At 43.7% G+C, this 67,500-nt stretch overlaps 1 long non-coding RNA gene across 1 annotated transcript; it reads left to right on the forward strand.

Annotated features, from left to right (window-relative positions):
- Positions 1–14,246: 14,246 nt before the first annotated feature.
- Positions 14,247–22,730, forward strand: LOC311234443. Its single transcript, XR_014620101.1, has 3 exons — positions 14,247–14,330; positions 14,659–14,716; positions 22,460–22,730. It is a non-coding gene; the product is annotated as an uncharacterized lncRNA (long non-coding RNA).
- Positions 22,731–67,500: the final 44,770 nt, after the last annotated feature.

A 67,500-nucleotide genomic window follows, 5' to 3' on the forward strand; every position in this document is an offset into this window, starting at 1 on the left:
CGGTGTGTGGCTTGGTGTCAGCACCTGTATTGCTTTTCTCACGTTGTACAGTTTTTCAGTGGTAGCCGCATAGCTTGCTTCTGCCTTAGCTAATGGTTAGCGATAGCCGGGTTGAGCTAACTGTTAGCCAGTTAGCTGTTTAGCTACGACGTTAGCTGCCGGCTGCGCTCGGCTGGGAACGTTAGTTTGATGCTATCAGTTAGCCTAGAGTTAGGTGTTAGCTTGTGCTACGACCATTGACATTAGCCGTGAGAATAGCAGGGGGTTCTGGCACTCTGACTACGACATCATCTTTGACAGAAGATGTAGTCGGGCCTGCACCATGACAAGGCTCCGGCCATAGCTTATTTTTGTCCCGCCAGCGAGAGGCCTTTCGTCAACGTGGAGACCTGTGTTGCGGCCTTTCGCCCTGCGTTCCTTGGTGCAGGTAAGATGAATGAAAATGTCATGACATTACCCCACTCTTCCTTCCTTCCCCTCCCGAATGTTTTGTTAATAACAATGTTTTTTTCCAGGCAAAACATATGTTACTTCACAACATTTGGAGATACGACATGTGCTGTGTGTGAATTGTCTTGGTCGTTTGTGTAGCTTGGGTAGCGTTGGGCCGTTGGCCAAAGCTGTGTGTGGCCTGATGTCAGTACCTGGCTAGCCTATTTAGCTGATGTCGGCCATTGGCTCCTTGCTGCTTTGTTTTCTCTGGTATAGACCCTCTTCTCTTTGGATTTAAGTGTTGATCTTTGTCCTTTTGGATCTATGTATATTCATGTTGCCTTTGTGAAGTTATCTTTTCCTTCTGTTTTGTTCTTCCATTAAAAGTTGAATATCCTTTAGGGGCTCATCTTTGCTTATCTCTCTCATACATGCTCTCTCTCTAACACACACACACACACGACAAACACACATGCTCTCTCTCTCTCTCTCTCTCTCTCTCTCTCTTTCTAACACACACAGTCTGCCTATGGTGGCCTTTCTCGATGGCTAGGCTGTGCTCGCTGAGTCTGTACCTAGTCTGTACCTATTCTGCCACTGTGTACTCTCTGTTTAGGGCCAAATAGCATTTCAATTTCTTTCCAATGTGTCTCTCTCTCTCTCTCTCTCTCTCTCTCTCTCTCTCTCTCTCTCTCTCTCTCTCTCTCTCTCTCTCTCTCTCTCTGTACACTGTATATTGACTGTAGAACGGGAGCTCTCTCTCGCTCTCTCTATTGCTATATGTTGACTGTATCATGCCCAGCCTCGGGCAGCGCTATTATTTAAGAATATGTTGACTGTATAAAAAAAAAAAAAAAAAAAAAAAATATATATATATATATATATATATATATATATATATATATATATATATATATATATATTTTACCTTTTGGGCGTTTAAATCTTGCACAGGGCCTCGCATTTCTCCCAGGCGGCCCTGCAGACAGTATTCATTCTCCTTTAAATATGACAGACAGCCTCTCTCTTTATCACTCTCTCCCTGCCTCCACCCCTCTATCTCTCACCCTGCCTCCACTCCTCTATCTCTATCTCTCTCTCCCCCTGCCTCCCCCCTCTCTCTCTCTCTCTCTCTCTCTCTCTCTCTCTCTCTCTCTCTCTCTCTCTCTCTCTCTCTCTCTCTCTCTCTCTCTCTCTCTCTCTCTCTCTCTCTCCCCCCTGGCTCCAACCATCTCTCTCTCTCCACCTGGCCTCCCCCTCCCTCTCTCTCTCCCCCCCCCCTGTCTCCACCCCTCTCTCTCTCTCTCCCCCCTGGCTCGACCCTCTCTCCCTATCTCTCTCTCTTGGGGCGTTGGGCACACAGGTAGAGGAGCAGCGGGGAGCTTTGGGGATAATTACCCACTGTTTGCTGCTCCCCAGAGGTAAGAGCCTCGCTGTGGACATAATGTACTTCAATACACTTCAGTGTAGCGACTGCCTGGACGCTCTAAATACAGACCCAAATGGGCTTTTGTTGTCAATTGTAAGAGAGATGTAAGGAAGAATCGTCTTTTCGCCATCTCTTTATTATGTTGTTGTTGTTATTCAAGATTCAAGATTCAAGATAATTTATTGTCATGTGCACAGTTAAACAGACAGTTTGCCGTACAATGAAAATCTTAATTTGCTAGTCCGCCCATCACACAAAATCACACAATCACACAAAAATGTATAATTTAAATACAAGCGAGTGCTAAAAAATAAGGTGGGAAATTGATTTTTTTTCATGAGATATATACAAGGCACAGTTCGGGATTCACAGGTCAAGGGAAGGGTGACAGTGAGGTCACAGCAGCAGTCAGGTCAGAGCGTGTGCCTGGCACAAAAGCAAAAGAGGGGTGGGGGGCTCACAGTTATGTGTAATGTGTGTGCGTGTGTGTGTGGGGGGGGGGGGGTAGCTGGGGGAGCTAGCATTCACAAGCCTTATGGCCTGTGGGTAGAAACTGTTTGTCAGTCTCGTAGTCCTGGCTTTCAGACTACTGTAATGCCTGCCTTGAGGCGTTGAGGAGTCTTAGCTGGGGGTGTGTACTGTCCTTTATGATAGTGTGTGCTCTCCTGGTTGCCCTGGTAGAGTTTAATGTCCTGTAGTGAGGGGTAGGCTGCTCTTGATATGTACTGAGCAGTTGTAATCACTCGCTGGAGTGCCTTCCTGTCCTTAGCAGTGCAGTTTCCATACCAGACCATGTTTGAGCTGGTAAGGACACTCTCAACCGTACTTCTATAGAAGTTGCTTTTGGGTGGCATGCCAAATTTTCTCAGCCTTCTTAGGAAGTACAGTCGTTGCTGGGATTTTTGGATTGTCTGTTGCGTGTTGTGAGCCCAGGTGAGGTCCTCGCTGATGTGGGTTCTGAGGAATTTAAAGGTTTTTACCCTGTCCACCTCTGTCTCACCTATGTACAGAGGTGTGTACTGTACACTCCTCCTCCGTGGGTCAATAATCACCTCATTGGTCTTGTCTGCGTTCAAGGAGAGATTATTGTCCTGACACCAGGCCACCAGTTCTGCCACCTCCCTTCTGTATGCCTCCTCAGCTCCCCCAGTGATCAGTCCGACGACTGTAGTATCATCCACAAACTTGATGATACTGGTGTTGTTCTGGGAGGCCACACAGTCGTGTGTGAAGAGGGTGTACAGTAGGGGGCTCAGCACGCAGCCCTGGGAGGTCCCTGTGCTTAGAACCTTTGTGCCTGATCCGGATGCCGACTCTGACTGTGCCTGTTTGTAAGAAAGTTCAGCACCCAGTTACAGAGAGCCGGTGTCAGGCCCACAGTGAGGAGTTTAGCAGAGAGTTTGTGTGGGATGACCGTGTTAAATGCAGAGCTATAGTCGATGAATAATAGTCTGGCATATGTGTCCTTGCCCTCTAAGTGGGTGAGGGTGGTGTGGATGACGGTGTTGACTGCATCCTCAGTGGACCGGCAAACTGCAGAGGGTCCAGTGTGTCTGGGATGGTCTCCTTGATGTGCGACATGACTATCCTCTCGAAACACTTCATCACTATTGGGGTGAGTGCAACGGGACGATAGTCATTCAGACAGGTCACAGTGTTTTCTTTGGCAGCGGCACGATGGTGGTGGTCTTGAAGCAGGTGGGCACAACAGCTTGTGCTAGTGACAAGTTCTATATGTCAGCAAGTACGTCAGCCAGCTCTGATGAACAGACCCTGAGGGCACGGCCGGGGATGTGGTCTGGGCTGGCTGCCTTCCAGCGGATTGTTCTCCTCAGAACTATATGTAAGTCTGCCGTTGTCACAGTGAGTGGTGAGTCCTGTGTGCGCTACGTGGTCAGAACCCCTCTCTGTTGGTTGGTGTTGGGGACCTCGAAGTGGGCGAAGAACTAATTCAGCTCATATGGCTGTGAGGGTTCGGGGTTGGCTGTTTGTGACCCCCTTGCTCTCCTGCTTGTAGTCTGTGATGTGTTACAGGCCTTGCCACATGCGAATCACAGTTCTTCACATTAGGATCTAACATCCCAATATGCCTCTCTGTTTACGGTTTGATTTAGTTTAAAAATACACTGTAGGCAGTAATACAAATTATAAAATACAATAGACAGAGTAAAAAAGTGTGATAAAATAGTTAAAAGTCACCTATTGTAAAAATGGCCTTTTCCAGTGTTTTGCATTGTTTTCAAGCAATGTGGGGTTGTAACAACACTTTCAAATGTGAAATCTGTACCAAGTCCCGTTTCTCTCCTCTCGTCTCACAAACACACACACTCGCCCAACTTACGTCACGTACACGCACATACACGCACATACACGCACGCACATACACGCACGCACACACACACACACGTCTAGTGTCCCCCAGGTCCACAAATAAATTAGACATTTTTGTTAATGATGAATAGTCTTCACTTTAGGTTAGGGCACACAATAACATCTGCAAATGTTTTTTTTTACAAATGTTTTTTATTTTCCCTTTTTTTAACATGAAACGAGACAAACAATACAGTAACAGTAATAATCAATGATAAATCACAGGACAATAACAGAAATAATAATAACAATAATGACAGTCCAGTAATTAAATCAGAATGAATGTAGATTAAAAGACATAAAAATAATAAATACAATACATGGACTCATGCTCGCTCTTCCTCGCTCTTTCCTTCCCCTTCCCCCCCCCCCCCCCCCCCCACCCCCCCTCAGGACCCCCACTTGGACTGTACATCCACTATTTCATTTAACATCAGAAAATTACAAATTTATATGCTTCCCTTTATCTTCTCCACCACAGCTACCCAAACTGCTATGCTGGCTTCATTAACACCTACAATTTGTGCATTGGATATCTCTAGATAAATCACATCGAGATAGGTAAGAACCCATACATTCCGGCACATTTTATCCGGTTGAATCCAGCGTGACGCTATCAACTTTTTGGCAGCCGTAAGACCGGCCAAAATGAGTCTCTTTACATGTACAGAGGTCGATAGATTTATAGATCTTTTAAGATAATTTTACAAATCATTTGTTGAACATGAACAAATAAATGGAGGTACTGTATAGTAGTTTTTTCATATCCATTTTTTAAAGCATCTACAAATGTGTTACTACACATTAAACAACATTATTTAATGATGAACAAATCAAGTACAAACAATGTTGATAATGAGTTATAAATAATGTATAACTAATTTGTAAATGTTATACAAATATAGTTATAAATGATTTAATAATAATTTACGAATGTGTATTAATGGTCTGTTCATGATTAGTTCATTATCTACAAATACCTTATAAAGGTCTTATAACTGAGTGTTATTATGAAGTGTTACTGTAATAGTAGTATAGTAGTAGCAGCAGTAGTAGTAGTAGTAGCAGCAGTAGTAGTAGTGGTGGTAGTAGTATTGATTGATTGATTGATTGATTGAAAATTGTATTAACAGATTGCAGAATGGGTACAATACAGTACAGCTCAATACACACAGTTGTTAAGGGGATGCAGACCAGAGAAAGACTTTCGTCTTGTTTACATCAGGGTCCCCCATTTTCAATGCATCTTAACATATATGACATACTGTACATGACATACAGATAGACAGTACTGCTACATCTAGACATTCATGGCATACCAGATTTACAAATACAGTACTGTTTGTGATACAAAAATAGTCTAAAAAAGAGAGTATACATTTGACCACGAAACTGTACATTGGAGGAGGTTGGGTAGGTGGGGGTAGGGGGGGTAGGTTGGGTAGGTGGGGTGGGGTGGGGGGGGGGGGACTGTACATTGGAGGGGGTTGGGTTAGGACATTTACAGGGGCCAGTTTTGAATTGCAGTCTCCCGTAGGTGCTCTTTGAGAGTGGTTTTGAAAGTGGGTAGTGATTCACATTCCTGTACAGCTGTGGTAGGGCGTTCCACATTAATGTGGCATAATTGTGAAACTTGTTTAGTCCCTTGTTTGAGCCGAATCTGGGTTTAACATGATTTGTGGAACTTCCTCTGGTGTTGTGGTTGTGGTATTCACTGACCTTTGGGAAGTATTTTGACATGTACATGGGTACCTTAGTGGTGTAGTGTATCTTGTAGACCAGGCCCATTGGAAGTTGCTGTACTCTGTCATCTTCTCTACGCAATCCTAGGTAGTCAAAGTGGGCAGGGGTGAGGTCGGTTTTAGGAGTAAGGTCAAGCAGTAGTCTGACCAGTTTGTTTTGTGATGTTTGTAGCCTTGTTTTAGGGCCTTTGAGGTGCTTTGGTACCATGAGGTGCAAGCATAGTCGTAGTACCCTTGAATGAGTGGTCCTGTTAGAGTCTTCAGGGTATTCTTGTTTACCTGAGAGGAGATCCGGTACAAGAATCTAGTTTGTTGGTTGACTTTTTTTGTTACATTGGATGCCATTTTGTCACAGTAGTAGTTGTAGTAGTAGTAGTAGTAGTAGTAGTAGTAGTAGTAGTAGTAGTAGTAGTAGTAGTAGTAGTAGTAGTAGTAGTAGTAGTAGTAGTAGTAGTAGTAGTAGTAAGTAGTAGTAGTAGTAATAGTAGTAGTGGTAGTAGTAGTAGTAGTAGTAGTAGTAGTAGTAGTAGTAGTAGTAGTAGTAGTAGTAGTAGTAGTAGTAGTAGTAGTAGTAGTAGTAGTAGTAGTAGTAGTAGTCGTAGTAGTAGTTGTAGTAGTAGTAGTAGTAGTAGTAGTAGTAGTAGTAGTATGGCAAGCCGTTTTAACATTTATTCCCATTTTCTAGCTAGCTGGGTACCTAGCTAGCTCATTCACAAGGACAATTTTGCGAATGAACTAGCTGGGTACCCAACTAGCTCATTCGCAAAGATGACCTAGCTAGCTGGGTACCCAGCTAGTTCAATCACAAAGACACATTCGCGAATGAGCTAGCTCACTACCTAGGCTGCAAATGTGTCAGCTAGCTGGGTACCCAGCTAGCTAGGTAGCACGTGTCTTAGCTAGTTAACTAGCTGGCTTTGTCCCATAGGCTTTACACCAAATTTTGCCTCAGCTAGTAGCTAGCTCATTCGCAAAATGGTACTTGCGAATGAGCTAGCTGGGTACCCAGCTAGCTAATGTGTCAGCTAGCTGGGTACCCAGCTAGCTCATTCGCAAGGACCATTTTGCGAATGAGCTAGTTGGGTACCCAGCTAGCTAATGTGTTTTTGCAAATGAACTAGCTGGGTACCTAGCTAGCTCATTCGCAAGGACCATTTTGCGAATGAGCTAGTTGGGTACCCAGCTAGCTAATGTGTTTTTGCAAATGAACTAGCTGGGTACCCAGCTAGCTCATTCACAAAATAGTCCTTGTGAATGAGCTAGCTAGGTACCCAGCTAGTTCATTCGCAAAGACACATTAGCTAGCTGGGTACCTAGCTAGCTCATTCCCAAAATACTCCTTGTGAATGAGCTAGCTAGGTATCCAGCTAGTTCATTCGCAAAGACACATTAGCTAGCTGGGTACCCAACTAGCTAGCTTGTCTTTGCGAATCAGCTAGCTGGGTAGCTAGCTAGCTCATTTGCAAGGACACATTTGTGAATGAGCTAGTTGGTTAACCAGCTAGCTGATTCATGAGTGTTTGGGGGCGGGGGGTGTTGGTGTTTGGGGGCGAGGACCAGGCCAGCAAGGCCTCACCTCCATACTAGTATAGCTGGGCAGGCATAACAGAGTGTGAATGAGCTAGTTCGTTAACGAGCTAGCTCATTCGCAAGGACACATTTGTGAATGAGCTAGTTCGTTAACCAGCTAGCTCATTCGCAAAGACCATTTTGTGAATGAGCTAGCTGGGTACCCAACTAGCTCATTCGCAAAGATGACCTAGCTAGCTGGGTACCCAGCTAGCTAATGTGTCTTTGCGAATGAACTAGCTGGGTACCTAGCTAGCTCATTCACAGGAACAATTTTGCGAATGAACTAGCTAGGTACCCAACTAGCTCATTCGCAAAGATGACCTAGCTAGCTGGGTACCCAGCTAGCTAATGTGTCTTTGCGAATGAACTAGCTGGGTACCTAGCTAGCTCATTCACAGGAACAATTTTGCGAATGAACTAGCTAGGTACCCAACTAGCTCATTCGCAAAGATTACCTAGCTAGCTGGGTACCCAGCTAGTTCATTCGCAAAGACACATTTGCGAATGAGCTAGCTCACTACCTAGGTTGCAAATGTGTCAGCTAGCTGGGTACCCAGCTAGCTAGGTAGCACGTGTCTTAGCTAGTTAACTAGCCGGCTTTGTCCCATAGGCTTTACACCAAATTTTGCCTCAGCTAGTAGCTAGCTCATTCGCAAAATGGTCCTTGCGAATGAGCTAGCTGGGTACCCAGCTAGCTGACACATTAGCTAGCTGGGTACCCAGCTAGCTCATTCGCAAGGACCATTTTGCGAATGAACTAGCTGGGTACCCAACTAGTTCATTCGCAAAGATGACCTAGCTAGGTGGGTACCCAGCTAGTTCATTCGCAAGGATCATTTTGCGAATGAACTAGCTGGGTACCCAACTAGTTCATTCGCAAAGATGACCTAGCTAGCTGGGTACCCAGCTAGTTCATTCGCAAGGACCATTTTGCGAATGAACTAGCTGGGTACCCAACTAGTTCATTCGCAAAGATGAACTAGCTAGCTGGGCACCCAGCTAGTTCATTCGCAAGGATCATTTTGCGAATGAACTAGCTGGGTACCCAACTAGTTCATTCGCAAAGATGACCTAGCTAGCTGGGTACCCAGCTAGTTCATTCGCAAGGATCATTTTGCGAATGAGCTAGTTGGGTACCCAGCTAGTTCATTCGCAACCTGCGAATGAACTAGCTGGGATGAGTAGCAACGTCTGGGGGCGGACGTCTAGGGGCGTGGTACATGACGTAGCTGCTGGTATTTGCATTTCAATGATAGGGCACATTTGATTGGGTCATTCTGAAGTCTGGGGGCAGGGCTAGGCATACAGAAATACGCTACAGCCCTTTCCATGCACCCTGGTTCTGTTTATAGTCCCCAGCTCAACAAATTATGTGTTTTAAAATATGTTGCGACCTTGGATTGTTGTTAAAAACGGAGGGATACTAGCTAAGGTGTGCGGGAGTTGGCGTATATAAGTTGATTGCTTTAAAACGGAGAGAAATGTCGTATTTACGCTGTTTAAAACGGGCTGATGGACGAAAATCTTTGGTTTTAGCTAATATTATGCGTTTTAAAATATGTTGCGACCGTCGGATTGTTGTTAAAAACGCAGGGCTACTAGCTAAGGTGTGCGGGAGTTGGCGTATATAAGTTGATTGCTTTAAGAACGGAGAGAAATGTCGTATTTACGCTGTTTAAAACGGGCTGATGGACGAGAATCTTTGATTTTAGCTAATATTATGCGTTTTAAAATATGTTGCGACCGTCGGATTGTTGTTAAAAACGCAGGGATACTAGCTAAGATGTGCGGGAGTTGGCGTATATAAGTTGATTGCTTTAAGAACGGAGAGAAATGGCGTATTTACGCTGTTTAAAACGGGCTGATGGACGAAAATCTTTGGTTTTAGCCTAACGTATGGGGTGGCGTTCAATTCGCGAGCGGGTAAGGGGCCTACGTAATGTTTAAAGAACAACATCTAAGGTTATGTGGAATTTACAAATCTAGATGTGAAGAAAGATTTTGAAAAGATGTTTTAATTTTCTTTTAAATTGGATAAGTTGCCGGTGAGGAATAGTTAAAGGATGTGGCGAGGAAAGATGACGTATATTCGCTTCCGGTTTGTGCGATGAGCTCTGGGTATCGTAGTTTTAGTGTTTAACGAAGACCACTACACTTCCGCGTTACATTGAAATCGGGGAGGAGATTGCGGGGGGAGCATATGAATGAATGTGGACGAGAGCCGTGATGTAAGTGGTTGCCGATACGGCTGTGGGGGTGCTAGAGACATGATCGAATAGACGTTTATGCGCCTCGCTCTCCTGAACACGGCGTGACCCATAACTAATCGATCAGAACTAAATCGGCAGAGAAAAAGCCCATTTTAAAGCACCTATTCCGCATGGACATGCGCAGAGTGCCCATGGAGTCTGGACGACGCGAGATGACGCTCGAATGAATGTGGACTGTTCTATCAGAGGGGGGAGCTTCGGTGGCCAATGTCCTTTCAGCCGAACAGGATAATGAAAAAATGATCCCACTAAATGGCCAGACGCGTCTTATGGCGACATCTACAATTACCTCATTGAGTCTCCAGGTAGACTAATGTTTATATTTAAGTGCAGCGGTCTGTAGCCACTTACATGACCATCGAAGCTCCCCCCTCTGATGGAACAGTCCACATTCATTCATAATCCAATGTACAGTGTTGTTTGTACAGTTGTACAGTGTCCCCCACCCACCCCTCCTACCCAACCCCCCCCCCCCCACTCCTACCCAACATATTGTTTTCTGAATGATATTTACTATTATAGATGTTGCATTAAGTTTAAGTAGAATTAACAATTCCCCCCCAAAATCTATCTACTTTCTCTAAATATCTCTCATGTATCTCTGTACATGTCAAAATACTTCCCAAAGGTCAGTGAATACCATGATCACAACACCAGAGGGAGCTCCACAAATCATGTAAAACCCAGATTCGGCTCAAACAAGGGACTAAACACGTTTAGCAATTATGCCACATCAATGTGGAACGCCCTACCCAAAGCTGTAAAGGAATGTGAATCACTACCCACTTTCAATAACACTCTCAAAAAACACCTACGGGAGACTGCAATTCGAAACTGGCCCCTACAAATGTCCTAACCCAGTTGTACAATAAATGACCAAGTATGGCTTTGTCAGTATTCCAATGTACAGTGTACAATGTGTGTCCCCCCCCCACCTCCAATGTACAGCCCCCACCCAACCTCCTCCAATGTAGTTTCTACGTCAAATACACTCTTTTTCTGGACACTTTTGTATCACAAACAGTACTGTATTTGCAAATCTGATATGTCATAAATGTATAGATGTACTGTCTATCTGTATGTCATATATGTTATGATGAATTGAAAATGGGGAACCCTGATGTAAACAAGACGAAAGTCTTTCTCTGGTCTGCAACCCCTTAACAATTGTATGTATTGAGCTGTACTGTACTGTACCCATTCTGCAATCTGTTAATAAACTTTTCAATCAATCAATCAATCAATCAAGAGGCTCTATTGTTATGCCTTATTGCCCAACATTACAAAATTGATTATTCTTATTTATACTAACAATGACTAAATTCACACCATTCAAAAGTGTCATTATCACTGTTTTGTTTAGCTAGAATACCTGCACCACAATATAATTTGTGAATTATTAGCCCACTCACCCCCCACAGAGGTGATAAGAGGCATTGAGTTTCAAAAACACACAAATTATTCAAGAACATGCTTGTCAGAGGATGGTTTATTAATCCAGAAATTGTAAGAATTCTATTTACATGATCTATTATGCCAGTAATACTCTCAGTATTCATTCAGTGTACTCATGCATTCACAGGAATATTGTTAATTGTTCAATATATATATACAAAAAAAATGTAATTGTTTAATTTGGGTTAACCTTCTGTCGTGTGGCAGTGAAAGGGTTAAGTGGCACTTTGGTAATTCACATGTAAAATAGAGTGGTTATTTGTGCTTGACAGGTGAACGCCGAACGCTGCCTAGTCAAAGCAAGTCTGAAATAATGTGAAAAAGAGTTCCAGTAAAAGCATTGTAAAAAGTATTTTTTTTTTGCTGTTTAAAATATATTTTTTCTTGACGTTTCTTTTTATGAAGGAGAGCATGGCGCTGTAATATTATTTAAAGGCACTTAATGCCATTGTAAAATTAAGTGGGAGTGTTGTAATATTATTTAAAGGGACTTGAATGCCATTGTAAAATTAAGTGAGAGTGTTGTAATACAGTACTTTTACCTTACCACTAGATGGCACTATCAGTCACTCTCTTTTTTTTTTTTGCTGCTTAGGCACTCTTTCGAAGTTGGTTTTCGGTTAGAGTTTGTCTTAGAGCATGGCGATAGAACGCCATGATATTCTGTACCCGCAAAAAGCTAAAACAAAAGGCTGGCTGTCACAAAACAGTCACATCTAGAGACCTCAAAACCTACTCTAGCGAGGCCTTTAACCTTGAACTGGAGAGCTTGGACTGGTCAGATGAGCTCAATGGTACACTGGTTGAAGAAACATGGCTTGGCTTCAAAACCAAATTCTCAACAATACTAAACAACATGGCCCCCCTAAGAACCACCAGGGTAAAAAATTGCGCTGAGCCGTGGATGCACACTGAAATACTGACCGTAAAAGTAAAAGTCAGTCAAAGCTTACCAAAAGCACAAGCAGTGAACTCCAAGCCCATGTGACTGAACTCAAACTAGAAAGAAACAGACTAAGAAATGACGTAAACTCCATGATAAAAACTGCAAAAAAAAATCATCAATGACAAAACTGAGGAAAACAAAAATAAACCACATGAACTTTTTAAATTACTCAATAATCAACTAGGCTGCAGTAAAAAACTTAAAATCAGGTTCTCAAACATAAACATAAAGACGGACAACACGCTCATCACAGACAAACTGGATGTAGCCAATTACTTAAACACTTTCTTCACAAACATAGCCACAACACTGATAAACAAACTACCCTCCCACTCAGGGCAGTATGGGGTAGAACACATAGTAGCATACTACAAGAACCTAGGCGTCCACAAAGACGATTTCAAACTGGAAATGGTAACTATACAGATGAGGTACTCAAAAAACTGAGCGCCCTCCAACCGAACAAGGCCACTGGCCATGACAACATCCCCTCCAAATTCCTCAGAGACTCAGCAGCCGCCATCACCCCAGTCATCACACACATAATAAACCTCTCCATAAAACAGGGACACGTCCCCAAGGACTTCAAAATTGCGAGAGTAACACCCCTGCACAAAAAGGGCAGCAAATTAGACCCAGGCAACTACCGCCCTGTTTCTATCCTTACATCCATCTCGAAAGTCATGGAAAAAATAGTATACGAACAGGTCGAAAAGTACCTCGCGGATAAAAATCTAATCTACGAATTCCAATCTGGCTTCAGAACATCCCACTCCACTGACACATGCCTTCTCTATTTGAACGACCACATCAAGCAAGAGGTGGACGCGGGCAAATACTGCGGCATGGTCATGCTGGACCTACAAAAGGCCTTCGACACTGTCAATCACACCATTCTGATTGACAAGCTAAAAGCAATTGGTTTTGATAGTCTATCAGTGAGCTGGATGCAATCCTACCTGGAGGGGAGAGAGCAGATGGTGGAGGTAAACGGTACCCTACCCCCCCCCCCCTCACAGTAAGCTGTGGTGTTCCACAAGGAAGCATACTAGGTCTGCTACTGTTCCTAATTTATGCAAATGACATGTCGTCAGCTTGTGACTGCAACTTGTTCCTTTTTGCGGACGACTCAGCCCTGCTGGTCTCTGACAAGAACAAGTTACAGGTTGAAAAAACCCTCAGCTCAGAACTAGGCAAAATCTGTATATGGCTTGCCGACAACAAACTATCATTACACATGGGCAAAACAGAGTCCATTCTCTTCGGTTCAAATAACAAACTCAGCAAGACCGACGGCTTCTCAGTTACAGTGAAAATGGATTGAAAATGGGGGACCCTGATGTAAACAAGACGAAAGTCTTTCTCTGGTCTGCATCCCCTTAACAATTGTGTGTATTGAGCTGTACTGTATTGTACCCATTCTACAATCTGTTAATAAAGTTTTCAATCAATCAATCAATCAAAGCCACAAGCCCTCCCACCCACCCACCCCCTCCTAATGTACAGTCCCCTCCCCATCATATATACTCTGTCAGGATCTAGGGGTAACAGTACTGTATATTTGAATACCGTTTATGTCACAAATGTATCAGTACTAAATACCTATATGTCCCTATGCCATAAATGTCATGTATGTTGTGTATGTCATAAATGTCTATATGAATTGAAAATGGGGGACCCTGATGGAAACAAGACAAACGTCTTTCTCTGGTCTGCATCCCCTTAACAATTGTGTATTGAGCTGTACTGTACTGTACCCATTCTGCAATCTGTTAATAAAATGTTCAATCAATCAATCAAAGTTTGTAGTCACTTGAACTGTGAATTCTAAAAGACAGACACTTCTAAAAGCACCCCTCCCCCAAAGACTAATGAATTGCGTCACCTCCCCCTCCCCTAAATCCCATTTGTCCAATCACATTCTATCACCGCTCAACTGTATGCAGCTTAACAATTGTCTGTCTATCGTCATATTTTTGGCCACAAGTGGCGCTGTTGCGAGTTTGTGGTGGCGCTGTTACAACATTTAGGAAATAGGAGCAGAGAAGAAGATCCCGATTTACAGAGCTAAGATCAACAAGTTAACGTTAGCGCCGCGGTTTGAAACTTTGAAGGTGAGTGTGTAAACTAGTCAATACGATCTTAAACATGTCACAACAGCAGTCATAGTGTATATTTTCAACAATACGTTTGTTTACCAATAGGTTAAAGTGTTTTTGAGTTCGTGTTGGCTTGGCACTGTTTCAACATTTCGATTTAGGTGACTCGACTCAGTCTCGTGTTTTCTGCTACAGCTACAGCTTATCTATCATAATAACGTTACATGTATGGGAGTTTGCAAAGTTTAAATTGTATTAGCTGTTACATTAATACATTGTGTCCTCCTATCTATCTATCTCAAATCTCACTGTCTATCTGCTATGCTTTTATCTTTTACTCAAGTTTATTTGAAATCGAAGACACTCTGACGTCACGAGACCGCCGCCATCTTGGTATGAGGGTAACAAACTGATTTCTACCATCAAATGTGTAAACTGTTAATATGTACCTCAGTTGCGTGTGGGTCAATGAACACACTTGGGTTTATCAAACCGTGGGTTTAGTCTAGATGGAAATAGGGGTCCACGCGCACCCCCCGGAAATGTTTATGCCACCTGATTTTTCTTAATCCTTAAAGTGTCTACTTTCAGAGTCTGCCAGGTGCCAAGCTGAAATAATGTCCGAAAGGCTCAATTTTTAACCCTTTATTGCACCTAACACAAAACCGAAACATTAAAATTTGATGTAGCAAGACTCAAGAGGCATAATCTTTGAAGTAAACAACATACAGAGACAAATGAATGCATTTTCCCATACAATTCTGACCCTAGGAATTCAATGGAATGGTTATTTTTTTGACATTTTACAACATTTTGACTGTATTTCTGGACAAAAACAGCAAACAAATGCAAGAAATGCGTGTCTAACCAACTACATTTTTATTTTTCAAACGCATAGTGAATATTTGTTGACAATCAGTTTTTTTTTCAATCCTCCAACTGTTTATTTGGAAATTATATTGGGTACCAAGCTCAAATAATGTCCCAAAGGCTAGTTTTAACCCTTTATAGCACCTAACCCAAAAATCTAAAAATGAAAATATAATGTAGAAGAGTCATAACTTTTGAAGTAGACAACTAGGCCTGCCGCGATAAGCAATAAATCGATTAATTGCCGCGATAATTTAAATGAATGCAATGATTTTGACGGACGCGATTAATTGCTATTTGCGCGTTTGTTTTAATGAGGCGGAACCAGTGCCCCTTGTCAGTCACTGTCCGTGTTGGGAGGCGGGCCGCTGCCGCTGGCTTTACTACAGAGCACAGCACAGGAGCTCCGTGGGGCAACACCACATAGCTTAACTACATTTCTCAATAGTGTTGCTCCTTTTAACCAAGTAGCGTTATTTGTAGTGTAACGTTAGAATAACACAGAATAACGTTAATACAATTACATGCATCATTGTTTACAATGAACGGGTGGGGCTAGTCAAAGGACTGGAGACGGGGACAAGTTAAACATGAATTAATTTATTATAACGGGTCGTTTTCGAGTCGTGCTGCAGTGCCTACGCACCACAGTTATTCTATTATAATACTGCTTTGACGCTTCCTCCTCATCGTTGATTGCCTGTAGTAGCTGCATCTAACGTTAGTAGCTAACATTAAAACTAAAAAACACAACCGGACGAGTCAAGTTGTCGGCTAGGATAATCGCAACAATACTTCCGGTCCGGTCGGTGGGCTTCAAAATAAAAGTTTAAACACCGGAAAAGACGGAGCGGTGGGCTTCAAAATAAAAGTTTTGGGAAATAAATTTCTAAAAAAAATTCTCTAACCGGTCGCAATAATATCGCTTATCGCGATATTTTCGGGGGCAATTAATCGCCCAGCAAAATGTGTTATCGTGGCAGGCCTATAGACAACCAATACATTTACCTTTTCATGTCACTACCAACTTGCTGACCTAAACTACTCATCCTCATCGTCACTGAAGAGATCTTCTAATTCAATTTCTTCCATCTCCAGCTCTTCATCCTCATGCTCGTACTCTCCATCCACTTTACCCACAGACAAAGTTATTGTTGGCGTAATCGGTCACCTTGTCAAGGGCTGCATGCTCTTCTGACTCTGCTCTCTGAGCCAGTACCTCAACAAGAGAAGGAGGGAGGATGGGTCCAATTGCCCAGACCGGTTCCAACACCTCCTCTTCTCCTGTCTTCTCCCAGCCCATGCCTGGATCATGTGGTTTTGGGCTCTTGATTATTGCCTTGTCTGCTCTCTTATAGAAGGCTCGCTGGACATGTGGAATGAGACGGACCTTGGCAGGCGTTCCAGGTCTACTTTTGACTTGGAGTCCAGGACTTTGTCAGCGCCGACCATCTTTCTCATCATTTTCACCCGTACTGTGTCAACTGATGTCATCCGTGCTTGGCCATACATAATGCATGTGAAGCTCTCCATCTCCTCTTGAAGCTCATCAGTGACCATCCAGTCTGCACCAAGCTGCCTGAAAGCTTTGTGGAGTTTACGAGTCTTTTCCAGCTTCTTCAGGGGATTCACCTTGCATTTGCCTTTAAAAGCGCTGATACAGTCCTCCCCAGTAAAGTCGTAGAATCCCAGCAGTGTGCTACAGTAGTCGGGGCCCAGTAATTCCTCAGCAGCAGGGGTAAAGTTGGCATTCTTGGGGAATTTGGGGCCAACTCTTTTGAATGCCAGCTCTGGCAGCGTCTCGGGAGGCGTGATCTTAAGGCTTCTCATCTTGGATGACCTGTCATAGAGAGGAAGGGTCCTTTTCTTGGTGCTCACATGGCTCTCCTTCACTTCTTGAATCATGATTCCCCCGGCGCTGTTTACCACATTTGAACCATGAACGTTGGTGGTGATTCTGTTCAGGTTGTCCCACTCGCTGTGAAAAACAGTGTTTCCCTCGCCAGTGGTGATTTCAGGGGTCATGTTGGTGGACATCTCATCAAAAGCATTGGCCATGGCTGTCTCAAGTTCCATACTGAAGTCGTATGTCTCAGAGTGTCCTAGTCGTGAAAGGATGGTTGTGAGCTGTAAAGAATAAGATAAACAAATGTTTTTTTGTATCAATATCAAATACCTGTATGAAGCATAGTTGAGCAATGACAATGTAGGACCTCATAAGCAATAAGTTAGTTGATCACTCACCTGTTTGCTTCGATAGAGGTGCCGAAGTGTGGCACACAGGAGGATGTGCTTTTGGAGTTTCACTTCACTTGCTGTTAGTTGCTGCTCGACACTAGGGCTGCACGATTTTGGGAAATAATCTAATTGCGATTTTTCGGACAGATATTGCGATTGCGATTATAATTTTTTTTAAGCAGCCCCACAGAGGTTTATTGTAAAATGCGGCTTGCATCTGGCCTACGCGGTGGGTCTGTTCGGGACACAGAGTCTGAACATTTTTCTTTTTACCTGGGAATCGATACCGGTACGGTACCCAACGGTACCTTTTTTTCCCTGTACTTTACTCTCCCTCTCTGAAGTAAACTTCACAACACACAATCTAAAACCCCTTACCTCCCTCTCCCAAACTGTTCCAACAAAAAAAATTTTTATGTTGCATGATCATGTATATTTTGTATTATAATTTTTTTTGTGTTTAAATATCAACATTATCTGGCAATCCTCAGTAAATACTATCAAATGAGATATGAGACACGTGCACACACACACAGAAAAGGAGAATTGCTTAAATTATTTTAGAATACTTCAGCTAATGAAGTTAAATGTTTATTATCAACTATCCAGTTCGTTTTTATAGTGCAACGTTTTTCTACATTAATTGAACCAGTAGAGAGAGATGCCCCCACCCCCCCCCCCCCACCCTTTCCTTACTCGGCTCAGATGTTTTCTCTGTCTTGAGCAGGGTTAGCTAGGAACAGCTTTCTCAAGCTTCGCACCTTGGGCATGGAATGGGCTACAGGACCATTATCCACTTACACCCCGGTCTCTCTTGGTGAATTTAAATCTGTATTACATAACTTCCTACAAGAAGAATGTTGCTGCTTTCTGTAGTCGGGTCCCAACTGCAAAATTACTGTATTACCCTGTATTATACACTTTTACTATCATGTAGACTATTCTGCTTTGTTTTTGTGTTTACATGTGATGTATTGTATATATTGTATACATGCACATTTATTATGTTCTTGTGTGATGTATCGCAAATTTTTATTGCTGTGTGATGTATTGCAAATGTTATTGCTGTCATCTTGGCCAGGTCTCCCTTGCAAAGGAGATCTTGTCTCTCAATGGGACTTCCTGGTTAAAATCTTATTTATTTAATTTTTTTTTAATTGCAGGCGATTTGATAATTGCATCATTACAAATTGCGATTTCGATAAAAAATCGATTAATCGTGCAGCCCTACTCGACACACATCTTGTGTAATCGAATAGACCAGCCTCTGCGTCTTCTCACACTTTTCTTCATCAAGTGTCCCAGTCACCACTGAGCTCAAATGGTACAAGATGCTCTGGGAGCAGTTCATCCATTTTCACAGCATCCAGCTTGTGTGCAGTTGGGGGCCATGGTAGCTCCTTTGACTCTTTGAATGCCTTTATAATGTGAGAATTGAGGGTGAGTGCTGCTTCTTGTAGTTAATCAGATGTTCCAAGTTTGTACGCACATTTAACTGCTTCATCTACAGTAATGCTTGAGCTGTATATAAGGTTCAACTCTAGAATATTCACTATGTGCTTTAAAAAATGAAAAGGTAGTTGGTCATACACACGTTTGGTCATTTCTTGCTGTTTTTGTCCAGAAATACAGTCAAAATGTTGTCAAATGTCAACAATAACCATCCCCTTGAATTCCTAGGATCAAAATTGTGTGGGAAAATGTATTTTCGCTCTGTAAGTCGTCTACCTCAAAAGTTATGCCTCTTCTACATTATATTTTCATTTTAAAAAATTTGGGTTAGGTGCTATAAAGGGTTCAAACTAGCCTTTGAGACATTATTTCAGCTTGGTACCCAATATAATCTCAAAATAAACACTTGGAGGATTGAAAAAAAAAATTATTGTCACCAAATATTCACTCTATGCGTATTGTATTGTATTTTTTGTCCAGAAATACAGTCAAAATGTTGTCATGTCAAAAATAACCATCCCATTGAATTCCTACGGTCAGAATTGTATGGACAAATGTATTAATTTGTCTCCATGTTGTTTACTTCAAAGGTTATGCCTCTTGCTACATCACATTTTAATGTTTCGGTTTTGTGTTAGGTGCAATAAAGGGTTAAAAATGGAGCCTTTCGGACATTATTTCAGCTTGGCACCTGGCAGATTCTGAAAGTAGACACTTTAAGGATTAAGAAAAATCAGGTGGCATAAAAAGTTCCGGGGGGTGTGCGTGGACCCCTATTTCCATCTAGACTAGTTTATTTAACATCTAGTTGTGACGTGACGACAAGAGCAGGTTCACAGTAGCGAGGCAGTTTGTAAGCAGTAGTACTACAGGTACGGTGGCTCGTAGTAGACGATAGTCAAACTGGATAATCATTTAGCCAATGATCTACAAAATGCATGCGTTGAGCTCCGTTTTTATTACATGGAATTATAAACAAAAGGTCAAGAGCAATGTGTTTGGTTAGCAGACATGTCCAAAAAAGGAGTAGAGGGAAGCTAAGCTTATTGATCCCTACCCCCTTACATTTATGTTTGTTCTTCCATTAATTTGACTAGATATAACATAATTTAGTATAGGGCTGGGCGATATGGAAAAAAATCATATCGCGATAACGATATGATAATTTTATTTTATTTCTCGATATCGATAATTATCGAACAGATGTTTGTTTATTTTGCAGAAATTCTTTGTCATTGCCGCCATCTTCAGTGTTACATCCCCTCACACTCCAGTTCTCAGGCTGCAGCTGGTTTAAAAGCTAAAGTAAACCGGCTTCTCTGCTGGCTGTGGCTCCAGAGGAGTTGAACAGTTCTGGCTCTGCTAGTTTATTTTCGATCTTTTGGCGCTTTTTTGGTGGACAAACCACCGCACTGTGACTCGTGACTGGAGTCTAGTTCTGCTAGCACACATAGCCTACTGTGTACAGATGGTTTCAAAATGTATTTTAAATTAGAAAGCAAACAAAATAAATGGACAAGAGAGAAATAAATCTGAATTTGGTCAGTATTGTCATTTGGACAAGCAAAGCCATTACTTTAAGTTGCAGGCAAGAAAGACAGTCTGTCCACTGTCTCTGGTTTTAAAACTGCCCTGTTGCAGGTAAAAAAGGAATTTTTTTTTTTTTTTTTTTTTTTCTCTCGATATTCGATATCGATTATTAAAATATATCGCAATATTTATCGTTATATCGCCCAGCCCTAATTTAGTATATTACAATATAGAATATACTTTTACTTATACCGGTATTTAAAAGAGAAAAATCAAATAAAATTGATTCACTTGACAGCAGTGAATATAGTACAGCACTACATAACACAATATAACATAACTTTGTTTATCCTCATTACTCATTTCTGTATTTCTCTAATGTGTGTTTTTTTTAGCTGCTTTTTAAATTGTGCTACATGTTTACTCAGTTTGATGTATTCAGGTAAATTATTCCACAACTTCACTCCACACACCGATATGCACATGCTTTTCAGCGTAGTGTGTACCATTTGTTGTTTAAGATTCCCTCTCCCTCTTAAGTTATATTCTCCTTCCCTGTCTCTGAACCATTTTTGAATGTTGCCTGGGATTAGTTTGTATCTGGCTTTGTATACAATGAGGGCAGTTTTTAAATCCACTAGATCCATACATTTCAATGCTTGTAGCTTTATAAATAAGTTATTAGTGTGTTCATAATATCCTACATTGTTGATTATTCTTATTGCTTTTTTTGCATGGTGCATATTGGCTGTAGAGTGCTTTTGTAGGTATTACCCCACACCTCCGCACAGTAGCTCATATAGTCATATACCATAGGAAGAGTGTACAGTACAGTGTATACAGTGTTTTTTGGTTTAGAATGTGCCTTATCTTGCATAAAACACCAACACTCCGTGCCAATTTAGTCCTGACATATTTGATATTAGGTTTCCAGTTGAGTTTGTTCACAGTATCCATAATTTCATTTTTATCCGTTTTTCTCAAGAAGATGGTACTTGTGTTTCGTTATATAAAATAATTAGAAACACCTCCCCCTTGTGGCGGGGTTATCTCCTCTGCCAGTTTACATTAACAAAGAATCTGTTGAATCTTTCTGCCACCTCATTTTTCTTACTTACTGACTTTCCCTCATCTATAAATTAATCTGGAAAGCCAGAACTGTTGATTTATTTCTTAGAATTGAGTTTCGAACCTGTCCATCTCACAACTGATGTCTCTACAGGTGTGTGTGCGTGTCGTGGTGGCTTGGGGCGCAGCGACACGAGAAGGCCTGAGCTCAGTGTTTTGGGCACATGTAGTGATGCAAGATATATCGGCCGCTGATATAATATCGGCCGATATGGCCGTTTCTTTACACATCGGTATCGGTCCGATATCAAGATTGGGCCGATATAAAAAATTATTATTATTTTTTTTACATGTTTTGACCTTAAAGGGGAGATGAAGCGTTAAACAATATGAGCCTAGTTTGTTTTTTGTGTACCTTGGGTAAGACATGGTCCTATAATCAAATGTGAAATCCTGCTTATTTGTCTGAAAACTCGTATTCAATTTAATATTTAATATATTTATTATTGTTGTGAGAGTAAGAATGCTTAAGTGCCTGTAGTAAACTGTGCCGTACTGTGTTTCAGCCAGAGCAGCAGACGGAGGACCTGTTGGTTCTGACCGAGTCCTGGTTCTGCCTGCTGTCCCACCAGCCCATAGACATGTTCCGGGGAAATCAGCACACAGCCTGAGCTGCACTGTGGGGCGATGAGCATATTCACTGAGTACTGAGCACAATGTTGCCACTGTCTCCTCCATAGACATATATAAAGACTAGATGACTCACTGGCCAAGTTAGTAGACAACATTGTCCTAATAAATTAAATGAGTCATATAAATCTTCAATCGCAGCAGGGACCTCAACAGGGGCCGCACCATTGTGCAGGGCTGGGGGTTTTCAGCACATTTTATTATCATAAAATGTGTTTCTTGATATGAAAATGTGCTTCTTGATATGAAAAGTATCTGACTGATGCACCTAAATTATGTATTTCTGTTTGTCTCAGGTGATGTGATTACTCAACAGTTTGGGGACTTTCTGTCTGTTGAAGCAAGAGATAACGGCTTCCTCGCCTACGGGAAGGCTGGGTCCTGGTCCTGGCCCAGCTCATCACAAAATCCAACACCCTCAGGAAGCGCCAGAGAAAAGATGGTGGAACTAAAAATGGTTGAAGCAGAATTGGAGAAGAGGGCCATAGAACTGCGATACATGCCCCCCACATGACATTATATACATTGGAGAGTATATACATTTGAGGGGGAAGAAACTGTACATTGGAGGAGGTGGGGGTTGAGTAGGTGGGGCGGGGGGGGGGGGTAACTGTTCATTGGAGGGGGTTGGGTTATAGTCCAGTCATTATAGGCCAGAATTAGGCTAAACCTAGGACAAATTGCAACATTAGCAAACTCAACTGATTTTGTATCCTCAATATGTCTTTAGTGAGAGAAAAAAAGTCCCAAGGAATCCCATCATGGGAAATGTGTTTTTTTTCAATGTTTTGTTACCCCTATAGTCCAGTCATTATAGGCCAGAATTAGGCTAAACCTAGGACAAATTGCAACATTAGCAAACTCCCTCAATATGTCTTTAGTGAGAGAAAAAAAGTCCCAAGGAATCCCATCATGGGAAATGTGTTTTTTTTCAATGTACTTGATTGCTGGCAGGATCACTGACGACACTGTCTTTCAGAGATTGTGACGCGTTCAAATTTTGAGGTAGCTCAAAAGTAAAGATACCATTTGATTCTAGACAACCTCGGGTTTCCAATGAGACCAACCATGTCATGTTACCTCATTGGAAAGGGGGCTACATACCTAATTATTCAAAGTTAAGATGATTTTTTTTGGGGAGGGAAATATGGCCATCACCATTTTTCAAATGGTCCCTTGGCCTTCTACCTCAATATATGTTAATGAAATGGGTTACATGGGTACCTACAAGCCTCCCCTATACAGACATACCAAATTTATGTTAAGCCCATGTAGTTTTGTGCAAGAATCATGTAGTGTTTTGCATGCTGTACAAATATGTAGTTTCCGCCTATTATAAAAACCCCCATCTCCATGGACCTATCCCCACGGACATAAACCCTTGAGCCCCATCCTCGTGGACTGAGCTCCACAGAGCCTATCTACTAATATTCCAAGAAGAAAAAAATTTCTTTATCAAATGTTTTGATTAGTTCTAGCGTGTATGCTAATTGGTGCATATCAAATAAGATAATGTGTGATTTGCATGAGTAAACAGAATAATTCAATGAAGTTGTGATTGACTTTTTTTCTTGTCTTTGTGTGTGTAATCAGCTTGTGAGTTTTTATAGTGATATCTAAAAGTAAAATTTTCACCACTGTTATAATCGATATGAACATATATAGGTCGTTTTCAAAACTTTCCCATGATGGGATTCCTTGGGAGTTTTTTTCCCTCACTAAGGACATAATGAGGATACAAAATCAGTTGAGTTTGCTACTGTTGCAATTTGTCCTAGGTTTTTTCATATAATGACTGGACTATTAGGACATTTACAGAGGCCAGTTTCGAATTGCCGCCTCCAGTAGGTTCTCCTTGAGAGTGGTTTTGAAAGTGGGTAGTGATTCACATTCCTTTACAGCTGTGGGTAGGGCGTTCCACATTGATGTGGCATAATGTTTGTTTGTTATGTTTTAATAAACATCTTTGGACCATGTGTAAATTTTTTATTCAAATACAAAAGTCTGGTGCAAATTTCGCTTGAATATGCTCATTGGAAATACATTTACTGAACAAAATGTTGATGTGTTCAATAATTATTTCCCCCACTGTACACTGCTATCATACATAGTTATATGGGTTATATGCAGGTGTATAAGTAGGTATATAGAATTATTATGGTTATATATGCTGTAAATATAAATTAATACTCTTGATTCCAGTCCAGTTCTGCTTGTGGAGCAGACCTCAATCACACTAATCTGTAAATTCAACTAAATTTATTTATTTAATAAACATTTATATGTAAACATGCCAGATTGTAGCTATAAACTCATTTCCATCTACAAACTTTAACACACTTGGGTGGTTACTGTATAAAGTAGTAAGTCACTGGATGGTAACCTGGTTACTGTATTATTAAAAACGGTAAGTCACTATGGTGAATATTAGGGATGTCCGATATTATCGGCCGATATCGGCAGTAAAATGTGATATCGGAAAATATCGGTATCGGTAAATTTTTTTTTTTTTTTTTTACATTTATTTAACCTTTATTTACCCAGGCAAGCAAGTAAGAACCAATTCTTATTTGATTTATTGTCAAAAGTATGCATGTTGGTTTAATTCAACAACAAGACATATGTAATGTTAATTTTTACTTTTTTAATTATCATATTTTGCACAGATAATGCTTACATTTAGAAAGCCTTTTGAATGCATCCAGTGAAATTATTAATTACCTGAAATTATTCAGTTTTTTTGGGGGGAAACCCTGCATATATCGGTATCGGTTGATATCTGTATCGAAATTAAGAGTTGGACAATATCGGAGTATCGGTAAAAAAGCCAATATCGAGCATCCCTAGTGAATATAAAACGTTAAGTGGATGGTTACTGTATAAACGGTTTCCATCTAGTCCCTTTGCAGGTTGATGTGAACACAAAACATGCAAAGAACATGCAATACAAAGATAATAAACGTACATACTAATTGTGTAGTAGTTAGTTATTATTGTATTAATATTCTACAGTATCGGCAGATCGCTGCCATCTCAAATGAATCTTCTGTACATCCCTGCAAGAAAGCCATTGAGAATATATATAGTGTGTTATTTAATTTCTTTAATCCATATGTGTTGTCTGGAAGCACTTTGCCGTATTCTATTATAATATTTTTTTTGTTTGTGTTGTATGTTACATACGTCTGGTGGCAATCAATTTCCCCATTTGGTGATTAATAAAGTATATTCTCTCAAATCATTTTCAATTCTCCGTTTTCTATCAACAAATCTCGCATATCCTTGTCAGACAGATTGCCATACATTCTAACAACTTCAGCCATTTCTCTACTATACTACTGTAACGTTGAATCTTGAGACGCAACTATATTTGAACGGAACTGCAAACTTGAACCACGGCCGCTGTCCGCCCCGCCCCCAGACTTCAGAATGACCCAATCAAATGCGCTCTGTCATTGAAATGCAAATACCAGCATCTGCGTCATGTACCACGCCCCTAGACGTCCGCCCCCAGACGTTGCTACTCATCCCAGCTAGTTCATTCGCAGGTTGCGAATGAACTAGCTGGGTACCCAACTAGTTCATTCGCAGGTTGCGAATGAACTAGCTGGGTACCCAACTAGCTCATTCGCAAAATGATCCTTGCGAATGAACTAGCTGGGTACCCAGCTAGCTAGGTCATCTTTGCGAATGAACTAGTTGGGTACCCAGCTAGTTCATTCGCAAAATGATCCTTGCGAATGAACTAGCTGGGTACCCAGCTAGCTAGGTCATCTTTGCGAATGAACTAGTTGGGTACCCAGCTAGTTCATTCGCAAAATGATCCTTGCGAATGAACTAGCTGGGTACCCAGCTAGCTAGGTCATCTTTGCGAATGAACTAGTTGGGTACCCAGCTAGTTCATTCGCAAAATGATCCTTGCGAATGAACTAGCTGGGTACCCAGCTAGCTAGGTCATCTTTGCGAATGAACTAGTTGGGTACCCAGCTAGTTCATTCGCAAAATGGTCCTTGCGAATGAGCTAGCTGGGTACCCAGCTAGCTAATGTGTCAGCTAGCTGGGTACCCAGCTAGCTCATTCGCAAGGACCATTTTGCGAATGAGCTAGCTACTAGCTGAGGCAAAATTTGGTGTAAAGCCTATGGGACAAAGCCGGCTAGTTAACTAGCTAAGACACGTGCTACCTAGCTAGCTGGGTACCCAGCTAGCTGACACATTTGCAACCTAGGTAGTGAGCTAGCTCATTCGCAAATGTGTCTTTGCGAATGAGCTAGCTAGGTACCCAGCTAGCTAGGTCATCTTTGCGAATGAGCTAGTTGGGTACCCAACTAGCTCATTCGCAAAATGATCCTTGCGAATGAACTAGCTGGGTACCCAGCTAGCTAGGTCATCTTTGCGAATGAACTAGTTGGGTACCCAACTAGCTCATTCGCAAAATGATCCTTGCGAATGAACTAGCTGGGTACCCAGCTAGCTAGGTCATCTTTGCGAATGAACTAGTTGGGTACCCAGCTAGTTCATTCGCAAAATGATCCTTGCGAATGAACTAGCTAGGTACCCAGCTAGTTCATTCGCAAAGACACATTAGCTAGCTGGGTACCCAGCTAGCTAGGTCATCTTTGCGAATGAGCTAGTTGGGTACCCAGCTAGTTCATTCGCAACCTGCGAATGAACTAGTTGGGTACCCAGCTAGTTCATTCGCAACCTGCGAATGAACTAGCTGAGATGAGTAGCAACGTCTGGGGGCGGACGTCTAGGGGCGTGGTACATGACGCAGATGCTGGTATTTGCATTTCAATGACTTGATTGATTGATTGATTGATTGATTGATTGATTGATTGATTGATTGATTGATTGAAAAGTTTATTAACAGATTGCAGAATGGGTACAGTACAGTACAGCTCAATACATACAATTGTTAAGGGGATGCAGACCAGAGAAAGACTTTTGTCTTGTTTACATCAGGGTCCCCCATTTTCAATTCATCATAACATCATAACATCATAATAACATAACATCATAACATTCATTTAACGTTATGCAGTGTTTGTGAATGTTAAATGTGGGGAATGTTTGTGCTGCTGTGACACATTAAGCCTTGGCTCACCCTTGAGTTACCATATTGTGCTTCCTTTATGTTAATAAATATCATTTTTGTTTACAAACCTGGTCATTTTGAGTTACCATATTGTGCTTCCTTTATGTTAATAAATATCATTTTTGTTTACAAACCTGGTCATTTCTGTCAACCAATGAGCTGACAGAACCACCCTCCACCCCCAAACACCCTCTGCTCCGCCCCAAAACAGCCCTCCGGTCCACCCCCAAACACCCTCCGCCCCCAAACACCATCAGCTAGCTGGTTAACCAACTAGCTCATTCCCAAAATGGTCCTTGCGAATGAGCTAGCTAGCTACCCAGCTAGTTGATTTGCAAGGACAACCTAGCTAGCTGGGTACCCAGCTAGCTCATTCGCAAAGACATATCTGCAACCTAGGTAGTGAGCTAGCTCATTCGCGAATGTGTCTTTGTGATTGAACTAGCTGGGTACCCAGCTAGCTAGGTCATCTTTGCGAATGAGCTAGTTGGGTACCCAGCTAGTTCATTCGCAAAATTGTCCTTGTGAATGAGCTAGCTAGGTACCCAGCTAGCTAGAAAATGGGAATAAATGTTAAAACGGCTTGCCATAGTAGTAGTAGTAGTAGTAGTAGTAGTAGTAGTAGTAGTAGTAGTAGTAGTAGTAGTAGTAGTAGTAGTAGTAGTAGTAGTAGTAGTAGTAGTAATAGTAGTGGTAGTAGTAGTAGTAGTAGTAGTAGTAGTAGTAGTAGTAGTAGTAGTAGTAGTAGTAGTAGTAGTAGTAGTAGTAGTAGTAGTAGTAGTAGTAGTAGTAGTAGTAGTAGTAGTAGTAGTAGTAGTAGTAGTAGTAGTAGTAGTAGTAATAGTAGTGGTAGTAGTAGTAGTAATAGTAGTGGTAGTAGTAGTAGCCTCAAGCCTTCAAAGTTGCCAAGGTTATACCGCTGTTTAAAGCTGATGACCCCTCTGTATTCGCAAACTATCGTCCTATATCGATAATACCTTTTAAACAAATTCTTGAAAAGCTGGTATACAGTACAATCATGAAACATCTAGATGACAACACTGCTTGTTATATACAGTGTATATCCAACAAAATTACCATTTATACCAATGTCTTATACAGGATATACCCCTAATACCTGTTATCTAAAAACCTCTCTTTTGCATCTTAGAGAAGAAATTACTGCTGCACTAGAGAACAAATTATATACCTTAGGCATTTTCTTTTTTATTTGTCAAAGGCTTTGAATCACGACATTTCATTATCAAAATTGTCATGTTATGGTTTTAAAAAAACAGGTTATACAATGGGTTGAGAATTACTTAATCAACAGAGAGCAATTTGTAGTTCTGTATCGTTAAGGGGCTCAGCTTGGCATCACCTTCTGCACTATCTCGCGTACGTGCACGCGTACTGAATAAATTCCACAAATGTACCTCTAATACCAGTATTAGTCTGACCACACCCCTCATCAGCTTACCTTCATAAGCAGGTGTGTGGTCACCTGCTCTCCTCCTTCTCGCTTTCACCACAAGGAAAGTGCCTCGGTAGTACCCCACTTGACGTGTTGTTAGTTGAAAAGAGTTGTGACTGGTTTACATTGTGCTTAACCTTTTCTTCTCTCACTTGTTGTATAAGAAAAGGTTTGGGTCATAATGTATTCCGCGGAGAGTAGACCCGCTAGACCTACTCTTCACCACCGGTTCTCCATTCCCGCCTCCGTCGTGCGCCTCGGTGCTGGGCTGTTGCCACTCTCGTGGTTGCCGACCCAGCCCGGGAGACTGCCGGTGGATAGTTTTCCTCACCGACGAGCCGAGGGTTCGGTGCCGTCGCTCCGGCGATGGCCTGATCTCGACTCTGGTTCCTCTGGTTCTGGGGAATCGCCCGTTGATGAACGGGGGATTGTCTTGGAGCCGGAGGATTTGCGACGAAAACTTTTTGCGTCTGCTCGCTCGCGTCGCAAGATGGTGGCGTGCAGACGCGAACGGCCTGGGTTTGGGGAATTGCTGGAGACCAGCGAGGACGCGTCCGACTCTGGATTTCTGATGGAAACTGAAGACTTCATGGAGGAGGCGGACGGGTTCTTGTATGATGGTCCCGTGGAGGAGAGTATCCCTCCTCCGGAGACCCCGGAGGGGGGAGAAATGGCTCCATGGGGCGCCTTGTTCGAGGATGTCAAGGAACCACCTTGGCCTCATCAGCAGGATGCCCTACTGTCAGCCGCATCGGATTGTGGCTCCTTGACCAGTCGCAGCCTGCTGTATGCGAGGGATGCGGGGTCGGTGGAGGAGGGTTCGCAGGGGGAACTGCGGGCCTTGTTTCCCGAGCTCATGGCGGTAGCCGCCACCGCAAACGGTGTGCCGCTGCCGCTGCCATTGCCTGCACCTGTCCCTGATGACCTCATAGGCCATCCCTGGCAGCGTCCCCCAGTGAGAGGGGTGGACGTTGTCTACCCATTTTTCCCATCGATGGGGGCCTATGTTCGTCGGGGTCAGGCAGTGTCCAACATCATGGGACTAACTCCCGCCTACGTACCAGTTACGCGGGTGTCGGGGTTAGTCAAAGGTATGGGGGAGGGCGTACCTTGGCTTGACAATCCGATGGCCGCGCTCCTCTGTCCGGATATGGTGTGGGAACCCCTATGCAAGCCGGTCCTCCAGGGGAAGTCGGCTAGGCGATTGGCTTATTGGGGTGACCAGTCATTCATCGCTGGTACACAGTCGCTGGCTGCGGCGTCTAACATCGCCCACCTGGCTAGATTTGTATCGGGGATAATGACGGGCGGCACGGATCTGAACGAGGTAAAATGCGATCAGATCACCCAGGCTGCGGGAGCTGTTCTGCACCTTTCCCAGGTGCTGGCCATAGCCATGGGGAAAGTGCGCGCCCTGGCCACCCTGGGCCAGCGTCACCTTTGGCTGGAGCAGGCCCGTGTGCCAGAGAAGAAGAGAGCCCCTCTTCTGACGGCCGCCCTCTCCGACGCTGGCCTGTTCGGGAAGGCCCTGCAATTGATGACCTCAACATGCAGAGAAATGGCAGAGGAGAGATCCGTCCTTCAACCCCATTTTCCGCCTCCCGTCCTTGCCGGTGGGGGCAGAAGGCTTCCGCGACGTCGAGCTGTCTCCGTCGCCGCTACCACTACCTCCACCGCCGCTGCTGGCCCTGCCAAGAGGGCCAGGGGACGAAACGGCGCTTCGGCCACCGCCGGCCCATCCCAGAGCGGAGGAGACGGTAGGGAACGTCGTGTCCAGCAGACTGTAACCTATCGTCCCTCCGGGGCTCCCCGGGGTGGCAAGACTCGAGCGGCGCGAGGTGGCAGACGCCGTTAGGAGTGACTTTTTCCCCTTTGTGTCCCCTCCTCTACACCCTTCCCGGCCCCTCTGTGATTTTGTGCCTTACACTTTTTTAATTAATAAAAAAAGTTCCCCGATATAAGGGGGACTGTGTTTGGCCGAACAAACTGTGTGTTTCTTCATACAAATCATATGGTGGGGTTGTGTATATATGAATCTACCCTGTTACGTTGGGGGGTGAGTTGTGTTGTGTTACAGGTTTTAAGCAAGGTCTGCAACTTACACTCGGTAATAGGTTCTATTAGCTTGATGCTCCACATGCAATTAGAACTGGTGTTATTCCATTGCTTTAACTAAGTATATGTGTTTTCACAACGCTGTGTTGTTAGTTGCAGTAATGCTCGTACGCACATTTTTCATGGCCTAGCCATTACTCTCGTTCAGCGTTCTTCCTATGTATAACATAGGCAACGGGTATGGGATTCACGCACAGGCGACTTGTGTTTTGTTGTAAACCCTTTTTTTACACTTTGTGGGTAGCAGGCATTGTATTAGCTTATGCTATGCTTTGTTCTACCGGAGGTTTTCAAGATGGCTACGGTTGTTTTCTGTGTGTAGGGATAAAAGGTGTGTTTTCGGGAGGGGGTGTCGAATAAACCCCTCCTTTTTCCCACTTGATTGGTTTAGAGGATTTGTTGATCTTTTCTGCTGAGCCAGTCAGGGCCAAGCCAGTGCTTGACAGGGGGGGGGGGGGTATTCTACCGACTCCTGTTATGACAGGATCCGGTGGGTTTCCCCGCCCGTTGTAGCGTTGTTGCTATGGCGACGCCTTCCATGAGCTGGTGTCTTAAAGATGTCGAGGTTGGGCGCAGGACTTACAGCCTGCTGCGCCCGTTTATGTGTCAAACTTGAGTCTGTTGGTCACGTGTCTCACAGTTTACATATCTTTTTCTTGACCGTGGTCTCATGTGGGAAGGTGTTTTCTGGGGGAGTCTGGTCTTACACTCTGATTAAAAGGAGTGACTGGATTAAAATCATGTGAAAAACAGGGTTTTTACTCCCAGCTGTGCAGTTGGGTCATACGGGTGATGCCTTTTCTTTATTTTATAAAGAGTTGAATGTGTCTTGATGGATATGAAATGAGGGTCCCTGATGGAAACAAGACTAACGTCTTTCTCAGGTCTGCCTCCCCTTATCTTTTTGTATGTATTCCTGTACTGCAGTCTGTTGGGTAAATATTTTCATTCATTCATTCATGGAGTTGATTGCATCTCGCCCCTCTTGTCGTTCCCTGGGCGTCTTGGGGATTCAATATGGTGGTCTAAACGGCCTATTGTTGATGTGGGTATGTCAGAACGCACACATAGTGCTGGCTCAGGATGTGCTTTGGGCCGTTGCTGACTGGCGCGCCTCGTTTGCTTTGGTAAAACAGCGTTTTTATGGAGCAATTGGGATGGGGGTTTTTTCCTCTTCCGACATCCTGTGTGTTGTCGATGGGTTCCCGTTCATGTCAGGGGATGATGACGGAATGGGTCTGGACATATGAGGAAGGGTCTCACGCCCTAGGGGTGGGCCGCCGGACGCGGTTCATACCGACACGTCTGGGTGGCGCCTTCTTTTTTATGTTGGGATCAAACGCGCATATCTGCCCCTTCTCCTGGGGTTGGCAGGTCGGCGTGATTAGGGCACGGGACTGGTTCTGGTCGCGCTGGTCCAGATCAGTGCACCCGTTGTCCGCTGGGGATGCAGATCTGCTGTTCTGGTACCCTGAGGGACTTGGGGTTTTTTCAGGGGGAAAAATGCTAGGTCGATCCGGGTGTCACAGGGTTGAGCGTTATGGGACCCTTGTTGGGTGCGTTGTATTCTGCACTGTCGTAATGGCTTACGGCCGTGCCGACCTGTACGCGTCCGATCTCGTCGGATCTCGGCCGCTGTACGGGTTGGTCTTGGTTGGTACTTGGTTGGGTGACCTCCTGGGAATACCGAGTGCGGGGTGCTGGGGCTGGTCTTCCATATTACGCTCTTCTCTTGCGTTTTGGCGCTGAGGAGCCTGTTGGGTGGGGTTAACCTCCTTTGGGATCCTGTGCTCCCCGTATCACCGGGCCCGGTCCGGGGTGATGCTCGTTGACCCGTAGGCCCGGGATAGCCCTGTTGGGAACCGGAACGCGGGCTGCGGCGTTGCCGCAGGTGTGTTTCGGGGTTCTTTCCTGAGGGGTTATGGGACCAACCATTGCATGGGGTGATACCTGGGTGGTTGGTTCTCTGGTGTGTTGCTGCAGTGTCAACTCCCGGTTCTCCGGTTGAGGGTGCCCCTGCACGTTCATGACGTCTGCCGATCGTATGGGCTTTTCTGTGGGCAGCTGTCAGGGGTCGAGTGGTCTACGGATCCCACTTCTGACGTGCTGTTTGAAAGCTTGGTTATGCGACAACGCCAGCATACGCCCCTTCCGCCGGGACGGCTGTTCAGCTGTCCTTTCTGGCGCCTGCCTCGTCCGCAGTTTTTCCAGGCTTGGGTTGACAGCCTGTTGTCTGGTCTTTCCCCGGTGCGCTGCCTGCTTCCGTTGGTTACCTCTTGTGTGTTTAACCGTGCTGTCTGCCTGTTGCAGGGCTTGTGTTCCAGGCGGTGTGCTGTTGGGGAGGACAGGGCCCGCTCGGCTGAGGGGCCCCTTGTCCGGATACGCTGGCGATGTGGGGGGCGGGGTCACTAGGTGCCCCCCTGGTGGGGTCTTGATGCTGGCATCATGGACTTCTCCGGGCCCCCATTCCAGGGAGCCCGGTCCTTTGGTGGATCTGGGTCTTCCTTCGCGCTCCGCTGCTACGGCCTTGCCACGGGGTTGGGTTTGCTCTTGACCCCGTGATTCTGGGGGCAGTAACGAGGTTGTTCCTCCGTTCGTTCCCGGGTGGCATGCGGGTTGTGCGTGTGTGTAGTCGTGGGGTCAAGCCACGGTCTGCTCACCCTGTGCGTTGAGTTGCTTGAGTGCCTCTTCGCACGGTCGGGTCCGTCGCCTTCCCGTGAAGCCCCTAATAGGGGGGCTACCCGCCATTAGGGGGGGTCGGGGGGGCTCGGCCCTCCCTGTTCTGATGGTTGTGGGGGGCTGTCAGCGGGGTGTATTTGTCAGCCAGCGGCTCCGCTTGGCCTCCCTTGTGCAGAAGGTGATGCCAAGCTGAGCCCCTTAACGATACAGAACGTTAGGTTATGACTATAACCAAGTTCTGTTAGTTAGGGGCGACGCTTGGCATCAGACGGCCGCTGCAGCCCTTGACCTCACCTTGTGGTGAAAGCTTGGGAAGGAGGAGAGCAGGTGACCACACACCTGCTTATGAAGGTAAGCTGATGAGGGGTGTGGTCAGACTAATACTGGTATTAGAGGTACATTTGTGGAATTTATTCAGTACGCGTGCACGTACGCGAGATAGTGCAGAAGGTGATGCCAAGCGTCGCCCCTAACTAACAGAACTTGGTTATAGTCATAACCTAACGTTCTCAATGGTAATCGATCACAGCTGGCTGTACTAAAATGTGGTGTTCCATTCTAGGACCCTTGTTGTTTTTGATTTATGAGAATGATCTTGCAAATGCATCCAATTTATTGTCACCTATATTATTTGCTGATGACACAAATATCTTTGTCACTGACAAGAATTTTGATTCCCTTATTGATGAAGCAAATTCTGGACTCATTATTCATTATTTTTTAGAAATAAGAATAAAAACATTTCAGACAGAACCAAGATTTGTATCAATAACAATGAACTTGCACAAGTTTCATCTGTGAAGTTCTTATGTGTCAATATCGATGAGAAACTCTAAGAATCATTGTGAAATTGTTTGCAAGAAGGTATCAAAATCGTTGGGCATTATAAAAAGGCTTAAAAACCAATAAAAAAATAGCACATTACTAACTTTGTATTATAGTTTAATTTATCCTCACATATCTTACTGCAGTATAATCTGGGCCAACACTTACCCTTCTTACTTACAAGCTGAGTACATACATACATACATACATACATACATACATACATACATACATACATACATACATACATACATACATACATACATACATACATACATACATACATACATACATACATACATACATACATACATACATACATACATACATACATACATACATACATACATACATACATACATACATACATACATACATACATACATACATACATACATACATACATACATACATACTGTTGTGGAATATATTATCATGTTCTTATAGATCTGTGTTGAGACATCATGTTATACAGCGTGACTTTCAGTATGACCAGCTTGACTGGTTAATGTGTGTATGTCTATTTAAGAACACTCTGACATCCCCCCAGCCATAACTTCTTTGTTGTTGTTCCCACTGACTGAGAACCATTTTTGTTTACCTTCATCATCATATCTGATATTATGTTATGACTGACAACTGTGTATTTAAAGGATAACTCCACTATTTTGGGAAATTAGCTTATTTAACATCTTCCCTGGAGTTAGACAAGAAGATGCATACCTTTTTTGTCTCTGTGCGTGCATTTTAGCTTTGGGAATAGATGCTCCGTTAGCATAGCTTAGCTTCATCACTGGAAGTGAGGCAGGACAGTAGCCTTACAGTGCCTTACAGTGTATTGCAAGGTCTGACATTGACCAAACTTGATATGCATGACCTTGGTGGGCTCTAGGTCAACTCCTGAAAAGGGGGTCAATGTCAGACCTTGCAATCAAAAGTTAGGGGCGCACTGAAATTATGGCAAGGGTTATTAGCCCCCTAACTTTTGATTGCAAAGTCTGACATTGACCCCCTTTTCAGGAGTTGACCTAGAGCCCACCAAGGTCATGCATATCAAGTTTGGTCAATGTCAGACCTTGCAATACACTGTAAGGCACTGTAAGGCTACTGTCCTGCCTCACTTCCAGTGATGAAGCTAAGCTATGCTAACGGAGCATCTATTCCCAAAGCTAAAATGCACGCACAGAGACAAAAAAGGTATGCATCTTCTTGTCTAACTCCAGGGAAGATGTTAAATAAGCTAATTTCCCAAAATAGTGGAGTTATCCTTTAACATATGTCTGAACAAGCGCTCGGGGTCAGTCTATGGCCAGACGCTAGTGGGTTAACATATTGTCTCTGACTATAGACTGTCCTTTCATAGGTGGCCACGGTGAAATAAACTTTCTTCTTATTATTAATAATGACTCAGAATGATTTGTAAAGGGCTCATCGTTTAGTCCTTTAATAGTTCCCATTACAATACATACATACATAAATACATACATACATACATACATACATACATACATACATACATACATACATACATACATACATACATACATACATACATACATACATACATACATACATACATACATACATACATACATACATACATACATACATACATACATACATACATACATACATACATACATACATACATACATACATACATACATACATACATACATACATACATACATACATACATACATACATACATACATACATACATACATACATACATACATACATACATACATACATACATACATACATACATACATACATACATACATACATACATACATACAGGGACGTGCACAGGACTTTAGAAAGGCAGGTGCCGAAAAAGGAGAAAAGGGCATCAATTATTAAATGCAATGCGAGCGCGCACAGCGCGCGAGCCCGATTTTTTAGGTTAATACAAGTCTATGGTACATTCAGTTTCACTGATAGATGTCACCAAAACTACATACAGTAGTGTCCCTTTAATAACACAATATGCGCTCCAGACCAACAGCTGCGGGCGCGGGCGGCATGCCGAAATTAACACGCTGTGTTGACTGTTGAGAGAGCAAGAGAGAGACCGAGAGAGAGATAGAGAGATAGAGAGAGAGAGAGAGAGAGAGAGAGAGAGAGAGAGAGAGAGAGAGAGAGAGAGAGAGAGAGAGAGAGAGAGAGAGAGAGAGAGAGAGAGAGAGAGAGAGAGAGAGAGAGAGAGAGAGAGAAAGAAAGAGAGAGAGAGAGAAAGAGAGACCGCATTAACTCACTTGTTAGTTGAAACGTGGTCCAGGTCAGGAGGGCTTGATGAAGTATTATGTCCACTGTCCCACAGTCACAGACTGTTGTCTTGATGTATATCCACTGTCCAGACTGCATCCAGCCAAATAGCTTATTGTTAGCAGTTAGCACAACACAAGTACTGATGAGCTGTGTCTACTGTCTGTCTTTGCCCATTTCCGCGTCGAACAGCCTGCAAACTACCTGGCGTTCTATCGCCATGCTCTAAGACAAACTCTAACCTTAACCAACTTTGAAAGAGTGCCTAAGCTTAACCGTCGAAAGAACTTGCCGTCACGCTCTAAGACAAACTCTAACCTGAACCTACTTCGAAGAGTGGCTAGGGTTAATAACCAGTGTAGAAACTGACGTCGGCCAATCAGAGAGCGTCTGCCAGAAATGCGGCTACGGAAAGTATACAGGCGTCTGGCAGCGCGCGTAAATAATGGGTCCTTCCAGTTCCAGGAGAGGGAGAGGGGTAGGTGCATTTATCTCTCTTTCTTTACCTAATATTTAGATTATATCATGACATCTTTCATTTGGAAGGGCAGGGCAGTCTATCTATATGTGCAACAGTAAAAAAAAATATAAAAGGGCACTTTCTAATGAAAAATGAAAAAGGCAGGTGCCCGGGCACCCCTTCACGTCTATGTGTGCACGTGCCTGCATACATACATACATACATACATACATACATACAAACATACATACATACATATACATATATACATATACATATATCTCAGAAATCCTTTGTAAGAATTGCAACCAACTCTTCTTATTTAGCCCGAACCAAACCATTATTTAAACAACTGCAACTACTCACAATTTATGAGGTCAACAAGTACCAAACAGGGGTTCTTATGTATAAAGTAATTGGTCTTCCTTCATCTTTACCTAACTTCTTTCAACGTTATTTTGAGTTTACTTCCCATTATCATGCACATCTCACAAGAAGAAATAATGCAAATTACGCATTCCTTTCTGTAGAACCTCTGTTGCCAAATTCTCATTTGTCTATCAAGGTGCAGTGATGTGGAATGATATAACAAATCTAACAGAAACATGTTACACTTTAAATACATTTAAATGCAAGCTTAAAAAAGAACTACAGATCCTGTCGTCTTTAGTATCCTCGTGTATTTGTGAGTAGTCTTTTTTTTCAACATTATAATTGTTGTATAATGCTGTATTGTATGTATGAGAGAGGGATATGCACATAGTAGTAGTAGTAGTAGTAGTAGTAGTAGTAGTAGTAGTAGTAGTAGTAGTAGTAGTAGTAGTAGTAGTAGTAGTAGTAGTAGTAGTAGTAGTAGTAGTAGTAGTAGTAGTAGTAGTAGTAGTAGTAGTAGTAGTAGTAGTAGTAGTAGTAGTAGTAGTAGTATTATAAGACCGAAAAACATTATTGGAATAATGCATTAAATGGGCTATGGCTTAATTTACGAGAAACAAAATTAAATAATTTCTGAAATGCAAGGAACAGAGTGTGAGAAGAGATTTACTGAATGCATTTAAATCTTGTAAAACCAAATTTGATAAGAAACTCAGATTTTTCAAACTACTTTTATGAGAGGACAAGCTCTCCATATAGAACAACTACAGGTCAGTAATCCTCAGCTATTTTGGAAGGAAATAAATAAACTAGGCCCCAAAAAGAACCAGACAATCCCAATGGAGATTGTATTGGACAACGGTGAATCATGTTTTGAAACTAAGCAGATTCTGAAAAAGTGGGAAACCAATTATAGTAGCCTATATGCCTGTAGTAGTCACCCTTTAGTTGTTGATGGTTTCCTGATAGAAATATGTAAGTTAAAATGTGAGGCCGAACTTAGGATGAGCAATAGCCTTACAGTCTGTGAAATGTTGAACAGTGACATTACGTTAGACGAGGTGCAGAGTGAAGTGGACATAGCTAAACTGAATAAAGCCATGGGTATTGAGGAGTTGTCTAACAAGGTCCTTAAAACGATATATAACCAAGTTCTGTTAGTAATGGTGACGCTCGGCATCACTACTGCACTGTACCTCGCTCGTGCACGCGCACTGAATAAAAATTCCACAAATGTACCTTTACATCCCAACATTCGTCTGACCACACCCCTATCAGCTTACCTACATAAGCAGGGATGGGGCCACATACTCGCCTCCTTCCCAAGCTTTCACCACAAGTTGAGATCAAGGGCAGCAGCGGCGTCTGATGCCGAGCGTCACCATTACTAACAGAACTTGGTTATAGTCATAACCTATCGTTCTGTATCGTAATGGCTCCGCTCGGCATCACTACTGCACAAGGGAGGCCGAGCGAGAGCCATTGGCCGACAAATACACCCCTGTGAGGCCCCCCACAACCATCAGATCAGGGAGGACCGAGCCCCCCCGACCCCCGCTAATGGAGGGCACCCCCCCTATTGGAGGTTCCCGGGAGGGCGACGGACCCGACCGTGCGAAGAGGCACTCAAGCAACTCAACGCACAGGGTGAGCAGACCGTGGCCTGACCCCACGACTACACACACGCACAACCCGCATGCCACCCGGGAACGAACGGAGGGAACAACCTCGTTACTGCCCCCAGAATCACGGCGTCAAGAGCAAACCCAACCCTGTGGCAAGGCCGTAGCAGCGGAGCGCGAAGGAAGACCCAGACCCACTGAAGGGACTGGATCCCCTGGAAAACGGGGGCCCGGAGAGGTCAATGACGCCAGGCATCAAGACCCCACCAGGCGGTCACTTAGTGACACCGCCCCCCACATCGCCAGCGTATTTGGATAAGGCCCCTCCAAGAGCGGGCCCTTTCCCCCCAATAGCACACCGCCTGGCACACTGACCCTGCAGAACAGGCAGTCAGCATGGCCGTAAGCACACAAAAAAGGTTAACCAACGGAAGCAGGCAGACCGGGGAAAACCAGGCAACAGGATATAACCTGAGCCTGGAGCACTGCGGACGAGACAGGCGCCAAAGGAGTTAGCTGAGAACAGCCCCCCCGGCGGAAGGGGCGTATGCTGGCGTTGTTGCATGACCAAGCCTCCATTTAAAAAAAACCCACCCAGAGGGGTTGAGGCAGAGAAGGCTGACATGATTGGCAGACGTCATGAACGTGCAGGGGCACCCTCAACCGGGTAACCCGGGAGTTGACACTGCTCCAACACACCAGGGAATCAACCACCTTGTCGTTACCCAATGCGGTGGTTGTTCCTATAACCCCTCAAGAAAAAACTCCAAAACACACCTGCGGGTACACACTGGCTATACCGCAGTACAAGTGTTTCAGTTTTCAAAAAAGGGTTATTCCAGGCCTACGGGTCGACAAACATTACTTCGGACCGGGCCCGGCGGCACGGGAAGCACAGGGTTACCAGAGGAGGTCCAAGACCACCCAAACAGGCCCCTCTTCGCCACGCGTGAGAGAGGAGCGAAAATAATGGAGAACCAGCCCTAAGCACACCGCACACCGCATTCCCAGGCGGTCTCCCAACCAAGTACTAACCAGGACCGAACCTGCGTAGCGGCCGAGATCTGACGAGATCGGGCGTGTACAGGTTGGCACGGCCGTAAGCCATTATGGTAGTGCAGAGCACAATATGTACCCAACAAGGGTCTCCATAGCGCCTAACCCTGTGACACCCGGACCGACCTGGCATTTTCCACCCCGAAAAAGCACAAGTCCCTCAGGGTACCAGAACAGCAGATCTGCATCCCTGGCGGACAACGGGTTAACTGACCTGGACCAGCGTGACCAGGCCAGTCCCGTGTCCTAACCACGCCGACCTGCCCACTCCAGGAGAGGGGGTAGGTATGCGTGTCGATCTAAAACATGAAAAGAGGGCGCCACCCAGACGGTCCTCATTTAGACCGTGCTCAGTGGCCCACCCCAAGGGCGTGAGACCCCTCTACCTATGTTATGATCTATTCCGTTAACATCCCCCAGATATGAACGAGAATTCATCGAGACAACCTAGTAAACTAGCGCTCGGAAGAGACAAAACTCCATCCCAGTTGCCCTATAAAAACGCTGTTTTAACAAGCAACCAAGGCGCACTTAGCCCCTGTGTGACCCTGAACAGAAACACACCGAGCCAGCAATATGTATGCGTCGAGACCCAAACACATCAATGGATAGTCTATCAAGACACCAAACATTGTTCCTCCAAGTCGCCTGGGAGAACGACACGGAGCCGTCGTGCTTCATGTACCTTCCTCTTTTTATCCCAAAAAAGAAAGACCACAGACTGACATGAATCCCTCGTGACGCAGGCTGAGGGTAAATCTTTTTTACATCCCACCACCCTCCCATAGGGAGGAGACGGAAATCCCCAGAGAGACTTCCCATGCGAGCTGTATAGATTGAAAAGAATATATTGCAACATTTGAGCTATGTAATATTTGGATTAGGGCTCTCCGAGGAGGAGGCACTGAACCAATACACTCAATAATCGAATTGAATCGAATACACACACAATAGAGCAGGACTCCTTTTTGAAGTTCTACTCACCTTGACAATCTGAGGAGGAGGCTCTGCACTCTGAGGATGCTCCCTCACATGGAAGGAGAGTCCTAACTCACAGAAGGCCTGAATAGGAGCTTCGTGAGGAGGAGCCCTGACCACTCCCCGAAACAGATCGCCTTGACCCCCCCCCCCCTCTTACCCTGTAACGTGCCGAACAGCAACGTGACAGGAACCTTGAAGGACAGGAGGTTTTAACCCCTGCCCATCAAAGAAGGGGAGGAAAGGATTACCAGTTCACCCCTTTATGACCCCACACCCATGATACGATGTAATGACAAATAGAGCATGACACAGTCATATTCTGCTACATGAAGTGTCTTTTTAACAGCTTCACACATGTGCTAACCTGCTATCTGATTTTTACTAAGGAAAAAACACAGAATAGAGAGGGCCCCCTTAAGAGCCCCGGTACCAGACTTACACATGTGCTTCTGTGGCCAACCCAACCCAGTTGTAGATCATACGACACACACAACCCCTTATCACCTACAAAAAATGGCAAAAACACTCTACAGAGGAAAGCCGTTTTTCATAAAGAGAGAATACATAATTCTCGATTAGTATCGGCCACAGGCCTTGCTAAGCACACACGAAAAGTGACCAAACAATCTTTTCTTTAGGAAAATATAGTTTCTCAAGCGGTTAGCACAACCCCAGCAACTAAGCTAAGGGTTACATCGTATCCCTACCACACAGTGACACAATATATTGTAACAACATGTCTGAGAGGAGGGTGAAGAAGTCCCCAGGGAACCGGGGGGAAAACACCCCTCCTACTTTACCCTTAATACGGCCAGTTGAACAGGTAAACCAGTTAATATGTGAACACACTGTTCATTGTCATTACAGGCTGAGAAAAGAATTCATTCTTCACTCATATGTCACTAAGCATAGCTTTATAGGTTAGTTTAACCCCCTTAGTTGTGAGTACACGGTACATGAACACACATGATGTTTCTCAACACAACAAACCAGATCATTTTCACATCTGTAACAAACAACCCGATTTGCATGGAGAAGCTAATACCAGTGACAAGACAATTCACACATAACTTGCGTCGTATCCTAAATGTAGTGCAGCAACACTCGTTTTGGAAAACATCGTTATTTACAAAACATTTAGAAGGGAAAGAAAGAAGAAGTATTCAAGGTCTGGTCAGGACCTTTCCTACCGTGAGCGCAGATCAAGCGAACTGCAGTCTCTAACATGGCACCAATAGTAAACACAGCATTCCTGTGTTGTCGACATGGGCAGCGTCGCTGCTCCATCCCACCGCTACGGTTCTCCTTGTTGACGCAGTCCTCGCCGGCCGGGCTCAGGGTAGGTTTGACTAACATCCTCTGTCAAAGATGACGTCGTAGTCAGAGTGTTTAAAGCATGTTATAGTCTCAGAACGTTCAACAGTGTAGCATTAAGCTAACGGCCGCTCTCGGCCGATAGCAGCAAGCTAACGTTTCCTAGCCTAGTGACACAACAGGCTAGCACCCCAGCTAACAGCTGACTGGCTAACAGGTAGGCCACAACTAGCACGCAAGCTAAGCAGCTATCACCTGAACTTGTACACAGCGATATAACAAGCCACACTCAGACAGGCCGCCGTTCTGAAACCCTCCTCACCTTTTAAGAGAGAAGAGAAACGAGATGTCAACACAGTTTACAACAGTGATTTTACCATACATCCGGCGGAGCCAGCACAAGTCCCATCTGGGCTGTAGCCGACTTGAACATGGATCTTCCGATAACGAACATCCATGCCCACATTTCCTCGTTTAGGATATACTCTCATTTGCATATGAAAGATGGGGCCTATACGGTGACAGAGAAGTACCCACTCGTCCAGAGATCCTGGGATCACCAGTTACTGGTCGTGGCCCACCAGTTGCTATAATGGGCTTCAAACCAAGATCATCCGCCGTCGCCTAAAAAGGCTGAACAAAGGACCCTAATCTGGGGCCGGTTTTCGTAAAAATAGTCAGCTAGCCCTCATAGCACTAACAGACAAGTGGTGCTCGCAAGCAAACATTACTCACCAAACCTGGAACCCACTGCTTCTCACAACAGTCGGTGCGTCCTACAGTCCAGCTGTGTCGCTGGAGGGTTTTACCCCATCCAGCCGCAGCAAGGAGGACTGCAGTTGGGAGGCATGTAAGCGGCGTGAACTCCCAATACGAAAAAACCGGTGGAGGTGTAGAATGATCATCATCTTCCAGACACTCCAGTACGAAGACAATATCGCCGTATTTTCTCGAAAATAGTGAGAGAGAAAATAAAGATATGATGTCAACGTATCCCTTGTTTTCCAACTTTCTCCTACTAACAACCTCGTCAAGTGGGGATCTACCGAAGGCACTTCCTTGTGGTGAAAGCGAAGAAGGAGGCGAGTATGTGGCCCCACCCCTGCTTATGTAGGTAAGCTGATAGGGGTGTGGTCAGACGAATGTTGGGATGTAAAGGTACATTTGTGGAATTTTTATTCAGTGCGCGTGCACGAGCGAGGTACAGTGCAGTAGTGATGCCGAGCGGAGCCATTACGATACAGAACTCCCTATCTGCAGAATGTATTACACTGTTTATGTCAAACTTGTTTTCACACAGGCACCATCCCCTCGATATGGAACAAGTCCATTATTAAGCCCATCCCCAAAACTGCAAAAGCTGACCCTAGAGTCCCACTAAATTATAGAGGTATTAGTTTGATCAGTACAGTTTATCAATTATATTCAAGTGTCTTAATAATAGATTAAATAAATACTTAGAATATAATTAAATGTTGGTTCATGAGCTTTGTTCGCCCTTTATGTTAATGACCTGGCGCAAGAAATTAAGCAAGCCAATCTTGGTATTCCAATCGATAAAATAATCTTAAGTATTTGATTGTACATGAGGTTACAAATCAGCTGTGACTTTATAAACAACAGTTATGGAATGACCAATTTCAGAGCAAGAAAGCAGACGCTGGATACAAGTTGAAAGTCAATGGCTTCAGGTTCTCAGTCGATTTATTCAGCAGGGCACCAGCGGTAGAAATACAGCAATATCACAGGATACAAAAGAATCTCTCTGACACATAGCTTGTCCTGTCGTGTGTGTGTGTGCTCTAATGTCAAGATGTGTGTCTTATATGTGTTTCAACCGAATCTAAATGCTGTGATGTGATTTGCTTATCACTACCTGGGTAAACTGGTTTTGGTCTCTGTCTGCGTGAGATTCTAATGGGTGAGGGGGTGTGTCATTCATCAGTGTGTGTGTGTTTCTGTCAGTCTAGAAACAAAAGGTCATTCAGTCACATCCTAATCAACTGGTTTTGGCCTTCAGGTGGGGACTCTCTCTCTCTGGGGAACCAGTTTGATGAGTAAGCTTTTGGTTCCAGCCGTGGGGGCAGATGGCTAAATCCACATTATTGTCTGGTTTTCAGACTAGCCAGTATGATTATGCTAGAATGTCTAATAACCAATCAAAAATATACTACATAACCTCTCTTGTGACGCCCATGTGGGCGTTACACTCAGTGTTATTTAAAAAAAAAATTTATAATTAATATCAATCAGAAGAGTAATTGGTAAAATTCATAATAACAGAAATAATAATAATAAAAAATAAACAGAAGGAACTACCAATCAAGTTAATAATACTAAGAATAATATCGGGAAAGATAATAAAGAAAGGAAATAAAGAAAGAATGTTTACCAATAGAAATAATACAAGAAATTAGTAAACGAATTACAGTCCATTTGTCATGAATTGAATTTGTAAAATAAAAAAATAAAAATTGGTGGTCGATCTTTGCCGTTGTTCTTCTTCACGATCTGGTCTTGCTGGTCATCTGTTGTTCATTTTGTAGTGTTTGTAGTTAATCTGTCCATCTCCTCTCTTTAAGAGAAATATAGTATTTTGTTTCTCTTATATTGTGTTTTGTCATGCAGGCAATCAACCATCGTCTCATGGCCCACACTTCCTCCTCTCTTGGCGCAGGTGGGAGAGGTGCGGTGCCTCTGTCTGATGTCAGCCTGATGTTTGGGCGGGGCTCGGAACCCCAGTTGGATGGCAGCAGGCCTCAGTGACGTCTGGCCAGTGCGTTGGCCGGAGCTCTCAATCCGTGAGAGCTGGGCTTCCTGCCTGGTCCCTTGGTACCCGATGTGGCGATGTGGTGCCCCATTGTTGGGTCTTGACCGGCGCTTTGGAATGTCCGTGGCAAGTATATACATTTTTTTTTTAAATAAGAAATATGGAATTTCATAACAATTTTTTTTTCTTTTTTTTTCACCTCTCTTGTTTCTTGAGAGGTGGATCTTACCCCCCAATCAATAGGGATAGAGGCTTCCTTGATTTTTCATCAAGGCTCGCTGTATCTTTTGGGTCTAGTTGTCATTCTTTGTGGCCTCTGTGGCCTCTCGATGTCTTCTTGCTGTATTTGCACCCCGACAGGTGCGTTGTCAAATTCCAATGCAGTGTAGCCCTCGTCAGGTGTCTCCTCTCTTTCTCCCGACAGCCGTCGGTCAGGTGTCTCCTCTCTGCCATGCCCTCGATCTCCACCCTTATTCTCCGCCGATGGTCTTTCTGGCTGAGGGCTGCTCTCAATGACAGCCTCTTCGCTGTCATCCGTCGTCTGGTGCAGTGTGCCACCCTGGGACCACCTCCTGCAGTGTGCCACCCTGGGACCACGTGGGCGATCGTGCCAATTGTTGCAGATCACCTTCTGTGGCCCCTGGTGTCGTCTCGGCCCCCCAGAGCTTCTGATGTGATGTGGTATATGGCCCCTCCTCTCTTGACAATCTTCTGTTGTCTCATGCTGGCTTGCTGGCTCGTTGAACCTCTGTGCATGGTTGGCTTCTGGGTGGATCGCCTTCTCTCAGCTCTGTGTAGTTTCCTTGTGGACACATAACTTGTAGAGACTCCTTGGCCATGTTAGTTGTTCCCTACTCTATCTACTCTCACTCTATGTTCATAAAAACAATACTTAACTAACTATAGTACAGATCATTTCATATTCTGATTCAACCTTGTGTGTGTGCTTTTTCTTAATTTGTTTTTTCCTTTCTTAAATATTCAGTTTTATAATTTCACTTTTTATTCCAGATTGTTTCTCTTCTCCACCAACATACGGTCTGATAATTCAGCCATGGTTTACCTATTTCTTTTGCTAATTAATCTATATTTTTAGTTATTTCTCCATCACTTAAAATTATTTTCCTGTTGTCCATTTGCTTATAGAATAGTTTCTGATTCAACGTTCTTATTTCCTACTTATTGTTTCTAAAATTAATTGTCCATCTGTTAACACACTCATTCTGGACGCTGACTCTCACTGTAGTGTTATTTTATTCTGATTAGTATATTCTAGTGTCTCTTTGATTACCTCAGCTCAGTTGCACAAACCTGGCCTATTACTACTTCTATGCTATTTTGAATTGTATACTATGTCTATTGTGCTTTTTATTTAAGTTAGTTTATATTTCCTAATTTCCTTTACCTTGTCTTAATTTTCTATTATTTCACTTTTGTTGTACTTACCTCTCTTGTCCTGTGCACTCTTTTCCATCAGCTCCCACCAGGCAAACGGGGTCGGCGACAAATATCCTTGATTTGTTTTATTCCATTAACTTGTCACTGTGTCCTGTTTCTTTACTTATGTGTGTCAAATCTCAAGTGGCCTTACTCTCTTTGTGTTGTGTATTTCTTTTTTTCTCTCCTGCCATTAAACATTTTCAGTCAATATGATTATTGTTGTGAAGGATCAGATTAAACCGAATATGTATATTTATTTATATATATATATTTAATTGTATTTGTATATCGTTTGATATCCCCTGTATATTCCTTGTACAATATGCATTGAATATCCCCGTTTCTACTAAACAGCCCATAATAGTTTCATTCTACCATTGGACGAGAACCTGGCGCCAGGTTGCCATACCCCTAGGTCCAAGTTCAATCGTGCCGCCTAACATGTCGAGGCAACCCCCGGTTCCGCGCAGTAATATGCCGGGCGAAATACGAATGGTACTATTTGTTCATAGCGCATATATATATGGCGCTCGTAAAGTAGAACTTTCTTTTAGTCCAGTTCTTTACCCTCCAACAGAGTGACAGACGCAAAAGCCTCCCCACGACGCACGTGCGGTGTAGTAAGGCCTACTTGGCCCAGAATAGGCATTGAGATATCGTGTAGATTAATAGTTGAATGGTCATAGTTTGGCACCTTCCCTTCGAGTTGGACGTATTCTATTAAGCTAATAATAGTCTATTTATGTATGGTGCATCGTTCGGTTAGAGTCCTACAGTTATCAGTACCCCCATCGTTCTTGACGTTATCTGGACGCTTAACCAGGCTGGTCAGACCCCTAGTGGTGATTGCATCCGAGGAGCTCCGGGTCAAGAGCGACTGGACCTGTATATTGGATTACTCTACCCAGACGACGGCGAGCCTTCCACGGCTCTTGGATTATGCTTTGTGTGCTTTGATTATTCCATGGATAAAGGCCAACACTGCCGAGTGTTGGAATTACCCCCCGGAGAGGACTCCAGGTGAGGCGGCGCTCTACACGTGAGGTCGCACCACGTCTCTCCGTTGTGGACCGGCAGATACCGTTCCACAGAGGGTCCAGCTGTATTCGTCTGCGGCCCGAGGTTCTGTGGGCACCGTGTCCAAGACTTTGGATTCTCCCAAGACACCGTCGGCCAGATGGGATACCGCCAGCGGCTTCTCTAACCCCCCCCTCCTACTGTCTTACAACCAGCGGGACCCCCCCCCCCCTTAGTGTATCCAGCTATAATCATTTAAGTACCATCGCTATCGTTTCCTAAATATTCCAGGTTGTATACTTACTCCCTGCGCAACCAGAGATTGGACATTCAATGTTGATTTACCTACGAATACTCATTTGCCATAAAAGTGCATATTCCATATTTCAAATCATAAATGTAATTAAGTGAATGTTGTATACACCCTTTGCTGTATTAAATATTCGATTTGGTACATTTGTGTTGGTTCGTTTCATCAGGTGGGAAAGTGTTCATCATACTTATATCTTGTACTGGGTGGCCAGAAGTTAAAGTACATGAGGTAGTGGTATTAAATATCATATCTAACAATACAGTCAGGGAATTGTACCCCTCAGTTACAATTATAGTTTGCCAGTCTTGGGCTAACCTAACTGCAGGACGGCTTTTTGCTTTTTCACTCCCACAAGATCTTTGAATTTTTATTCACTTTGTCTGGTGCATTATTAGTCCAGAGATATGAGTCTGGAGATGTCACTTATTCGGTGTTGATAGCGTCCTCAATGCCTATTGCAATTTCTGTGTTTCACTCTCTTCACCTCCCCTTCTCTGTGTTCACTCTTTCAGTGAGTCTTTGCTCACGGTGATTTTTACGGCTCCTGTAATCGTGAATGTGCCTGCCTTAGGTTGCGGGTTTCTCTCCGTGCAGTCTTACCCGTCTTTGGCTATAATTAATTAATCATTATCATTCTTTCATACCGGCCTGTTTTCAGCGTACTCGTTGGGACCGCTTTGCTTGTTGAGGGGAGGCATATTTGCGCGCTGCCATTGCTGATTTAATGGCCTGCTTTGTCATTGTCTGAGTTGAGATTTCTCAACATTTTCCTTTTTGCTCCAGAAGTGTGATGTAGTCGCTAAATAGGCTTCTCCTATTTCCTTTTCAAATTACTGTTCAGATTGTTTTTCAGAGACTTCCTTTGTAATTAGGCAGAAGAAGAATAAATGTGACTCCTAATTTGTGTGTGGTGTATATGTATGTGTGTATGTATGCCTGTTTTTATATTGCTTCTAATATAGTTCATGTCTTTCTTACACAAGCCTTCAGTTAGGTGACCTTGTTTTTTCCTGTATTCCCTGTCTCTTGATCCGTTATATTTTTTACCTTATTTTACTTGATGGACGTTTGTCACAGACTCCGTTCTCCCGGCGAGAGGCTGCAAAACAGTGCAAGATCAAAAAGAGACATGTTTACTATACAACTGTAATTTCAGATACAATTTCTTCTAAATTTAGTATAATTGTTGTTCTTTTTAACATTAATTTGATTGAGAGAATTTGTGATATAAATATAAATATACTGTTTTGTTTTCGTTGTTTGTCTTATTTATACAACACACAGGTTATGTTCAGAATATGAATCTCTGTTTTCACTTTCTCCTTTCTTTCCTCGGCCTTCTCCACTTGTAGTTTCTTAAAGACAGAAGAACATGTTAGTCACGCGTTTTAGTCATTCAAACATATCATTAATTTCCTATGGGTATTAAACTGTGCTCAAATAGAATCTTCTTCTCTTTTCAGACCTTTGTGTCTTCCTGTCGCCACAACCGTAACAGGTTATAAGCCTCCGTTACTGATATTTGATGTCTCACTTTCCTGTATCACAGAACCCCGTCTTCTGGTCCAGCCAAATTAAGGGATACTACAATGTCGGAATCTATGACATCAACTATAATTCACTTTTAATCAACCGCCAGCCTAAAAGTGATTTCTTCATATCATGCATAATATGTCAAATCCATTTTAGCTCCATTTCCTAAGTTGCTTCCAAGATTTATATTTGAATACATTTTAATCTATTCTTGTCTACTTCTATATTTCCTTGTTCGAAAAGGATTCAGCTTGTTTTTGCATTTTTAAATTAATAATTGATTCAAACTCATGGCCCGCGGGCCAAATGTGGCCCGCCACGTCATTTGATGTGGCCCCCCAAGAGCTCTGGTAAAAAAAAAAAAAAAAAAATATAAACATTAATCTTGGGTTAAAAAATAGCAGTGTTAAAATAATTGTGGGTTAATGTGTTAATAAAGCTTTAACTTTGACAGCCTTAGTTATTACACATTCTTACACATACATGTATGTTGAACATCTGAGGTATTGATGAAATAACAAAGGAAAAAAGCCAAAAGCACTTACTCCTCAGACATTCTTTGACAATTTTACAGCCCAAAATACAAAAAAGATCCAGGCGGAATAGGTAACAAAGGGTTGAAGAAATATTGTCTGAACTGTCAGATGCAAACTGGCTGTGTGATATAACCGAGCATCTTGCTCAATTGAATAAGAAGCTGTAGGGACGCAAACAAGTCCCACCCAAAACTTGACCAAACGTTTTTTTATTTTTTTTAAACATTAATCTTTGGTTAAAAAATAGCGGCGTTAAAATAATTGTGGGTTAATGTGTTAATAAAGCTTTAACTTTGACAGCCTTAGTTATTACACATTCTTACACATACATGTATGTTGAACATCTGAGGTATTGATGAAGTAACAAAGGAAAAAAGCCAAAAGCACTTACTCCTCAGACATTCTTTGACAATTTTACAGCCCAAAATACAAAAAAGATCCAGGCGGAATAGGTAACAAAGGGTTGAAGAAATATTGTCTGAACTGTCAGATGCACTGGCTGTGTGACATAACCGGGCATCTCGCTCAATTGAATAAGAAGCTGTAGGGACGCAAACAAGTCCCACCCAAAACTTGACCAATATAGTTGTGAACTGAGACAACCCTTATTTTGTTATTTTTGAGTACAGTTACAGTTGTGTGTTCATGCAGACACATAATAGCAATTTCATTACGAATTGAAAATGGTGGACCCTGATGTAAACAAGTCGAAAGTCTTTCTCTGGTCTGCATCCCCTTAACAATTGTGTGTATTGAGCTGTACTGTACTGTACTGTACCCATTCTGCAATCTGTTAATTAAAGTTAATTAAACTATCTTCCATTAGTTGGATGTATGGCTTCTGCAAGGTTGTGTGCAGCCATTTGTTTTTGTAATATCTGCTACATCTGTCCCACGTGTTCCCCATGTGTTCTTTGCAGCTCAGTTGTTAGTTCTGCCCCTCTTGACTGTGACAAAAAGGTTTTGAACAAACTTAATGTCATAGCTTGTATTTGATCATCTTCTTCTTTGTTATTTACTTGAATGGTTTGATCATTGATTAATGGAGTAATATGGGGTTCTGACAATTATTTGTTAAAATAACATAAGCTAACATATATTTTTACATCTATGCAAATGCATTATGCAATATGTATAACTTGAATAAGTAATAACTACAGAAACAACATGTTTAACAATATGTAAATGAGTAGCTACATTTATTTTACATTACATTAACATTTATACAGTCTTTGGCCCTTTGAGGGCAACCATAATGCTGATGTGGCCCTCTGTGAAAATGAGTTTGACACCCCTGCTCTATATGCTCTCTTTTTTACTCTGTCCTTAGTACAGAATCAAAATGTAAATACTGTTTGGTGTCATGTGTACTCATTCACTTATTATCACATATTTTGAAACATCTTATTGATTATTGTACCATACCATCAACAACACCTGTCATTTTTATTTGGACGTCTTCTTAGCCCATCAATAACGCTTGATGTAACTCCGCCTTCCCTTTTTGTTTGAGAAGCCAATGTTTGGACTTCTCCAGGTCAGGGCGGCGTGACATTAAATATAGTTTCACAATACGTAACAGCAGAATTATCATTAATCCTACCACCACTATTGTCATCACAATTATGCTTATCCTGATTGCCCAGGACTGTAGAAAATGTAGTATGGTGTAGAATGGGGCCAGTATAGCTGTACTCATTTTCTGCAAGTCTTCACCTACAATTTGTTCTTCTAATTCGAAGCACACCTTATTGTACTAAAACACCTATAATTAATACAATATCATTCATTACTACCAGTCTTCACATATTATCACATCATTATTTAAGCACACAATAATTACTGTTTCTTTTCTTTTACTCTTGTTCTCCTATATCAGTGGCATAACCTTCTATACCAGTAGATGCTGCTAATAATATTTGTCCCTACTTTTGTCAATGCTGTATAGAAGCCTATGGTGAAAAATTTATCAAATTTCCCATTCCCTACCTTCCAAAAATGTACATTAACCAAGGGTAATTCCTTACAAACAACAATCTACATAGTCTTAAAGAGCTAATGCCACTTTGATACAAAAGTAACTAAAACATTGCAGCAACACTTTTTCTCACTTTCATTCAATCAAGTAATTACCATCCACACTTTGAAATAAACCCACCACCTGTGGGGAAAGTTACAGTACTCCTTTTTATCCACAAGAGCATAATCAAAACATCTACGCTTGAACACCAATATTTTCCCCACTTTACCCAACCTTAATGGTCTTCACACCCCAAATGGCACCCCATTAAATTAGTTCTTCTTATAACCAATAAAACATCCAATCTAGCTTGAAAGTAAAAAAAATAATAATCTGGTCAGACTAGACACATAGCCTTCTTTCCTCCCCCATTTTTAACATTCTAATCTCTGCCAACATCAAGTCGCTTCTATGTGTTAGCTGCGTGAGTTTTAACCTGATACTCTGTGTATGTATATATCTGATATTTGTGTACTAAATTTGCAATGTGATTAATCAGGATGCAATATTTCTACTGAAATGCAGCTATTGCTACCACCTTGTGGTGAAAAGCGGAAATTCCTCACATACATCCATACATACACTGCATTGTTCCATTCAGACATACTCACACATTACGTCCTGTAATGATAAACTGTACCTATTCTTAACACTTTAATCGCCGAAAACGCCGGAACTCGTCTTTCCTAGCCATGCTCATTCTGCCGAAGATGCCGTAACTCGTCTTTGATGTCAATATTTCAAAAATCTGTCATCAAAATCATATTTCCTTTCCGGAGCCCTGAGACACACTGCTGATCTCCTCTCAACTCTCTAGTGGTTCAAGAGCGCCATCTGGTGTCCGATCGGCAGATCGCCAACCGGAAATTAACCTTTGAACCGGTAGTGCTCATCCATATGTGGTCCGGCCACTCGCTATCGTTAGAGAGACTCCGTCTTGATACAGTGAACATCGATCGGTGCAAATAACTCGAAAAAACAACATGATTTGGACGTATATACTATTATACAACCTGGAAATGGATCGGGCATTTCTACATCCCATAATAGAAAAAAATTCTGTTCTACGCTCATCTGCCAGCGGCGCGAGGAAGCCACGGTAAGATTCAGCGTTATATTCTAACGTGTTCGATATAAACTGCTATGATGAACATATGACCCACTCTGGATGAATCATCGCACAGATTCCTACCAAACTGTATTTGATCATCAATATAATGCATTTAGGGCTATAAATCACGTTCTGAAGAAAGCTGCAGAAAACGATAAAAACATACTTATACTTTAGACCATATTTTAGTATGAATATGTGAATGAAAAAGTTTAACGTTGCTACACCCTGAACAATACATATAGGACATTGAATGGGCCATAATAATGGCAATTTAGCAATAGAATTTAAAAAGTTATAGCCCTGCAAAGAAGGGGAACTTCTCCATGTTAAATAGGGCTGGCGAGGGATGGTAAATTGTGAATTTAACCCCGGCGATTAAAGTGTTAACTTCTATATCATACAAATTTATTTCAACAACATTTTCACATATTCTACTTCATTTAGTTATTCAAGTTGCAACATCTTAGGGCAATATCATATCCTATCAATAAATGCTATTAAGAATCTTTCCTTGTCTTTTACATCACATATTACATCACAGGCTTATGGATTTTATAAAGAAAGTGATCAATTTTCTATTACATCTTTTTCACCCAAATGCATATTGACAGCAGGGAAATTCATACAATAATAGTCTATAGTATAGTGAGATATTTGCCATCTTACTGCAACAAACCATCAAAATGAAATAGAATATCCAAAGTATTCCAGTTTATTTGCCAAACTTCTTGTCAGAAAAAAGAGCTAATATATTGTAAACAAAACCGTGCGTTTTAAATGTAAACAATCATTATTCACATACTTCATTCATTTCTTCATTCAGTCTGTGCAAACGCTCAAAGTCAAATGTTCCATTCACTGTAAACTCTGGATGTTCTATCCTGAAGCAACTCCATTTGTAAGCATATTGCTTAAATCATACTTTAGTTCCCCCCCCCCCCCCACAGGTTATACATACAAAACATTCGTCCAATACTATCAACGCTACTAGTCATTTTAATCAATGAATCCTATTTCCCTGTGGGAACTGTGGGTGCTGACGTAACACTCATTCATTAAGCCAATGGGCGTTGACATTGTTCATAGTTATACTATACACAGACCAATGAGAGACGTCGATATTCGATGCAAATTCTCCATTCATTCAAATACCTGAAGTAAACATGTTCGTTTTTGTGATTTCTTTAAATGCTTTTTTATCACATGAAATTATAAGATAATATCCTTATTCTAACGTGAATCGATATAAACTATATTATACGTGTTTATGCTGTTTTTAAAATGCTCATTTTGTACATCTAAGTATAGCTTTGAACGTTCTTGAAAACACGTAGTTCTTCAGTACCAAGGACAGCGCCTTTGTAATATAGTGCATTCAATGTCTTCTCATATCACACGCAGTTTTTTTTACACATCATATAGTACTACATTGTCTCCTTATTAAAGGATTTAACGTTATTAAGTGCATTTCACATTCTTATTGACCCAAGAAGACGTCTTTTCCTGGCCAATAAGTATAGCAATATCCGGAACTCAATCCTCTTCTCATTCTCCTTCGCCCTGTAAATTACAGGCTGTAATGTGATTTTTCATTTATCATGAGTTTTATTTTTTAACATCGCACATCTGCGGCCCACTCCAATTATAATTAACCTAGCCAATTTCCCTAGACATTTGAATACATACATTACCGGAGCTACCAGGCTTATGCATGTTTCTAACGTAATTTCTCAAGCCCACCCTAGTGATGCCTAAATTTTCCAAATCGCTAAAAATCCACTTCCTAAATTCAGCAGATTACACATTACATGCGAATTGCAATGTTATTTCCCTCGTTTCATAGTAAGATCTATATTAACTTCGTATACTAGTCATACAGCTAACACGCCAATTGTTTTTATTCATAATACTTTGTTTTATTTTTTATTTTTTTTAACATCGCATATCTGCGGATCACTCCAATTGTAATTATTTTGTTTTATTGTTTTAACAACGCATATCTGCGGCTCACTCCAATTGTAATTAACCTATACTATTTGCTTACTATTTTGGCCAAACGCTTAAAAACGAGATAACTTTAAAGATAGATTCTCTTTATTCTGTGATTCTCCGTAAAACTCTGTTGTGTCTTGCCAACATGTTACTTTCCTCCCCAAATCAGTCATTCTCTCCTTCTGGCAGTGGTACACAATTTCACATTTTGTTAACATGTTTGCAGTTCTACTCACCTTCAGCTTTTGAAGAAAGGAAACTCAGTGTTTGAAGAGAATAGTGATGTCCTCCTTAGTTGTTTTGAAGAGTTCTGCTGGCGAGGTCCAATAGTTGTTTGTTTCTTTTGGTTGGTTTGGTCCTAATTCTGGTTTATCGTCCCCGGGTTTCTGGCACCATTAATGAGGTTACTAATCAGCTGTGACTTTGTAAACAACAGTTATGGAATGACCAATTTCAGAGCAAGAAAGCAGACGCTGGATACAAGTTGAAAGTCAATGGCTTCAGGTTCTCAGTCGATTTATTCAGCAGGGCACCAGCGGTAGAAATACAGCAATATCACAGGATACAAAAGAATCTCTCTGACACACAGCTTGTCCTGTCGTGTGTGTGTGTGCTCTAATGTCAAGATGTGTGTCTTATATGTGTTTCAACCGAATCTAAATGCTGTGATGTGATTTGCTTATCACTACCTGGGTAAACTGGTTTTGGTCTCTGTCTGCGTGAGATTCTAATGGGTGAGGGGGTGTGTCATTCATCAGTGTGTGTGTTTCTGTCAGTCTAGAAACAAAAGGTCATTCAGTCACATCCTAATCAACTGGTTTTGGCCTTCAGGTGGGGACTCTCTCTCTCTGGGGAACCAGTTTGATGAGTAAGCTTTTGGTTCCAGCCATGGGGGCAGATGGCTAAATCCACATTATTGTCTGGTTTTCAGACTAGCCAGTATGATTATGCTATAATGTCTAATAACCAATCAAAAATATACTACATACGCTGATGATATTGTCCTGTTTGCAGAAAATTAAGCAAATATACAAAACATGTTGAATATTATGAGGTCTTGGTGCAGGAAATGGAGACTTGCGATTAACACTGAAAAATCACAGATTATGCACTTCAGGAAAAAACATGAATAGCAGAGTAACCATAGGCTTCAATTTGGACCAACGCCCCTGACTTACATAATACCCTTATAAATATCTTGGTTTTATCTTTAATGAGTAGGCCTACATGAGCTTCATAGAATAGCAGGAAGGGTGCTAGGCCAGGGGGTGTGTTGAGTAAAATGAAAGTGTGCACTGACCTTGGGTTTTCAACATTTACACAACTATATGATTCAATGGTTGGTTCCTTTTTTATTTTATGTTGCTGGAGTATGGGGGTTTGATTGTTGTAAATTCCCCACTATTTGTTATACTGTGTATTATTATTTCCATTCAGGCACTTCTTTGGACAGCCCAGGGGTAATATTAGTCCTAGTCAGGCATCTCTCTGGACGCGTGATTACGAAACCTAGCCGCATTTCTCGGAGACGCTCTCTGATTGGCCGACGCCTGTTTCTACACTGGTTAAGCTTAGGCACTCTTCGAAGTTGGTTAAGGTTAGAGTTTGTCGTAGAGCGTGACGGCAAGTTCTTTCGACGGTTAAGCTTAGGCACTCTTTCGAAGTTGGTTAAGGTTAGAGTTTGTCTTAGAGCATGGCAATAGAATGCCAGGTAGTTTGCAGGCTGTTTGACGTGGAAATGGGCAAAGACACAGCTCGTCACGGATTGGGCAAACGCGTCAGTGGCCAATCAGAGAGCGTCAGTCAGTGCCAATCAGAGAGCGTCTCCGAGAAATGCGGCTAGGTTTTGTAATCACGCTCTCTGGACAGCCCAAGGGTCCTTAGTCTGGTAATTAAATACAGGTGGTGAATTGCCAGCACCTGTGTTTCCATTGCAGACTGAGAGTGCGTTCCTGAGGAAGTAAGTTACCAACAGCCTCCAAATGTAGTGCCTGTGGTTTATATTAGATAAATGTCATATGTAGTCTGCATTGTGTGTTGTTAGGATGCTGTGACTTATGTGTATGATTATGACTTGGGGTTTGCTGCTTTGTGTTGTGTTTGGTTTGGGCCGCTAATTGAGCTAATGCTAGCCAGCTAGTTATGCTATATGGCAGGGGTGGCCAACCCGCGGCTCGCGAGCCGCATGCGGCTCTTTGCCCGTCAATGTGCGGCTCTTCCATCCATTAAAAAAAAATATTATAATTTAATAATTTTATGTCACTCATTCCATAAGGACGTAGAATAAACATTTAAAAAAAAAATTAATGTACCATTTGCATGTTCTTGGTATCTGAATCTAGGGACATATATGGATCAGTGTCAGAAATAGTGTGTCTGTTACTAGGCTTGAGTGAATTGTAATGAACCAAAGGAGAATATCAATTATATTAAAAAAAATGAATAATTATCTTTGACTGTGAATAACACCATGCAAAAATTTACCAGAACTGAAAAATCTAAGTGTAGAAGGGTGGATTATCCCTGCTTGTGGGAGTAGTAGTACACAGACACTGGGTAGTAGGATACTATAAAATTGGACCTATATGTACCCCCGTCTTTGGCCCGGAACGTCGTTCTGGAGGGCTTGCAGCAGGAGTGGATGGGGCCCAGGATTTACTAACCTGGGGACTGGTACTCTGGTCTCCCTCGCCTTCCAAGGCGGTCAGCAGTAGCTCCCCACACACTCTCACTTCCCCCAGTACCTCCGACAGCCCTCCTACACCCAGTGACTGTCAGTTCAATAGTATTATTGGGCTTCCCTTTAAGCAGTACCCTTCCTTGACCACCTGTATAGACCCTTCAAATGCTATTCTGTGAATGGGGTGTAAGGGTTAAATAATTATGCAGTCACAATATTTAGCCAGGGGTTAGATTAGCAAATGGAAGAAACAGACACACACACAGTGCTCCCAATAAGGTCTACTTTGTATTGAAGCCTGGGCAGGTTATCAGTTACAGATAATACTTCAGATTTATTCATACATGGCACCGGGTGCTCTCACTGATAATGTAGGTGAAACTATTCCCACCATAGGCACCGCGTGCTCAACAGGGGTGTAAAGTACTTGAGTAATTGTACTTTGTTACAATACTTAAGTACTGTTTTGGGGGATTTGTACTTTACTCGAGTATTATTAGGTTTGTATACTTTGTACTTTTACTCCATTACATTTCAGAGAAAAAAAACATACTTTTTACTCCTTACATTTAAAATGCAGACCTACAAAGTACAAAGTACAAATCGCACAGGTCCAACCATTTGAATTAGTATATTTTAATTGTTTATCTGGCCAAACTAACGTTAACGTTATTAATCTTGCGACCGCAGGTAAACAGCCAATCAAATCCCCATCAATGGAAAATGAACCCGCCCATACCCATGCTGATTGGTCCTTGTGCAACACTAGAAAGCGGGGATCTTTGATTAAACACCAGCTATCAGAAGAATAGACAGTCAGATCCGCATTATGCTGTGGTTAATATTGTGATATTATTCAGGGTACTCCAGTATTCTGTCTTTAATATTGTGATATTATTCAGGGTACTCCACTATTCTGTCTTTAATATTGTGATATTATTCAGGGTACTCCAGTATTCTGCCTTTAATATTGTGATATTATTCAGGATAATCCAGTATGCTGTGGTTAATATTGTGATATTATTCAGGATACACCATTCTGTTTTTAATATTGTGATATTATTCATGGTGTGTGATGTGAATGCCGTCCATGCTAGTTTACCTTCAATGGAGAAGTGCATTAAATAATTTTAATGCAAAAAAAGTGTCATTTCAGCATTGTCTATCGCAGAACACATTCCATTGTGGGAAGAGTGTATGCTTGGTTTCATTCCAGCCTTGCCTAAACACCAGCTGATGATTTCACTAATTGGCTCACCTCTTCAACTAACTCACCTGGTGCAATGTATAGTTAAAATGAAAACTTGGCCCACGATGGAATGAGTTTGAGACCCCTGGTCTATCCCTTTAAAAAAAATTACTTTTACTTTTTAGTACTTAAGTACATTTAAAAGTAGGACTTTGTGTTTTTAGCTAGATACTTTGACTTTTACTTGAGTCAGATTTTGAGACGGTACCCATACTTTCACTTAAGTATAATTTTTGGGTACTTTTTACACCCCTGGTGCTCAATACATTAATAACACCCCGCTTGTACTAGGGGAGACCCAGGCATAAAGTAGAGAAACATTGGGAATTCAAACAACAACAAGAATAAAATACCAAAAGAAAACCAAGCAAATGTGGGCCCACGTTACCAAAATAAAACCTACACTAAAGCCGGCTTAAATTGTTTGGGGTACCCCTTAGACACTGGTTGTTAGCGTTCACTTGAATGGACGTTGATGTAGATACTCGAGGTACCGTTCGTACTTAGCCAAGATGGCGGACCCACTCTTATCCCCTCTCGTCCAGGTGACAAGATGGCGTCGGCGATCCCGCGAGCACAGCCAGCGGGCTGGGCAAACAGCATGGGCAGTGGTTAGCTGGACGAGCGTGCTGTGATGGCGACCTCTGCTGGTGGGAAGAGGCGTCCTCTGTAACGTCTGGGGAACGTCCACTGCTGGCTGTTGCTTGCTGCTGTCGCGCGAACTGCTAATACTGTTGCTACCCTAAACACAGCTAAGCTTCGGGTCTGGATGCACCCTCCTGCTATATCGGTTGTACTACTAACGCAACGTGGCTGACTATACCACCGGTCTTCAGCGCGCGCGCCCGGTAGGCTACTGGAGTCAGAAGGAGCCGTTAGCAGCATGCTAATACACCGCACACTTACTACTATAACCCGTTAACTATAGACGTTAGTCCCGTTAACTCTAGACCAGGGGTCGGCAACCCTAGGCACGCGTGCCTGCTTAGGCACGCGGGACCATTTCCATAGGCACGCGGGGGGGGGGGGGGGGGGGGGCAGCATAAAAAAAAGAAAAAAAAAAATTATTATTATTATTATTATTTTTTTTTTACTTCGCTTTGAAATATTATTGTGAAATGTTTTGCACTGTTGTCGCATATCTCTTGTTGAAATCCTCCCACAGGTTCTTTTTTGTAAGTCGACTGTTCTGCACACCCCTATATTATGACAGCAATCAGCTGTTCCCATGTGCTCCGCTGTAGCCGGCCTCCCGCCGGCCTCCCGCAGCAGTCGCGCCAGGTAACACACAGTGCTGAGGTTGCATTCTGTGCAGTGTCATGATCAACCCCCGCTAAGAAATCAAAGCAAATTCGCACATTCCAGCCCTCGTGGACAGACGATTACGGGTTTGTGGACCGTCAGAAGGACCGTGCTATGTGTTCTTTCTGTTTGGAAAATGTAGTTTGCCAAACATCATCTGTGAAACGCCATTCCGAGACTAAGCATAAAACAAGTTTCAAGGATCAGGCGGATAAGGCAGAATCCATTAAACGTGCCGTCGCCAGGTATGGGAAGCAAGCCAGCACCCTCAAAGTGTTCACAAGCACTAAAAAACACGCAACTGAAGCAATTGCTATCGCATTGCTCATTGCATTGCAAAACGTGGAAAGCCATTCACGGATGGCGACGTATATAGGCTTTTATATCTGTACCTATTATGTTTTGTTTGAAGGCTTGCCAAATAAAGAGACAATAAAAGCAAGGATAAAAGATATCCCCACCATGTCAACGGAACGTTGCAATGGCTTTGCTGACGGTCTTCGGGTCAACATACCTCTGTGAGCAGATCTTTTCGCACATGAAGTACGTGCTCAACCCCTCCCGGAGTCGATTGACAACCGACCACTCCGAAGCTTAAAGTGACTAATTACACCCCCCAAATAACCGGAGCTCAGCCAGGCAAAACACTGACGCGACAGGTAGGCTGCTGTTTATTTTCGGTTTGCATGTTAACTTGAACTTGAACGTGCATATGCAGGGCTCTACGCATAATAGATCATACGCACAATCGCGCATATATTATTATTATTATTACGCGGCATGTGTATGTGTAGGGCTAGGGGAGCTGTCCACTGTGCATGTGGTGCTGAACTCTCTCTCTCTCTCTCTCTCTCTCTCTCTCTCTCTCTCTCTCTCTCTCTCTCTCTCTCTCTCTCTCTCTCGCTGGCTCTGGTGGAGAGATTGGAGGAGGAGGAGGAGGGTGTGCTTTGTGTGTGCACTGTGTGTGTGCCATCATGTTAACGTTAGCCTCAGTTAAACTTAAACCTTGCGACGCCTAGTTAGATGTAGCTGTGTTCTGAGGTGTTCTGAGCTTCTGAGCTGTGTCATGTGACAATAGTACACATATTTAATTGAAACCCTTTATTTGTTTATTATTTCAATTTAGCTGGAAATACATTGCTACATCATTCAGTAACATTTGCAGAGCCTTATAACAAAAACATTATTACGGTCACCATTGTGACCAGTGCTTAATCAACACATTTTATTATTTATTTTTCTATTATTTCATTGAACATTGCACATGTTAAAAGCCATTTTTCTTACTCAAAATGTGAGTATTACCAAGTCAACTTGTGTTCTTAAAACAATGACAATAAACATAGTTTTATTAGGTTGAAATAATGTGGTTGTGTAATTATTTTTCTGTTAACTTATTATGGATTGAAAACTGAGCACAGTAACTGAACTCAATATTTTTAAGTTTGGGTAACTTATTATTATTTATTTTTGTACAGTTCTCCATTAGGCCTGTAGGTGGAGCTATGGTGTGTGCTGTGTCCAAAAATGAATGGGCAAATGTGAGTGAAATGGTCGCACTGTATGCAGCTGTTTGTCTGCATTGCACCCCCCCCCCCCCCCAACTCAGATTTAGGGTTGATACAACCATCATAATAATATTGTTAATAATAACAATAACAATAATGATGTAATAATGTAAGAATTATCATTAAAAAGACCTGATTATGAGAGAAAAAAAAATACGATGCATGGAATATTGTTGAGGCACACTAGTTACAACTATATTTCAAATAGGCACTCCATGTCAAAAAGGTTGCTGACCCCTGCTCTAGACGTTAGTCCTTCGTTCTGTATCGCTTACTCACACACTATCGCTGGTACTTCTAGGATAACCCGTCAACTAGCAAGTACTTCTCATCACCCGTTGCTCGTTCCAACGGGGCTCTCCTCATAACTTCTGCAACGGGGCTCTTCCAGAGCACACGCCCGCTGCGACTGCGACTGTTCACGGTCGAGTTCACTGCCGAAGAGAGCTTCCTGGTCCTCTCGCTCCCAGGTAACTCCCTCTTCCTCGTTGCTTCCCTCTCTCCTCCGCTCCACCTGCCACCACTGCCACTTCGCCCCCTGCTGGCAACCGCCACTGATCCCACTCTAGGACCACTCCAGAAAGGGAAAAGGTGCTTCAATGTTATTGTTAGTGATCCATACTGAAGCCGGAGAAGAGTAGCACCTCACCTCGTTATTAGACTGGGCGAGCTATCCAAAGGAACACTGTTTATCACACACAGGGAAAGTAACAGTTAGTTAGCACTTCTGAATACTTAGTAGAATATTCAGGCTGCTACATTTCCCCCCCACTTTAAACTTGCCAAGTCCTCTGCAAGTTACTCAATGAAACCAGTTTAATGACATGAAAACAGTCCTTAGACCAACAGTTTCACACACTGTTTCATTAGTTTCACACACTGTTCAACAACCACACTCTTCAGCACGTAGTCCTGGCGATACCGAGCGGGTAGCCGACCTCTGGTGCTCCTCTGGGGCCGGGTTCGTTCAACCTCCCCTGCGTCTGCTTCTGTGTCAGATTCGTCTGTCTCTGTTGGTAGGCCCTCGGCCACGGCATCGCCCTCCGAGGCCTCTGAGGGGCCGCCCACGGCGCCCTCCTCGCCCCTGTCTCCGCCGTCTTCTCCATCCTCGTCGGAGGGATCTGACTCTACCTGTCGTTCCTAGTTCGGCACTGCTTCAGCGACGACCCGCGGGACCCTGGGTGGGTTACACGCCCTAGGGTGCGGTTCTCGAGAGTAAACGAAGGCACCCCCCACGTCTGATTTCGGATGAGCTCCGCTCCCTCCTCGGGATCCGTCGGGGAGTTCTCATCCGTTCTTCCGGGTCGGAGGCCGGGAAGGAGTAGATCTTGAGTTGATCTCTATGCACGTTCGTTCGGGGCCCCCTCCTTCGGGGCGAACCGTGAACACTGCCGTCCCCTCATGGCTCTGCTCAATCACCATGTAGGGCGTGGGCTCCCACTTGTCTTGTATCTTGTTGCAACCCTTGGGTCGGTGATTGCGGATCAGGACTCGATCCCCCGCTCTCAAGAGTGCGCCCCTGGACTTCCGGTCGTATATCCGCTTGCGTCGGTGCGACGCATGCTTGGCGGTGGCATTCGCGGCCTCCGCAGCGGCCTTCAGTCGCTCGTGATGTCCCTGAACCCATTCGTCCAGGTTCTCCGCACTGTCGTCGATGACATCCCTGACCCCCCGGACGTCCCGGGGCATCCTGGCATCCCTCCCGAACAGCAGGTAGAAGGGGGAGTACCCTGTGGAGGAATGTATGTGGCAGTTGTACGTGAGTACCAACTCCGGCAGATGCTCTTTCCAATCCCTTTTCTTGTCGGCGGGCAGACTCCTTAGCATGTCGTGCATCATTCTGTTGAATCGTTCGCACTGCCCATTCCCTTGGGGGTGGTAGGGCGTGGTGCGGCTCTTTGAGATCCCATAGAGCTTACAGAGCTCCTTAATCATGCTGGACTCGAAGTTTCACCCCTGGTCGGCGTGGAGCCGAGCGGGACAGCCGTAATAGATGAACCAGTGTTTGATAATGGCGACGGCGGTGGTCTTGGCGGTCTGGTCCTTGGTCGGGATGGTGAACCGAGTGAACATATCTGTTAGCACCAATACATTCTTGTACCCGCCCGCTGACATTTCCAGTAGGGTGAAGTCCATGGCTAGGACTTCCATGGGCGCCGTTACGTTGGTGCAGGTCATCTGGGCCTGCGCCTTCGGGAATACGTCCCGGGCCAGTGCACACCGCTTGAACCGCTGCACCCAGCTCTTCACCTCTTCGGCCATCCCGACCCAGTAATAGCTCCGCCGCATCAGCTCCACGGTCCCCCTTCCACCGAAGTGTCCTGCGTGTCCTGCTCGCGGGGCAGGGGCAATCTCTGGCGATATGGCCTGGTTGTTGACAGGTGTAGCATATCCGCCTCTCGTCCTTCCCTCGCCTGGGCATTCCCCGCGAGGTTGCGGGCACGTCTCGCCTCGGTCGCCGTCCAGCGGCGCCTCTCTGGGGTGTGTCCCGCTCTTGGTGTAAGGCCTGAAATAACTGTTCCTGGCGCGCGCTCAACCGCTCTTGGCCGGCGAACAGCTGTCGGATCGACTCCTGGAGGGGGTCAGTGAGGGGAGGGGTCTTGCGTCCCTCTGCGGCGGCGGCGTGAATCATGCCTCGGGCGGGACTCTTTGTGGGGCCCAGGACCATCTCTTCCTCGGACCAGTCTATCGCCTCCTTCATCAGGTCGATAAACGTCCGTTCCCCGTCCTCTCTCCCACGCCTCCTCATCTCCCGTCTCAACGCCTCGTCCCTCAGGCCGAGCGCGAACTGCTCCCGCAGCCGGGCTGCAGGGTCGGGGACCTGTCCAGGGTCTCTGTCCTGAATGCGCCGCATCCGCTCTTGCAGGTCATATGCAAACTCCCGTATGCTCTCCCCGTCCGATTGTCGGCGGTCGAAGAACTCCCTCAGGTGGACGGTGACTGGGGTCTTGTCTCCGTACGTCTCCTGCAGCAGGTGGAACAGGGCGTCTGGCTCTGGGCCCGTTCCTTCCATGGCAAAGCGTACCGTCCGCTTAGCTTCGCCCTTTAAGTGCTGCTGTATGCACTCCGCCTGATCGCCGCCGGGCACTTTGTGGCTTCGGAAATAGGCCTGTATTTCTCGGATCCAATCCTCCACCGGCGGCTCCCCTCTCTCCTTTCCCCCGCCGAACTCGCTGCAGTCTCGGTCTCGCTGGACATACACGGTCTGCGAGGGGGCCGGGCAGGGTTCCCGGCCTTGGTTCTGTTCCAGTCTCGTCACTGTTTCTTCCAGTGTCTTCAGTCGTGCTCGCAGGTACAACCTGGGGAGCCACTGCCAAGACCCTTCGGATATCCACCCAAGCCCTGGTCTTCTCGGCAGCAGAGTACTGTGCCCCAGTCTGGAGCAGAAGCCCACACGTTAAAAAAGTTGATGCGGCTACTAACAACGCCCTCCGGATCATCACTGGATGCCTGAAGGCTACACCCGTCTTCCTGCTGCCAGTCCTTGCAGGAATCGCACCAGCTGGCCTACGACGAGAGGCTGCCACTCTCGCCCTAGCAAGGAAGGCAGTGAAGCATGACTGGCACATCCTACACAACACCACAACAACAACAGCACCTATGAGCAGACTCAAGTCTCGCCACCCCTACAACAAGGTGGCACAAGAGATGCTCCCTTCCACCAATGAGGACCTATCCAGAAATGGATGGCTGGCGGCAGCCTGGAAGAGAGAGTGGGAGAGTGCTGGGCCAACCCGTATCCACCACCACATCTGGGATCCAGGAGATGGCGCCACAGGAGACGATCTTCCACGCCGGCAATGGGTTCTCCTGAACCGCTTAAGATCTGGGGTTGGTCGCTTTAAAGCATCATTAAAGAAGTGGGGCCTGGCAGACAGCGCTGCATGTGAGTGTGGAGACCCTGAGCAGACTGTTGACCACATCCTGACCATCTGCCCCCTATACAAAGCACCCTCGGAAGCCAGCCTCTTTGATGTGGGACCAGAGTTAAGGGCATGGCTACAAGATACGGAGTTGGACATCTGACGTTACACGAAAGAAGAAGAAGCAGTAGCTCCCCACACACTCTCACTTCCCCCAGTACCTCCGACAGCCCTCCCACACCCAGTGACTGTCAGTTCAATAGTATTATTGGGCTTCCCTTTAAGCAGTACCCTTCCTTGACCACCTGTATAGACCCTTCAAACGCTATTCTGTGAATGTGGTGTAAGGGTTAAATAATTATGCAGTCACAATATTTACCCAGGGGTTAGATTAGCAAATGGAAGAAACAGACACACACACAGTGCTCCCAATAAGGTCTACTTTGTATTGAAGCCTGGGCAGGTTATCAGTTACAGTGCTCTCACTGATAATGTAGGGGAAACTATTCCCACCATAGGCACCGCATGCTCAATACATTAATAACACCCCGCTTGTACTAGGGGAGACCCAGGCATAAAATAGAGAAACATTGGGAATTCAAACAACAAGAAGAATAAAATACCAAAAGAAAACCAAGCAAATGTGAGCCCACGTTACCAAAAATAAAACCTACACTAAAGCCGGCTTAAATTGTACTTAGCCAAGATGGCGGACCCACTCTTATCCCCTCTCGTCCAGGTGACAAGATGGCGTCGGCGATCCCGCAAGCACAGCCAGCGGGCTGGGCGAACAGCATGGGCAGTGGTTAGCTGGAGGAGCGTGCTGTGATGGCGACCTCTGCTGGTGGGAAGAGGCGTCCTCTATAACGTCTGGGGAACGTCCACTGCTGGCTGTTGCTTGCTGCTGTCGCGCAAACTGCTAATACTGTTGCTACCCTAAACACAGCTAAGCTTCGGGTCTGGATGCACCCTCCTGCTATATCGGTTGTACTACTAACGCAACGTGGCTGACTATACCACCGGTCTTCAGCGCCGCGCGCCCGGTAGGCTACTGGAGTCAGACGGAGCCGTTAGCAGCATGCTAATACACTGCACACTTACTACTATAACCCGTTAACTATAGACGTTAGTCCCGTTAACTCTAGACGTTAGTCCTTCGTTCTGTATCGCTTACTCACACACTATAGCTGGTACTTCTAGGATAACCCGTCAACTAGCAAGTACTTCTCATCACCCGTTGCTCGTTCCAACGGGGTTCTCCTCATAACTTCTGCAACGGGGCTCTTCCAGAGCACACGCCCGCTGCGACTGCGACTGTTCACGGTCGAGTTCACTGCCGAAGAGAGCTTCCTGGTCCTCTCGCTCCCAGGTAACTCCCTCTTCCTCGTTGCTTCCCTCTCTCCTCCGCTCCACCTGCCACCACTGCCACTTCGCCCCCTGCTGGCAACCGCCACTGATCCCACTCTAGGACCACTCCAGAAAGGGAAAAGGTGCTTCAATGTTATTGTTAGTGATCAATACTGAAGCCGGAGAAGAGTAGCACCTCACCTCGTTATTAGACTGGGCGAGCTATCCAAAGGAACACTGTTTATCACACACAGGGAAAGTAACAGTTAGTTAGCACTTCTGAATACTTAGTATAATATTCAGGCTGCTACATAAGCAAATGAATAAAGGGAAGATGATTAAACAGAA

Source organism: Notolepis coatsorum (genome assembly GCF_963971535.1).
Source record: "Notolepis coatsorum genome assembly, chromosome: 9".
Taxonomy (NCBI): domain Eukaryota; kingdom Metazoa; phylum Chordata; class Actinopteri; order Aulopiformes; family Paralepididae; genus Notolepis; species Notolepis coatsorum.